The sequence below is a fragment of the Diadema antillarum genome, unplaced genomic scaffold (genome assembly GCF_040938485.1).
Source record: "Diadema antillarum isolate AM-2024a unplaced genomic scaffold, OU_Dant_1.0 seq00000696_RagTag, whole genome shotgun sequence".
Classification (NCBI taxonomy): Eukaryota; Metazoa; Echinodermata; class Echinoidea; order Diadematoida; family Diadematidae; genus Diadema; species Diadema antillarum.
In genome coordinates this window covers 1,823,915-1,891,446 of record NW_027271601.1, presented here as the reverse complement: position 1 = coordinate 1,891,446, position 67,532 = coordinate 1,823,915, and the positions used below count along the sequence as shown (strand labels likewise).

At 37.4% G+C, this 67,532-nt stretch overlaps 3 protein-coding genes across 3 annotated transcripts; 2 read left to right on the top strand and 1 right to left on the bottom strand.

Moving 5' to 3' along the window:
- The first annotated feature begins 16,286 nt into the window (after positions 1-16,286).
- LOC139737575 (uncharacterized) lies at positions 16,287-17,657 on the top strand. The gene has a single exon (XM_071648257.1). It carries the CDS (start codon positions 16,287-16,289, stop codon positions 17,655-17,657), a length of 1,371 nt encoding a protein of 456 aa, XP_071504358.1.
- Positions 17,658-21,348: 3,691 nt separating this feature from the next.
- On the top strand, positions 21,349-25,618 carry LOC139737574 (uncharacterized). Its single transcript, XM_071648256.1, has 4 exons — positions 21,349-21,536; positions 23,827-23,988; positions 24,536-24,643; positions 25,354-25,618. The coding sequence occupies exons 1-4, from the start codon at positions 21,397-21,399 to the stop codon at positions 25,616-25,618; spliced, it is 675 nt and encodes a 224-aa protein (XP_071504357.1). The 5' UTR covers positions 21,349-21,396.
- Positions 25,619-34,394: 8,776 nt separating this feature from the next.
- LOC139737604 (3'(2'),5'-bisphosphate nucleotidase 1-like) lies at positions 34,395-61,524 on the bottom strand. The gene is given in 8 exon segments (XM_071648284.1): positions 34,395-34,568; positions 34,570-34,650; positions 35,153-35,263; positions 36,514-36,800; positions 40,210-40,258; positions 40,703-40,804; positions 43,828-43,929; positions 61,137-61,524. Coding segments are annotated over 8 exon segments (927 nt in total). The 5' UTR covers positions 61,269-61,524; the 3' UTR covers positions 34,395-34,505.
- Between the last annotated feature and the right edge of the window lie 6,008 nt (positions 61,525-67,532).

The window sequence follows — 67,532 nt, the reverse complement described above, 5'->3', positions numbered from 1 at the left end:
CAAAATGACGTTACAGCACAACGAAGAGCGAGGATAACCTAGAAGGAACAGAGAAGAGAAAGGGCGAGAGGTCTGTGGACATTGCACACTATACTCCAACACCGGGTGAAAGATCATCTGATATTTCATTAAGTGGTATGTAATGTTCTCCTTTTTGTAGAATGCCAACTGTGAACTTTATTGGGAATCTTGTCTTGGAAGATTAGATGAAACTGTTATAAACAAGAAATAAGCATAACATCAGACAAAGAGTATACCCCTCCTCCGAAATGACTTAATTAACCTTCATTTTCTAAAATATGCTGCAATTTTAAGGAATAGTTACAAATTTAGTGTTTGGTGGCTTTGATAACTTAGAGACTGAAATAAACAGTGGTACACTGTATAAAAATGATGAAGATAATGATTTATTCTATCTCATGAAACACTGGTGGTAATAATTTATGCTTAAAAGCTACAGTACCAAATCACTTAAATGTGACATATCGGATTTAATGGAATAGCAGAGAGTGCATAGAAATTACCCACAGTAATCTTCTATTGTTGTGATTTTCGTTAATCTTTTTCATAACACTTCACATTTGACGACGGAATTTTTATGACCAGAGCTCACACGAAACGATGAATTTTTGACATGCTCATGAATCACTCTAATCGCTTTTCCACAAAAATCAATAATGTGTGATGAAATTGGCCAATGGTGATAAATCAGTTTTTGTTTTGTTTTTTTTTGTTTTTGTTTTGTTTTTGTTTTTGTTTTTTGCTTAAAGGAAGCAAGTGACGAATCACTCAATTCTGAATTATTGGTTTTGTAGATTTGACTTGTCATTGTCACACCGAGAGGGTCAGGTTTTGGGGTTTGGGGTTAAACGCTTTTACGGAGGGAGATCTAAGTTTGATAATCATTACATAATTATCATTTTATTAAGGATAAGGATTTCACACTGTCACAAGTACCCCCGTCGATATTTCTGAAGTGCAGTGCAATAGTAATATGATACTAATGAGTAGTGTATATAGTGCTGAAAGGTGATTTGATATCAGTTTAGTAGAATGTTTGTTTGTTTGTTTTTTGAAGGATATGAACTGTTGTATTTTCGTTTTTTATAACTTATTTTCTTTTTAATGTATGGTACTATAAATCCGCTGATTTAACGTTATTTTTTTATTCGTTATGCTGCATGTGTAAATTCATTCTGCTCTAGTACATTATATATTGTCTACTAGTTTTGAATGTCTGCATCTATATGTATGTTTACATCAATATCACCACATGTGTATCCAGTTTTAACCTTGTGTAAATGTGATGCTTAATTTTGTAAGGACTGTAATGAATATGATATTGGTATGACAGAATAATTTAGTAGGTTTTATAACATTTTGATTTTTTCTTTAACTGTGAATGTTCTGTAATAATGCATGTACTTTTATTCTGTACGCATGGCGCTATTAGTCTGCGGACTTACTGTTATGTTTCTTTTGATTTGAAATAAAACCGAATTGAATTGAATTGAATTGAATTGAATATACGTTATACCCCTTTAAGCCGACTTTCATAACATTATACGTTATCATCTTAAAAAGTCAACATTTGTCGCGTCTTAAAAACAATAATAGGGCCCTACACCGACTCATGAATATCGTGCTTGATAAACGAATAATTAAGTTATTGACATGGGTATAATAATTAACCCCGGTAATAGCGACACGCCTCTTCGTCTTAAAAAATGAGACTTCAGGGTGATTTTCCAAACGTTTGCACTGAACATCTAATACACAGTGGTTACATTGGGAAAAGAGTTTCAGAATTTATTGATTGGGATAAGGAGTCCGAATGTTGTTGTTTTTTTAATTCAATAAAAAAAAATCACTCTGAATGAGGATAATGACATTGCATCTCCGCATAAGAATGCGTGATTGGGTTCTCTGGAAAGCAGAACAACAGAAGAAAGCACGTTTAAATCTTACACAGATGAATGTGTTAAAGCTATATGGCATTGTAATGGAATGAAATTGCTAAATTACTGGGATATGTTAGCCTTATGTGTCACCATCCTTGCTCAACATATGGTTTGGGGTTTTCAGAGTATTGGTTTATCTGCTTAAGGACCACAATAAATTCCACAAATCTATGCATGGCGCTATCGATCTATGTACTACAATGTGAAATTATATTAATCGTCTGGAATGCCCCTTTAATGCAAAGTGCAATTCTTGCTGTTGTGTACAGGTATCACTCCTGAGGTTGAGAAACGTAGCTACGACTTATTACGTCGCGCTCCTTGAGAAAAGTGTTTTGTTTATACAGAATACGCTTTCGTGCATTTACATAATAGCTATCAACTCACTTACCATACGACCGTATCGCACGCATGACAGTACCCGAAGGCTCAGTTTCGCTTGAACGGATGGGTGTGACGTCACAACAGCGATTCAATGCTCTGTACACAATGGAGGTAAACGCGTGGTAATGTTGGGTGGGTAATATAATGATTGAACCTGATAATGTGCCCCACCCCCAGCAGCTCACGCCTTGTACCGTCAATAATGTAATTTTAAAAAGAGAATATGTGCCCAAACTGCTGACTCACAATCGTGCGTAGGCGTTTTGTAACATTCCTTACAGCGCCATAATGGGCCGGGTGCGAGGTCAAAAGTTTAGCGGAATTTTGCCCAATTTTTTCATAATCAAGAAAACTTAACCTTGTCTATGGTTATCATAGTAAGCTTCCTGCACAAAGTCATATGTTTGTGTGTCAGGAAGCCTACAGCCACCATTTGATTTCACTTCCCCCGCACTGCAGTCCAAATTCCCGGAATCCACCATAAAAGAAGCGGAAATATCCGGGTGGAAGTACAATGATTGTAAAGCAGATTGATTTCAAAGGCGTTTCGACATGAGTAGTGAAGCGACGAACGGTGGCTTTGTTCATCGTGAGGTGGGAAAAGAAACTTCACCATTCCAACCTGCTTCAGTTTCAGTTTTGAAGTTTCGATTCTTAAAGGAAAAAAAAACTCTTGTCGTTAGAAAACGGTAAGGGGGTCACAATCGGAAGTTGATTATGAAAGGTCAACTCGACCGTCTAAAGGGCACATCACATTTTATTGATTGTTCGTGCAATTTGAAAAGAAACCTTTTGTGCCTGAAAGAAGCCTCGAAGCATTCAAGGAAGACAATTCAACGAAAACAATTAATCCTGTCCTTGTTCAAACAATTATTACGAAACTGTGAACATATTTCTATGCCAATATCAATCACCAGAACATTGTGTGGAAATGCAGACTTATTCAAAGTATAAAGAAAAAGAAATAACCGAAAATTCTGCCTGCTTAAAGGGGTTGTTCGGGATGGCATAGTTAATCCTTTCATGATGTTTTATTGCTATCCTGTTCAACCTAAGTCCACCTTCACGAAAATGTTGATTGAGTAAGTACAGCAATATTGGTAGAACATATCAGCGAAAGTTTGGGGGAAATCGGACAATCCGTTCAAAAGTTTTGAATTTTCAAAGTATCTGCGCAGTCACTACTGGATGAGAAAACTGCTACAGTGTATGATGGCACATGCGTAGAACGATATAAGGAAAATAGAAAGAGAATTTCACAAAACTTTATTTTTTTTTTGAAAAAAGTGCATATTTCCTTGACTTGTCACTGATGTATGTTAAGGGCAATATTATTCTCCTGACTTCTGAAAGAGGCAAGTCAAGTGTTCTTTTATTATGCGAGAAAAGTGAAAATGTGTTGAATTTTCTTTATATTTTCTTTATATCATTGTACACATAACATCACAAGCTGTATCTAGTAGTCTTCTCATCCAGCAGTAACTGGGCAGAAACTTCAAAAATTCGTAACTTTTGAATGGATTGTCCAATACAATTTCCTCAACCTCTCACTGATGTGGTATACTAATATTAGGCCCCCTATATATACTGCATTCAGCACTCGATCCACATGTTTACACGTAGGTGCACGGACTTGTCCTTTAAGTCAGTATCTGTATGACCCCTAGCTGTTATATCAAAAATTGTGGTACCAAATTTGGTCTAATTTCGAGCGATCGTCTCTGGCTGGCCCGGCAGTGTAAACAGGGTTTATAATATGAGAATGAAACTGATAACACTTGGGAACACACAAATTATTTAAAAAAAATCCTTCCAAGGCTAGTTCATGCCATCGAACAAGTTTTTTTTTTACTTAACTATTAATTTATTCACTGATCTCCACTCATACGAAGGATTGCCTTTTCAGCCATTTAATAACCAGGGCTGATGTTCAAAGGGGGTCCTTGCCGTATTTTACATTAGAAAAAACAAACAAACAAACGTACATCCAACATTGTGTCAGTGTGAACAGAGTAAATTACGGTACAATATAATCATACTCATGAAGTCGACACTGTAAAAAATGAAAATTATGTTGCAAATATCAATCAACACTGAAAAAATAAAACCTTTACCATTGTGAAATAGGGGGGTCTGTAACTAAAACAAACAAACAAACAAACAAACAAACCTCAAACATATACTTCACAAACACCCCCCCCCAAAAAAAAAAAAGCAAGAGAAAAGAAGTAGTAACTAAAGAAACATATTTCACATTATATGATCACAATATGCATGTAGTATTATGCTATACAGGTATATGTGCGTGGAATTCTCTGAAAAGAAACTGTAGACGAAATTAAATCTACTTGTATGCGAATTAAGCCGACGACACACATCCCTATCAGGTCTCAGAAATCTGGGGACTTTACCACATCCTTATCCATCAACAGATTGTATGTGTATAGGCGTTGTTGACAGAGCAAACACTGTATCATGATAGACAGGGGTGAAGTGGAAGCAATCAATACAATAAGTTGTGGGATGAACTTGTCTTCTAAAAAGCTCTTGTATATAGAAGTTGAAGAACAGAGACACGCATGGCTGCCCGTGCGAAACGTCGCCAGAAATAGACGTGTCGCATCTTGCAAACTCTTTGCTGATTACTAGTATATGATAATGATGAAAAGAGAGACAACCTTGCTGATTTTCATTGTAATTGCTTTTTATAAATGATTAGAGCCTGGGTCCGATCAAGGGAGTCACTGAAAATAAAGCATGGTTTGAAAACAAAAATCTATATATTTCTGTACTTCATAATACAATGTGGAATCTCGATAATGCGTACAAACATTATGGTCCTTTTAGAATGAAGAGAGAGAGAGAAGAGAGAAGAGAGAGAGGGGGGGGGGGAGAGAAAAGGGGAGAAGATCTCAATGTCCCGATATGAGAAACTTTTTGCAGGTTTCAAAGAGTACCTCTTCATATGTTTTGCTTTCAGTTTCGTCAGTCCACACTCTGAAATTCTGAATTGTATACAGTAATAAGGGACATCGCATATCTAAAGACAAAACCCTTGAAGTGTGTTAAAGAAATTGTCTATGGATTTGATGATGAAGTCACAATGTTTGTAAACTGAACACAATCTTTTTTTTTTCCATATGAACCCCTCAAAGAAAGTTTGGAAATCTGAGTTTGATCAATCATTTCTCATTTTTCCTTAGAAATAATTCATTTGTGCTTAGTACCACACAAAGATTGTTTAATTCTCTTTAAAATGATACCATACTTGTTATGATTATCGTATACATGGAAGTGCAGTGCTTACAAATATGAGGTAAAGTCAGAATTTAAAAGCTGCAAAATGGCCCAATTTTTGACATCCCTAATGGAGTTTCCTCTTTATGAGTTCCCCATTGTTTCTTTGGTGTTGATTTACTGTAATATCAGCATTTTTATGGAGTGAAACATTGCATGCGTTCAACCAAACAGATAAACACACACACAACACACACACACACACACACACACACACACACACACACACACACACACACACACACACACACACACACACACAAATACAAACGATCATGACTCAAACCATTTTATCTCACATAACCTCGCCACATTAATCATAACAAAAACATAAAGAAGTGAAATGGCATGGTCTTGATTTTATTGGAGTTTCATCTTTATTTTGTCTTCATTTTGTCTTTACTTATGTTTACTTTGTCTTTATATTGTCAATGAACATGATCGGGCTCAGTATCTGGTGGACGACCCAAGTGCTTGCACAACCGCCTGGCACCGTGTCCTCATGCTGTTGATTAGCTTCGTGATTCGCTGCTGAGGAATGGCGTTCCACTCGTCAACCAGTATCTGACGGAGTCCTGAATGTCGTTACATTAGTGACCCTCTTCCCCACAGCTCGGCCAAATTGATTGCAAAGATGTTCTATGGGGTTGAGGTCGGGACTGCATGCAGGCCAGTCCATTCTAGTGATGCCCTCTCTCTCGAGAAAGTTGCGCATTAGTCTCGCGTTGTCATCTTTTTGAAGCATCTCAGCTTCAATTTGCCCTATGGCGCGGGCTTTTTGAACATTGCTTACACGTGGCATGATGTACAACCATAAATCTTGATGAGCGATCAAATTTGCCTGGCATGGCACCACTGAAAACTTGAATGTGAAGTTAAGATGTCTATTGAAATTTGCCTTCATGGCTGACCAGTTGAGAACAAAAGCCATAACACAAAAGAGCATGTTCTCTAGTTTACTCTTCACGACCATTCTCACTCATAAGGACCGTTCTTGTTCATTTTGCAACTTTTCAATGCAGACCTTATCAGACACTTTTGAGTACAGCCCTTTACTTGATAGCATAATCATAATGAGTAGGATACAATTTTTAAGACAATTTAATAATCTTTCCATTGATATCAAGCATGTATACTGTATAGTGCTTACAAACTGGAGAAATTGACAGCTGAAGATAGATTTTCAAACTTTTTTTTTGAGGAGTTTAGTACAATAATAATTGAATTACTGTCACATGGTTTCACTTAGCCATGCGGGACATATTACCAGACACTATCAAAATCTATCATCAGGAACTGGAATGGATATAATTAACCATTTCCTCCCCAAACCTTCACAAAAATAAGAGAAAAAAGAATCACAAAGTTCATAACACTGAAGACTGATATGAGAAAGATAGGTAACCTGGGAACAATTATTCAAATCATTTATTTTGGCTTATCATATACAGCTTCTCTACAAACTGTATCATCAAAGTGTGTCTACAGATTATTCACCATGTTTCAGGGATCCCGTGGATTAGAACATTAAGAAACATTTGATAAAAATATCGCCAAATGGAAACGGCTGCTATACTTGTACTTTCAATATGCATTTAGCAAACAGTATGCTGTATGTATATGTTTCACCATGACATGTATTGATCGCAAGGAATGTTGTGGTCAGAGATTATACATCTAAACAATTCCCACTGTGATTTTTTTTTTTTTTTGGAGTGTTGCCGTGTTCTTCATTTTCTTTTACAACCTGTTCTTAGGCTCATCTGAAAAGAAAGTACCATTAAATGAACTAGGCCTATTAATTCAAATGCATGTTGACTCGCGTTGGTTGACTCAAGATACACTCAACGTCACTTATCGTGGCCAATGAATATCGAAATACGTGCCATATGTTTTGTATTAACATTTCTACTATTTTTTTTAAGATTACTTAGATTCATCCACAAAAAAATAAACACATTTCTAAACCCAGATTCCGCCAGTGACACCACATTTCCCTTATCATAAGAAATGAGTTACATTAATTTCGTATAAGTATTAATATGCAAATGTCATACTGTATTGTTGGAAATGAAATAAAACCATTTATGCCAGTCATTGCTAAAGTACTGATATGATTAAAAAAAGACACTAGCATGCATTTCCTTTCCCTAGTACTGAGCATAACTTGCACATTTCCATGTTACTAGTACGATTTACAAAAGACACTGCCGGGAAACTTGCAAATTGTGCTCGATCTGGGGGAAGTTGCATTTCAATGTCTTTTGTTAATCATTGTTAACGATTGACAGAATGATGTTACTGTCAGAATCTTGGTTCGCAAAGTTGTTTTTATTGTGAGTGTATCGAAGTAATCTTTAGAAAAATAGTAGAAATGTTATTATTGAATATATAGCACATATTTAGATATTCTTTTTGGCTACATAAGTGACGATAAGGGTACTTTGAATCATATGTCAGTCGACATGCATTTGTATTGAATAGCCCCTTTAATGAAAGACTGGCTACCCCCCCCCCCCCATCCTTTACGTAAAATAAACCATCTGATCGTGAGAACACACGTACTAATGACATGGAGAAAAAAAAATGATATCAATAGAGTTATTATCAAGTGATATAGTATTTAAGAAATGCTGAATATGCTTTTAGTTTCGTTTCTAGAGTTAAGAGTAGGGAAAACAAATTCCGTCGAGCTGTATTGCGCAACAGAAGCCCGTGCATGTCGCCACACGAAGCATGATACGCATTTCGTAGTAACTCCATCTACACATGAAATCTTGTAATCAACTAGAAAAAGAAATGATGTAGAATATCGTACCTTCTATTACAGATATCACGTTTCTCCGTCATTTCTAATCGCTGTGACTCGGGTAACGGAACCGACACCGTACGAAGAAACGCCGGAAATCACGTGGACACAATGTTAGACTCTACTCTTCGAACTGATTGCCATTTCGCTTTATCTAATATTGCAGAAATAAAGGGATTGGTTAGAGTGAGATGAAACTGTTCAGCCTATAATTTGTCCGCAGAGAATTATGTCAGCGCGTCATCAACAACAATGAATGATTGAACAATGAATGATCATATTTTCTTATACTGTTACTCATGAATGAGCAACACAATAAAAAAGAAAATGAATTGTTCATCGAATCCTTCTGCTTCTTAAAAGACAGCCCTTTTCCAAGTGAGAATCTGAAATCATTTAACAATTTACAGCTGACAGTTGGTGTTGCTGTAACTCCCAGTCCCGCTGACTCTTTGTCAGTACGATTTCAATTTTGTCATTCATTTTTTTAATATTATTCTTCCCTTCATAACACTAATGATTAAATTTCCCTTTCGAAACAGAGTCAAGCCCTATAGCGTTTAAGGACATCTAACGTGAGACCAAGCGTTTCAAGAAACCAGTGTAATCTGAAGCAGATGGAATTCATTGGAAGGCGGTGAAATGAGACACAGCTTGGTATCCTCACTGTTTTTTGCTTTCCATGACTTCTAACGCCATGTGTCCAAAGGGTTTGCATTACTTTCGTTATTATTCACGTTTCCTTGAAACTTTGTGTATTGTTCTCACTCTTTTTTTTTCAATTCAATTAAACTTTTTATTTCATTTTTCAACAAAAACATATAGACATCACTTTTTTTTGTAACAGAAAATAAGATGAGTAAAACTATGTGAGATGAAAAGAGTGTACAATAATTGTGGAGCCTTAAGATGATCATACATTGTCATGAAAACTGAAGTGATCAGAGGGGGAGCAAATAATACGCAAAATTCAAAAAATGGAGGGACCCACTAAAAAGACAAAACTTGTAGGGTGTTAGTCCCTCAGAAGAAAGACATCAATAGAAAGCACGGAAAAAAGGAGAGAGAATAAAAATATTTCCTTCTTTCTCTCTCCCTTTCTCTTTTTATTCATAATATGTACGATGCGTATAATTTTCTTAAAGTCTAACGTTAAGCTTAATTACAATAATCTATCATACCCTTTCATTCTTACTGATAATTTCTTTCTTTGTTATATACTCTGTTCTTTTCATATCATTATAATTATTTCTATATGTGTTAACACGGTAGTGACGATTTTCCATTATTGTATTATTTGCTGTCGCAAGTATAGCGCTTTCAGCACATATTCGACATGCTTATACGTCGAGTTTCCATGCTTTCCTTGCACAAATTGCTATACCGGATGTATTTAGGACGGAGTTTTGTGTTTGTTTGTTTGTTGTTGTTTTTTTTTTGGGGGGGGGCTGAAGATGTTCAAAGAGGAACATTAGTTGTGCAGGGTGATGTGATTATTGAATTAAAGATATTTTATTCATTTTGACTGAAGCTGACAAGTCATCTTTCTAGTCTACAGTGCAACATTGGGTTCATAGTCTTTATTCTTATATAGATAGATACAAACGATATTTGGGGCTATTTTCTCTTTTTTTGTCATTATTTGCCATGTCTGTTTGGAATATTGAAGAGACACACCAATAACGTCAACAGTTCGTGAGGGAATATACCGTCACTGCGTATAGACTGATATATTTCATTGTCCATTTTATACGTGCTGGAAATGTAGCGATAAGTATGAGATATTGAACATATTATATAAGCATGAAATTATGAACCCAGTCTTTCGGCATCCCGTCTGCTTTCTAACGATAACCAACAATACAAGACTCTGAAGCATCATTGTCAATTACTTAAATGTGTATACAAATGCCGTAAACATAGATGATTATTATGATGGGGGACCTATGAATGCTAACTTTCTGAGATGACATTTTCACACCCTTCATGAACTTATAGAGCCATTAACCTGATTTTCGAATCCCAAGTGAGATAGACGTACTTCATATCCTTTACGTATTTGTTTTTTTCTTTTCGGATTTGTCGAGATAGGAAAAATCTGATATCGTTCCGTTGGAAACATTCTACAGTTACATGTGATTTAAAAAAAAGAAGAAGATAAAGTGATAAGGCACTCGTTCATGTTTTAAAGTCTTACCGGTCTCTTCAAGGCTCCCCATTCGAATTTGAGTCAAAACCTTTCCAAGTATTTCCAAGTTGGAAGTCCGGCTTTGAAAATCTACCTGTGGTAAGCGGAAGGGATTTTTCCCCACCTTTTTTTTTTCTTACAAGAGTTTTGTTTAGTTAAGCCCAATCCACACCCAGGACCCAAAGAGATCTTATTCTTAGCAATGGATCCGTAACTATAGTCTTGAATAAACAGAGGGTTTGGTTCCTTAAGCATCGTTGTTCAGCGTGTAATTCAACGAAACGCACCAGTTTGCTTTATTCGTTGTTGTTGTTGATGATAATGAAGATGAAGATGATGATGGTGATACTAAATATTATATGGGGAAAATCAGACGAGAAAACTGGTTGAGGTTTCAATGAAATCCGACCTGAAATAGGGAAGTTGTGGTGTAAAGTTTTGCCGGTGTGTTTTTACAAATCAGTGGTTAATCGCAACCACATGCAACTCACACACACACACACACACACACACACACACACACACACACACACACACACACACACACACACACACACACACACACACACACACACACACACACACACACACACACACACACAAGACAGAAGTGATGATGCCGTCCTCTCACAAGCCTGTCCCTAACCAGCATGCAAATCTTAACTTCCTTTTTTGACATAAAATTCTTGAGGAAGTTGAAGTTGTGGTTCTCGCATCATAGTCTTCCAAGGATCTATAGCAAGGATGTTTTTATTTGGTTTTTCATATGATTGTTTTTCATATCATTTTGAGAATTAACTGATAGGAGTGTTGTACAGCGATGGCGATATCGCATAGGCCTATTCTAAATGGGTTGTGACCATTCACTATTCGGTTAAAACAAAACAAAACAAAACAAAAACATTGTGGCAATTTAGCTGCTCGTCCTGATTTTTTTTTTCACGTCAACTTGAACACTAGACGTAAAAAAATGCAATCTAAAAGTAGTGAGTCTGCCTAATTTGATAATCAGAATAGTTTTCATCACAGCATGGTTCGGGTATGAAGTCTTATGTCGTATGCAATAATAACGAATGACCCCAAGAAAGTCTTAATTTCATTTTTATTTTGATCTCGGTCGATTTCTTTTTTTTTTTTTAATCACGCAAGTAAATTCAATGGAAGACGACTTTGCCGAAACAAAGACCTTGAAACGAGCCGCTTGGATCCATTTTATGCCTTCGAAGAGAAACGTATACCTACATCTTAACTTTTATGATGTGAATAGATATAAGTTGCTATCAGGAACGAAATGAAAATTAAGGAAACCCAATCCAGCAAAAGTTCATTAAAATCTGACAAATTATGGAGTCATTGGATTATAAAGTTTATATATGCGTTTTTAAGAATCAAAGATTTCAGTCAATATTACAAAATATGCAAATAAGATGATGAGATGACATTTGTCACTGGAGTGGCCTTGCTTGTGGCTTGCACTCACATTTTCACTACGTTTCCTTTTCAATTATTGAATTATTGTACATGTATAGCTGTAATGGTGTAGCGATGGTTTATCTACAGGTTATAGTCGTTCAGTTATTATGAAGATTCCTGATGTTAGGTGATTTTCTCCGTATAGGGAAGCGATCGGAGCGGTGCAAGATTACCACTATTACCCCTTTGTCTTATTTCATATAGTTACGCATATCTAACTGAGGCCGATTTTACTGATACCTGAAAACGTATAATGTGAAAATCTGAAACATTTTAAACATTTCAAGCGTTTCAGATACCACGAAATGATTACCCGCCAAGAAAAAAAATATATTCTTGGTGACAGGGCATTCACTGATTATTATTATAATCATTATTATCATTATTATCATTATCATCATCATGTATTAGTAATCATTTTTGTTTTGTTGTTGTTGTTCTTGTTCTCTAGACTCCAGCGGTCCTATTGGTTGAATTCACGACGTTCAATTAGAACATGAAGAGGTGTGCTATTTTCAGCATATCGTCGCCGTGACCATTTCGACTGACATGAACGATTAAAATTACGCTTTTCATAATTCTGTTTATAAAATCCCAATGTTAGGTTTCGGCAGACTCAGAACAAAATAATTGACAGTTTGATAAAAACGCACAAGTCGAACTGGTGACGGACGTGTCCACAATCTTGGGTTAGCATCCACGGCGCACGACAGTTTACACCTTCCTTGTACCCACAGATTTACGTGCTTCCATGCTCGTTGAGGGTGCAAGGTTTTCATCCACTAATCAAGCGATGACAAATCGTGCGGGAGCAAGGGGGGGGGGGGTGGGGTGGATTATCCTTCGATGCCGTCAAGGTCTCGACGGAAACCTTGCACTCGCTCTACGTGAATTGCAATCAACTCGATGAAATAATATAACCTTGCATGGCCTTGATTATCCATTGGTCCTTCTGGAAGATAATTACGCTCTATCCTTGCATATACAGCGGAGTGTAATCAGCTACAGGTAGCTTCCCACAGAGACTGTGAGGTAATATCAGAAAAATACCATGAATAAGAATGACTGCAGTGAAATTGGTTATTATGGCGAGGATCATGAGAATCATATCATGGGATAAAAGGATCACAAAACGTGTAATAATGGTAATGTTTTTGATGATACTGAAGATGACAATGATAATAAAAGTAACGAAGATAGAAATGATGAAGATGATATTAACAATGATAAGGGTAATCATAATAATCATATCATAATGATAATTATAACTCATTGTCTGAATTTATCAAATCCACACTGATATAAGACATTCACTTATCAAAAATGGAAATAGGCCTACATGTACCGAAAAAATAAAAGAAATAGTATTAATGAAGAGGCAATACAATCACAGATCGACATGACCACATAATATGGGAATGACAACTTTGTGAAGATCAAGTTCAGGTGTGAAATATCGATTTATGTTTTTGGTGGGTTTTTTCTTCCTGGAGGGGGAAAGTTAGACGAATCAGTTGACAAATCTGATGACAGATCCGTCAGTCATACATCGTTACGAATAAAAACAGAAAAGAAAAGAAAAAGCATTATGTTTACATACAGCTTTATTTTGTTTATGCAACGCCAGACTATAGATGGCGCTAGATAAAATATACCAACCACCTGTAGATTCATGTTCCTTCCTATTTGAGGTGCGAGTTAAATCGCCATTCATGAGTGTATTATCTAAATATCTGCTATTGATAGATAGATTGATTGACTGATTGATTGATTGATTGAGTGAGTGAGTGATTGATCGATCGATCGATCACTTGACTGATTGGTTGACAGCAACGTAACTAAGATGATATTGCCCGACACTCGAAAATGCAACAATCTTATTACCACAACAAATATATTCAACGCAAATACTGTAGTACAATATTTGTAAATGACTTGAATGTGCCCGCAAACAACCTAAAAACTGGCTTCATATTTGTTCAAATGGCATATGAATAGACGGATAAATAAATAAATAAATAAAACAAGGCTGTGACGGCACCAGAGAGCATGTAGAGTCTCAGAGCTTTCAAGATTCTCAGTATAGGTCATAGACCACGAAGACACTCCACTCACTGGGAGTGCACTTTGATGCGGCTGTACACGCAATACATCAAATATTATACAATGTTCCTATAAATGTATCAAAAAATTTCAAGTTAAGAGCTACCCTGGACTAGTTTTCAAGTATCCATTCATTCATTGCATCATTCTCGCTATAGTAAGATATCCCAAAACAGACAAAAGAACAACATTTGTTATCACTTGTTCTTCGTTTACATTGTCAGTACCTTTATAACAAGATACAACTTCTACACATGCTTCTGAGGAATGCAACGAAGAAAAAAAAAGACCATCTAGAATCTATTAACAAAAATCTATACAGCTTCTTCCATTTTGGGGGGTAAAAATAAAATGTCAATTTAGCAGGGGGAGTAATTAAAAGATGGTGATCATGACGGTGCAATTTTGTTGGGATTTCGTAAGCATTATCTATGTGTTACACATTGAATGTCTTTTAATGCTATAGTTCTTGCAGAGGCCCAGCAAAGCAGTTGCAAATGATCGTATGATATTCTTGCATAAGCACAAAAAGAATCTGTGCTTTAGGACCTACATTTTATACAATCAACTGCGAACAGAGGCAATTAAGAGTTCTGTGCAATTCTGTCCGAATTCACGCAAGCTGCGATAGAAACGGTGATGGCGCTGTTTAACATTATTTTCATCAGAGAAACTTCCAGTAAGTTGTCGAAAGCTGCTTGGCAAACTGTGCATCAACCGATTCGTCATGTGGTCAATATGGTATCAACTTTTTTGGTATCAACATCAAGTTTTGACTGCAGTATTTCCCTTTTTGTCATCACGTTGAATCAGTACTTATTGCCATTCCATTTGATTTTCCTCTCATTAAAATACAGTTGTAGCAATAGCACAAACCGGTGAACAACATTTTCTTTCAGTAGTAGATTAAAAGATAAACAAAAAGAGGCAAAAAAAAAAACCCACAGTAAATAAGAAAAAGGCGGAAAGAACATAAATAAATGTCAAATTATGTCAAGTCATCAGAAAATAGATTTCATATTTCACTTCCTTTACATGACAATCTTCATTTACCAAACTGATCATAGTTTTGGGCAAATCGTTTTCTAAGTCTTTCAATTAAAGGCTGAGGCTGTTCATAATGTTACTATAGAAATATCAAGCCATATTTTTATGTAACATTTGAAATGGTTTATGTGTCTTCTTCCAATTCAAAAACTATCATGGAAGAATTTGGATGGGACTCATACTTCCACCTTTTATAGAGTCATTTTTGATCACAGAAATGTAAATTATGCTTTTACATTAGATTTCACCGTTTTAGTGGTCATAATAAAAACAAAATATTATGATGAATGTCAGTGTGTCGTATTTTCTTTATATCCAAGCCATGATTTTGACATGTTTGAGCCTTTGTTTTACTGAATGTTAACATTGTATTAAGCAAAGCCCAAGCCCAAGAATCGTTTGCAAGCTTCCACTTGTAATATAGATTCACCGGCATCGAGCAAGGCACATAAAGAAAGAGGAGGAATCAAGTTATCATAGAGAAATAGATAGAATGATAGATTGAAAGAGGAGACAGATACGTCAAACATGCAGACAGACAGGCATACACAATCACACACATACACACATTCACAAAATAAAATACAAGCGTACTGCTAATAATAACCCTTTCTAAGGGTCTATTTAGATTCAGATTACCTGTCAGGCGGTTTGAATACCTCGCCTTATCGCATGGGCGATCACTGTCAACACATCACATCGATCGTTAGCTACAGAAGCGATTTCTGTAGTCAGGCACAACAAAACTATGTCACCGACTCGAACTTATAACGTTTTGTTCAACATGGACGGGCATTTTCCCTAAGAGTCATCGCCCATTGTTGGAATCAAGTTCCGATTAATGGCTTCTCAAAGTTACGTTAAATCCAGTGTCTCGTGAATGATCGGCCTTTACTGAGAGTGGAAAGAAAGGACATTACAGTATGACCGTCTTTTTGGTGTGAAGAGCCAAAACTTCAGAAGTGACTGCAAACAATGCATCCAACTACACTGGACCCTTTGTAAGCGCTCCTTTGAGAACAAGATGGCGACTGTAGCTCCTAATGCAACCAACTCAACAGCGACCAGTACGGACATCGAACGAATCGGGAAGACTGTCGGTCTTATCGTGATCGTTCTTCTTTCCGTGGTCGGCAACACCATCTATCTCACCGCTTTCTTTCTCTCCCGGAGGCTTCGTCAACACCCTGGTCCATGGTATCTTTTCACGAACATCGCAGTGAATAATGTCATTGCCACCGTCTTCTCGCTGATACCGAACATCGTCGCTACATGGTCAGGGTCGTGGTCGATGGGCGATGGATTCTGCACCGCTTCGGCTTTCCTGACCCGTTTCACCTTCTACCAGTTATGGCACACGATTGGCGTAATCTTTATGGAGAGGTATGTGAGGATCGCTCTGCCGCTCAAACATCGTGAGATCTTCAGGCCCATACCGACCCTGATTTTCCTGAGCGCGCTGTGGTTCTTCGATGTCGTGCTTTCCATGCTGCCCCTGATCGGATGGGGCGGTTACGGGTTCCTGCCGGATGAGGGTCAGTGCGCACACGCCGTGGTCGGCGGCTACCAAAAGTCGATCTCTCATCTCTACTTCACCATCGCCATCGGTGTGGCTGTGCCTCTTCTCTGCTCGATGGCAATTTTCGCCATGACCGTCCGGCGAGCACGTAAACAAATCAAATCAGACACAGACATATTCAAAGACGAAGTCGCCGTACCTGCGTCTTATGGCTACCGTTTGAAGAGGAGAGAGAAAGCTCTGGCTCGAACTATCAAAAACCCAGCCATGACCGACGAAAAGATCAAAAAGCTTAAGAAAAAGCAGAAGAAACGCAGAAAACGCAGAAAAAAGATGATGAAGTACGGCAGCGATGATGAATCTAAGCGAGGATCGGATTCCTCCTCCTCCTCATCGTCATCTTCCTCCTCCTCTTCATCGTCGTCGTCCTCTTCGTCAGAGGATGAAAGCGCTGCTCATCGTCGCTACAAGGACGCCAAACGAGAGAAGCGAGCATGTCGGTATCGACCCAACGAGATGGCGCTCGTCCGCACGGCCTGCTTCGTCCTCCTCCTCTTCAGCGTGTGCTGGGTTCCTTACATGGTGGTGAAAGTGTTCGAGACTCTCTCCTTGTCTGTTCCGTCTGTCATCATCACCGTCGTGGCTTTCCTGAGTTACTTCAGCCACGCAGCATGCCCGTACATCTACATCATCGACTGTAAGACTTTCCGTACTTGCATACAGCGAACGTGTTGTCGTTCCTGTCTTCGCAGGCAAAAGAAGAAGAAGGACAAGGAGATGAAGGGGAAAGAGGAAGATGCTGCTGGTGACTATGACAACGAGGCGTATCTTGGTGACGATGATTCAGGTGTAGAAGAGGCTGCGAATGATGTTTAAGGTTACACGCACTTTCTGGTTGAAAGGGGTCTATTATGACCTTAAAAAGAAAAGGTAGAGTTTACTAAGATCGTCACATTCAGTTGATGAATCAAAATGATATCAGGAGAAACGCGTTCTATCCGTCCTATTTTTTTTTAAAAATTGGTGTAGCCATTTCAATTATGATTGAATACATCATTCATTGACCTTATTGATAGTGACCACATTTCATTTCATGTCATTATTTTCATTCATTTTAATTTTCAACAAAGAATATACGTTCACAAAACATGCTAAAAAAGCAATGTGATATTCTAAATACACGTAGTATCAAAATATAGCATAAACACACAATAAGTAGTGTTGTGAAGTCAAGATGCATGTTGAAAATGGAGGGGAAGCTAAAAAGCATGCAGGGCTAGTAATATGCATTACCCTCAACGCCGTTATCAAGTTACATAGAAAGATGTTACCTATCACAATCACTGATTACATCCTGTATTTCAAGGCACGACTGATTGGGATTATGATGTGTACATGAAATAAATCTCATAAGTTGCAATCGTGTACAGAGAATGTACTCGAAGATGGATGAAGCAATGCCTTTGATACACACACATGTTACGCACATTTTTATTACATTATTTTCTCTTATCATTCGTCCAATCATTATGACACATTTTCATTTCCTTTGTTAGTTTTGTTTTGTTTCTTTGTTTTCTTTTTTTTTTTAATTTATTGTTGCTTAACAATTCGATGAGATCATTTCTATGTCACCCGTGACATGGAGGCATGTAATATGGATCACTGTTATTTCCAAAGTTTGAAGTTTGTTTGAAGAAGTGTGCTCTGCTCCGGGGAACAAAGCGGATTACAGGAAAAAATATATATAAATATTACACTTTGATATGGCCTCAGACACCCCGCAATTTCAGAAGTCGTTCAAAGTTGCAAAATAAAATCAAGAATGTAATTTCATAACAATTATATTGCAATGAAAGCAGCTCGTGACGAATCGTGGATGATACCGGAGTATAAATTTCATCAAGAATGTAAAGAAACAATCAGTCACTTTTAGAAACGACGGACAGAAAAAGAATAAAACATTGTATCAAAGTGTAGAAAAGCTAATAATAGTCAAGTTCGTGATGCCTATATTGACTTGTAAACATGTGACATTGTTGTTGTAAAGTATACATTCCATTAAGGCTCACAGGCCTCGTTGCTGTTTGTACACTAATGTTGATTTATTATGTTATCGTTTTCCTCTATCTCGATAGTAACAATTAAAGTAATGTTGTATGACCGTGTGATTTTGAGTCATAGTCACATACATTGTACTTGAAAGGTGTGTTAACACTGCCATGGCAAAACAAAACAAAACAAAACAGGTTTTCGTCCTAGAGAAATCTAGTGTACAATCACAGTTTTCTATCATCTTCCCTTGTACGATTTAATGTTTGCTGTTTTGATGTAAAATATATAGGCCTACTGCTTTTTGTGGCGTGTTACAAGAGGAAAATATATTAAATAATGTGTGCAAAGTAACGACATATATCCCATGCCTGCAGGGTATATAGTTTATTGAAAAAGTATGAAGTGTCACACTAACCGATCATGTTACAATGCATTGCATGAGGAAGATAAGCATATTGGACATATATTTTTACCTATAATAATGAAAAACGAAAGATGCAATTATTGAACAAATGCGAGAGAGAAATAGAGAAAACGGAAATGTACGATTAAGCAACATGTACAGATAAAGAGAGAGTAAAGGAGAGAGATGGAGAGAAGGGTTAGAGGCATATAGAAGGGGAAAGGGGCAGAGATAGAAAAAGATTGAGAGAAAGAGAGGGATATAGAGGGACAGAGAGGGGATGGAGAATGAGGTTGAAAGAGAAAAGTATGAAGATTGATGAGATCTATATGAACGATATATAAGATCTTTTTAAATTTGTTTATTCATTTATTCATTTCGACTATCTATTCAGAGGAGCTTGATCAGCGATTAAAAAAAAAGCTACACCAACAATATATATAGACACAGTGAATAGTCACATCATATTAAAAGAGTTTTCAAAGGAACGCGTTAAGCATAATAATTATGTGGGTTGGTACATTACGATGAAAAAAAATTCGATATAGTCTTTCTCAAGGCTATGTGTACATGATTTAGTGTAAAATGATGTACACAGAGCCTTGAGAAAGACTAGCAAATCTTTTTCTAACCCATCATAATGTTGTTAATGTTTTTGTATAATCATATTAAAATATAATTTGAATATCACCATACAAAAACATTAAAAAACTACTTAAAATAGAAATTATTTGCACAAATTATAATAATTTTAAATTAAAACATGCATAACATTAAATGCAGGTTAAGAAGGTAAAGAAAGTACAAATTTGTTCAAACAATGGCAGAGAAACAGTACCCGCGAGACGGGTACAACTGAAAACAAAATATGAAAGGAAGGAGAGTACAATCCATACAAAAGAATGACCGACATTTAAGTCCCCCTACATAACGCACACACACACACACATACACACTTTTGGGTCTTTATATGTAAAAAAAAAAAATCAAAACAAGCAAATAAAAACCACAACCAAACCGAAGGAAGGGAATTAAGGAAGGGGGGGGGGGGGGGAGGGGGTGCCTGCATTGTTTTTTGGCACCCCATCTGCCCCAACATTTCCCCCCTCCCCACACCCACACATACAAAACAATCAAGACCTTTATTCTTCACGTACTATAGAGAACTCATCAGATGGTTTCCCTGCATTCATTTCTTTCATAGATTGACCTTAAAGGGATAGTACAGTTCCAGTTGAGGTGGGGCTTCAGGTATCCAATGTTTTTCGATTATGATTTTTGAGATAATTATAACCCTATCAGGAAATACGAAAGAGCACATAATTCTAAGAGGAATTCAAAGTTTATTTGATGAAAATCGGTTTTGTAATGGCTGAGATATCCAAAATAAAGCGATCCTAATAAAAGGTGGGACAAACTTTTATTAGAATCACTTTATTTTACTTTGCTTTTGGCTATCTCATCCATTTCTTGTTTCAAATCGTGTCTCAATTAATGTCGGCCTAAACACACTTATACTTGTATTAAGGATCGTTTGAAAAAAAAAAACCCAAAGCAAAACAAACTAAAGCAAAAAATGCGCAGTGGCAGGGTCACGGCTAGAAAAAGAGATATAAGATTATATAAACCACATCGCTCATCTGTTTAGCTTATTTCTTCTCTTTATTTTCTTTTCTTTATCTCACTACTCTTCTTCGTCTGCTCACTTCATATTTTTCCCTTCTCACAAACCTGCTTCTTCTTCTACCTAATTTACGTTGTACTTCATCATAACTTGCCTTCTTGTTCACTTCTTTCACTTTTTGAGAGTACATCTTGTACTTGTACTCGTTTCGTATGTGGTTGAGTATACAAACGTATGGATCTCCACCGACGATTCTGACTACACAAAAATCGGAAGCTCATCGGTATCGTTCCGTCTGCCGACCAATCACGACGTTAGAAGTGAAAAGAAATAAGTCACGTGATTTCCAGCTGTGGCGCGCTACATTTTAATTCCGCGCGAAAGCGTTTAAAGGGACCAGGGATCAAGCGGAGATGCGGTACGTACGAGTGTGCATTCGTACACAAGCTATCAGCCACCAACACAAGGTAGCAAACGTACAGGAACAATGCTTGTGTGATGTACGAGTTTGAATGTGTCGTCCAGCCGTCTAGATGCATCGTCTACAACAAACATTTACGACAGTTTTTAATCAGATTTCAGGAGTGTTTCGGCAGGAACAAGTAAAGAAGCCACCGTCTAACGAAATCATGTATCAATTAGGGGTGCAACATCAACAGAACTTCGAAAATATGTAAGTAACTTGTTAGGTAGAGGTATCTACCGTAAACTAAGGTGTCGCTGCGCTTGCTTGCTTGCCAAATTGTAGAAACTACATTGACCATTGTCATGCATTGTAAACTAAGCACTTTATCGCTATCAAGTGATCATAGTAGTAGAAATACTAGAAATCTACCTGGTTGTAAAGATTCCTTGAACCCAAACACACAGACAGAAATTATCACTCACAGCAATTTCTGCAGGAGCACTTATCCGCACACAGTTGTACAGCTTTAATACACTGAGCATTGCTGAGCTTTGAACTCAACGTCACAAACGTAATAAAACTAAAAGTTAACAGTGTGTGTTGGTAGAGTCTAGACCCCTATATTATTATGATTTATAGCCGTGATAGGACACCATGTCTATAGACTCTATAGGGCCTGCGCCTACTTACAAAGATGAAGATGAAGCTGAAACTGTCAATCGGGGCATGGATTCCCAAACATGTCAACTTAAACGTCATCAACCGCAAGCCGCCCATAATTCAACCACAGCGCCATATCTGAATATAACTTACTTTATAAGGGAGGGGTCTGTGCTAAATTCGACCGCCTGCTACATGTAGAAACCTACAACTCACAACATGTACAATGTATATATATAAATGCTTTCACGCATGGTCGAACCTTGGCATGGGAGCTTGAACCGTGGTGCTTCGGTAGGTGCCATACTTTGCTGTAAAACCAGAAATATTCATGAATTGGATTTGGGTTGGAGCTGATGGCCTTCTTTGCAGCATGAAATTTTCGCAAACTGTCACTGGCATTCAGTGCATGTGAATGGTTCTAGTGTAAACAAGAACTTTCGTGTTAATTTTAATTTCACGAATCTTGGTACGTCAAATGTGGAAAATACAATGCATGCAAAATTTTCTGTTTTTACAGTACTGACTACAGGTACTAGTCTAGAACCACTAGTGCATGATAAAGTGTAAATCTACACTGCAGTTAAATTAGGTTAATTCCATTGTCAACAAACTGCAGTTTGTGCTGGCTAGACTCAGCTGCATGTCTAGATTTAGCTTAGAGCATTGCCATTGCTACATGTACCATGTGTGTGTTTACAAGTGCAGTGAAATGCAAGAGAATAGTTTACATTGTATTATCACTGCATTAAGAGAATAATTATTATCACTGCATTTATACAATACAATTGTAAGTTGAGGTTCAGGGCACAGCGCGTGCTCTCCATGAAGTGCTTCAAATGACTCGTACTATTGTACCCTTTTGAGTTTGCTCATACAGAGAATCACGACCCGCCGACAGCACATACTGTCACTAAAAGTGGTCAAGAGAGGTGTATAACTGTCATGGTAACCTTTGCTCATGGGAGCTTCAAGTTCAAACATGATAATACTGTAAAACTAGACATTTTTGCGTGCCTGTGAGGAGCCTATAGAGCCTATTCAGGAAAGTAAAATGCATGTGAAGTTCAACAAATCCCTGTATGAATTATTCAGGATCTAGAGTTCATGCAGCAGTTACTTGATGGTCGACAGTTCTTGAAAGTTTCATGCTGTAAATGTTCATGATTTTACAGTAGGCCTATGCGGAGTTCCTGCTGCAGCTTGCAGTACAATACACTGTTACTGTATATCGCTAGCATGTTCTCTTTAATAGCAAGTATTGTCGCAGTTGCACTCAGGACAGTTCAACCAAATCACAAGTGCCTTCAATCCAACCAGGTTTTGGTCACCACTTCCAGAGCACCAAAATGTTGAGTGAACATATACAGAGTTTAGAGCACTTTTGAATGAGCAATCCTGAGCCTAGCATGGAGAGGGGCTTATCTTTGATAGGGTGCTTCAATCAGGGCTTGATTGTCTGTTCCTACAGAGTTTAGAGCACTGCATAGGAGTGCTCTTGGAAGGCTCTCAATGCCCTCTATAGGTGGATGTGACATGTGGATCTATTAAAGTTTATACACCAGGTAACATTTTGAGATAATTGCATGTTATACGCTAGCATGCATGCAAACAATTCAATCAACGTTTTTGTGGCAGAACTTTTGCACTGAGTGCAAACAATTCTTGTTTCATGTAATTACAATACTGTACATGTTTGAAATACAGTGTAGAAATGTGGTTATGTGACCTGAAATATGCATTTGCTGCTGGCTAAATTTTTGAAGCTGTCATCATAGTTTTAATCTTTGCTACATCTAGATTTTCTTACCAGGGCAATACATGAGTCAATTATTGAGGACATTTCTGGCATTCTTGTAGCTCAGTGTGACTATTTTTCAATGGATTCATCATACAGGATGGCATGTGGCATCTGTTTGGAGCCAAGGCTTCGGATGGTGACCGGTCAGTGCCAGCACAGGTTCTGTGTTCATTGTATCTATGACGACAAGGGAGCAAGGAAGCGAGGTTTGGAGAGATGTCCGTCTTGTCAGCTGGATGGTGCATTCCCGGTGGCACGGTGAGTTAGTAACATCATTTTACTGCTTTTACACATTCTTACTGTCAATTTATATAGTAACTCACCCTCTGACAGCAAGGCAGGAGTGTAAAATTAAGAGGAAAACAAACTTATAGGACTGTGGACGAATTTGGCTGAGGTAGTTTTAAGCTCTAATGCAACAATGTGTGGCTATTCTAATTCTTATTTTGTCACCAGCAGACCAGTCAAGTTTCTGCAATTCTGTGGGAGGCTTCCTGCAAATTAGTTACCGGTATTCCTTCAGTGATGCATTTAATGCACAAGTGTCTCCCTCACTGCTCTTTGGGATGTTCCTACATTTGTAGTTTGTCATATGAACGTTGGCAGCCCTACACACATTTGTCAATCTGCATGGAACATGATGTTGCAAGAAAGAAAATCTAAATAGTGCAAATTATGTAAGTATAATGCAGTTGCCAGACATGGAGGTAATTCTTGAGATACATGTAAGTTCCTCATTTAAACGATGATAAGTGTGACTTTGAGAGTGTAAAATGTTACATATTGCATTGTGTATTCCCGACAGGCCAGTCATTCCAGAGGACATGGTAGAAATCCAGAGAGCTCTTGGTATCGGAGCGTGTGACGTGTGTGGAGAGGAGATGTGGCTACGGGAATTGAGTGATCACACAAGGTAACGAATGACGTCATTTGGCCTCTAATGATTAACCTTTCTTCATTATGCAGGACTGTGAACCCATTATCAAGTAGGATATGACAAAGGACATGTTCCCACCTACACATGTAAATGCATTTAGGTGGGAAAACTGAAGTCTTGATTGATTATACGGCCTTTAGTGTAAATACAGAAGTAACTATGCAAAAATTTGTATATCGATCTTGCAGCTTAAATGACATTGAGAAGATTTCAGTGCTTTTTCACATGTGTTTTGAGGGTCAGTCTTTTATTTTGAGCATACCAACCTACTCTACTGGTATATCGAGATGATTTTCTTAAATACCTGGTAATACAGAAACTCAGTTGGTCTGGATGCCAACCAAAATCTGAAGCTTCTGCAGTCATTTTTAGCCCCTTGATGTCTGTGCAATTTATCGAGATTGAGTATTGATTGCGTTTAGAAATCACCTAAACTCTTTGTGGACATGGACAATAATTCATATTTGGGGAGCTGTTTATCACTGGAGCTTATACAGTGGCACTTCCCTAAAATCAGTGACTCATTTTAATTGTCCCTTGTGGATTGTAAACAGGATAACGGCATAGCATATTTTTGAATTTTTATTTTTTGGTCCATTCTTCCCATGTTCTTTGACAAAAATCTTCAAACATGACAAATGTCCTAATATCATCATATTTAAATTCACTTGCCTTTATCACTTCAGTTTGTGCTTGAGGTCACCGAGGCCCACCGCATCACAGTTCCACACATCGTTGGGTGACAGTGTGCGACGCAGCGGGCGCAAGAAGAAGAAACAAAAGCTCTGCCGGCAGTCCAAGGGTGGGAACGAAGTCATGCAACTCCTGGGGGACTTTGGCCATGGGGTCAGCACTCGCAGCCACACCAATTCTCTTGGCCATTTGGACAGTGGCAAATCTTCAAAGCGCAAGCGTCGTTCTGCAGCACGCACCAAGCTGCGGCCATACTAGCGACGGTGATGCAAGACAGCTTTTTGAACAAGGAGACTGTCACGTACTATATGGTCATGTTATTGATGACAGAGAGAATAATCATTGGACTTCAGTAGAAGCTGCAGAGTTGAGTTACCTTGACGTTTATTCAAATGTAAATGTTGGGTGGTGCTACGTATACAGCAGAGTCAACCAGACATGGTCCGTAGAAGACCTAATGGAGGTATACACTACGCTATCCTGCAGAATAAAGCTGTATCCTGTTTGAAGATTTTCATACCTGGGGAATGATTGCATACTTTATATTTCATGTCCACATTGGAAAGAGAAAATACAATGCAAATGCAGAAATATTCTTGGTACGTAGTTTTTGTGGATTTCACACTTCTTTTGGCTTGCACAAATTTCAAAAGCCACAAAGATATTTTCACAATTTTGTATGCATACTTTGATCTGCTGAATTGTGCGCTTCATCAACTAATAATACTTCTATGCATGTGTGTATGCCAGTAGCTTTCTGTGCAGGCTTTATATTCTAATGGATTGTTTGTACAGTATGTAGACTGTAATCAAATGTGTGTACCTGTACTTGTCTCATGCACAATTGTCTACGGGCACGATGCACGTACATCTGTACACATGTTACGCTGTAAAGTAGTACATCAATGTTCATTGCTGGCTACAATGTATATGCCATATATCTTTTTTTGTGAATCGGTAGAAAACATACAAGTTAGCAGGTGCAGAGCGCAAATTTAAGAACCGGGAAAACGTTTTTGAGCCACACAGGACCAAAATATATGGCACAAAAATAATGTTTACAGTTTTACAATGTTAAATTCAGTTGTAGTATTGCATCCATACGAAGTTTGGAGATCACACACACACAAAAACAAACACAACAACAACCAAGAATAGCATCCAATATCCTACTGTATATACCACATATTTTGTGAGTTTTAAATTTTTCATGAAATTTTGTTGGTCAGGTGTATTCACAAATTTAACAACACGCATAAATATCAAAGTCTGTGAACCAGACACGAATGCTACATACATGTACAACTGGACATTTCTCTCTCTCTTCATTACTGTACCCCATATTGAGAATTTAACCACCGACGAAATTGTTTGGAAATCCCGATATACAAAAAATAAGACTCGCTAAATATATGGCATATACAGTATTTGTGAATAGAGACAATTTGATAGTGTGTTGCAAAGGTAGATGTCTGCAAAACAGACATACATATACGTGTACATTGTATACAGTGTACTTTTTCTGGGGAATTTAATGAGGCAGAGGGACTATGCTGGATATTCATCAATGGAATGCTCCAGATATTTTTTTTAAAACCAGGGATTAAGATTGAATTAATGCCAGCTGCCTGTAGATTGATGGAGGAATTGATGTGCCCGTTTCCATAACAATAAGTCTACCTTTATTGTTCAGTGCTGTGCATACATTATATGAACCTACATGTATGTTACTTACAAGTATATGTGATCAGAAAATGTTGAAATTTTATATTTCTATGCACTTCAAGTAGTACATGTTGTGTAATCAGTTTATCTAGCAAGAGCAATTTTTTGACATTGCAGGATTTAATCCATGATTCTGAGAACTTTTAACACTTTGCATTGCAATGATTGTTTCTTTTTGAAAAGACGGCAAAGGTAAAGCCTAGCCAGTTCTAATTACAACATAAATCTGTGCCAGGCATAAAACTAGTCTAAATGTAATGAGCCGTTTTAAAGCATTGCATGCATGGTTTATTGTATACCAGTATGCCAACTCTTGGTTTGACTCTTAATAAAGTCGCCTCTTCAAGAAAGATGTTTACGTGCTGATTACAGTGACTAAAATGAGTCCACTCTCATCAGGTGTTTGATATGCAGCAGTCATTTTCTTGTTTTTGTGAGGAAGACTGCGATAATGCAAAGAATGCAGATACCGATGATAATGCTAAGATACTATTTGCATCACTTTGCAATCAGAAGACATTTCAATCAATCGTATGATTTCAATCCATTTCATATTTCAAATTCCATTTTTACTTTCCAGTTACACAGAATTCGCGGTGTTTTTTTTTTTCTTTCTTTCTTTTTGCTGGGAACAACTTTTCTATGATTTATTTGTTCAGGAACTGTATATCTCAATGATGGGAGTGAGCAATGTCAAAATATTTGTTACTGCTAGAGAGTTTTAACAAAAATGCATCAATTATCTTCATAGGATATTATGTTGTAATGCTGATTGAATATATTGGACTATTTCAATTTCCTTCAAGTTTAGGTTTATGTACATACGTTAAATTTCACAGAAATTGCAACTTTTCTGTCCTGTCTTCATGTTGCATTCATCTCTGTGTCAGCTGCATTCCTCTGTTTCAGTTTTCCTGACATGCAGTGCTGTACAAATCATATTCTTGGAAAGTTGAAGCCAGTAAAATACTACTGTATTGATAAAACCTGGCCGGCCTGAAGAAAGGAACTTAACAATCAGGGTCTTTTCTGGTGTTAAGTTGACAAACTGTTCCACTGGCTACATGGTACACATCTCTTTGCCAAACTGTGCCTGTAGAAACATGTTGTGAGTTATAGACAAATGACACTCCACAGTGAAGTTTGATCAGTTACATGGATGGAGTGATGGTTGGAATGATGAAGAAAAGTCAATATTTATTTTTGTATTTATGTCTGTTGTCTTTCCTGTATGTAAGTATTGTGTTATACTATAGAAAGGTACATGCTTGTAAACTAAAAAATTAATGTCGTGAAAGAATGGCATAAGGTGCTTGTGGGCTGTGTAGCTTTCCTTATACTGTGATTTTTTTTCCTCCTGTGCAAAGTATTGTCCGTGTATTAGGAAATACCTGAAATTGGTTTGTTTATAGTTATGGAAGTATGATGCTATTTCTTCTACGTGTCTGTATTCATACATGAGTTATGCATGCATCTTTTCTAGGCAAAGTCTACTCTGTATGAGTACAGATGAAAAATAAAGGCAGTTTCACTTTTGTGTGATTCAAAAGAATACACATACATCTCATTTCATGTATGACTAAGTAATACATACAATCAATCTAAAGGCCATTGGGGTGGTATCCCCAATCATACTACTTTCTCACTTTTTACTTTCGTGTATGAGGGTGTGTAGTGTATATGTGACTGCGTTGAGACTTATCTGTATCACAGCCACAAAGAAACATGGACAGGTTTGTTCCGATATAACTTTGGATCTTTATTCTCTGTATGCACTTTACACATCAAAATATTTTTCTTTCAGTGTTATACTTAAGATTACAAATTGTAAAACAAATAGTAAAACTTTGCAAATACCTTTACATTTCAATAATCAGTGTTTCACTACCTTTCTTAATTCCATACAGAAGACATAAAAAAATATTGGAATATATGCATTACACAGAGCAAATCAGAGCTACAATGAACTTTTAGTAGAAACAGATTCGTCATTACTGGTACTGCTTAAACATTTGATACGAATTCTCTCTCTCAGGGATTCTACATAATTTCATCAATTTTCACATAAAAGGAAACTGAACTCTAAGGTGCATTCAGTCCCTATTTTTAAAGCATGCCAGAGCAGGTGTACAGCACATTTCCACTTCGGACCGTAGAACACTCTGAAAGCACAGTGAGCCAGAGCAAACCATGCCAGTTATAAGAGTGCCACCTTGCGACCACAAGTTGCCATTTAAATTCCTTTGCATCCAATGGCTGTTGGACTTCGGAAGGAACACGTTTCTTTTCACAACCACAAAACTCTTTATCCTGAAGACAATTTTCAACATTTAGTACAGAACAAGGTACAGCTATTCTTGTGTGGTCCCATACTTCATGAACGTCCAAGTTATGGCAACGTACATAAACACACATACCGGTAATCACACTTTATATCATGACATTTAAGAGAAACAATGACAAAAAGAAATAACCTGTTGCATCCCAACATCAGTACAGATAGAACATCTCGGCCCCGTTTCATAAAAGATGTTAGGATGACAACTCTTGCTGGAATGGCAACTTCCAATAGCAACAGCCAATCAGGAAGCTGGATTCTTGTCATTGCCATGACAATTGCCATTCCAGCAAGAGTTGTTATCGATCAACCTTTTATGAAATGGGGCCCTGGACCCCCATGCCTCTTTGTAACATTTGCAGCTTCAATACTGCACTTGGTGGTTTGGTGGTGGTGGTGGTGATTTTGGTGTGTGTGTGTGTGTGGGGGGGGGGGGGGGGGGGGGGGTGTTAACCTTTGCATACCCATGGGCCTACTACTTTCTGTAGTAGGTCCACGGTATACCATACTACAAAGACATTAACCTTCCATTACACTTCGCTGACTGATTTACAAACCACCAACAACAGCCAAATCTGATCACTACTATGACAAGTTCAGTGCGCCTGTTTGAGCCAGCTGACTTAACCTAAATTAAGTGTAATTTCTTCATCAATTTGCGAATTTGCTGTTAGCTGTAAGATTTCTCTAGAACCCTTATCCATCCTAGGACTAAAATTGACCTCAATCCATCATTGGTCACTCGTGGAACTAGCCAAGCTCTAATTCAATAAGAGGGGAACTCCACTTTTGCACGTTAATGCCTACTTCTGGCAGAGTTAAATTTCAGGTTCATGGCTAGAATTAGCCCCATTGACACAGCCACAGCAAACATTATTTCATGTAAATTGTAGAGTAGCCTGTTTAGACCTTCGAATAATGCCATATCATTCCATATCTCCTCATCAATAGATATACAAGTATACAGCACAGATGCAAAGTTGCAGCAAATAATGCGTTTACCGTATGTCAAATATCACCTGACGCAAATTGCACATACAATGTTACTCGGCAAGAAGTGAATACTCAGTAATGATGTAGGCTTTCTTTCTGTTACCACAATTACATATCATATCGATTTCCTTTTTCTTTGCCTGTTGCTGCTCAACAGCTTGCTCTTGGCATGAAAACAGGGATGCCCAAAAACATTCCTTCTAAGATTGATGGTCTTCTGTTGTAAGCGAAAGATGGTAAACACAGGAAATTTCAACTTGGATCATAACCCAATGGTTCACTGATTTTCTTATGATATGTTTACATATAGAGGGCTTTCACATGTCTGTGTGTACATGTCTTCATCCTTTACCTGTCAAAACCTGTAGGGAGAGTGCAAACTGTCCCCCCCCCCCCCCTTTGCATTGGGCTCATATTGAGACAAAAGATTCAGAGTTACCAACAGTTCACCACCATTCAGATCATCCCACAGTAAATTTTGTCAAAAAGAGAGAGTAGGCTACGACATTCAACATGACACAACAGGTTAATTTATGTGGACACTCAAGTCTGCTCAGATCACTAAGTTGGGATTTACGCAAACAATGAATAATTCCCTAATTCCAAACACGACTTCTTCAACCTGAGAAAAAAATGCAACATTGAAGAATCTTGTTATGTGAGGATTGTTGTTGCAAAACCAATAATATTAATGGAGACCACCACATCAATAAGGTTACCACCCCATGTTTATGGCAAGCTGCCTAGATTTCTACTACACAAACAACTGTAAGAAGGAAAGGGTCAGGTTTTTTTTTCTTCAATATATTCAACTTAATGATCCCCTTTGATTAGTTTTTCTGATAAATCCTATGAATCCAACCTGCATACATCAGGTAATTGACAGGCAAGCAATCTGGTTGTCACTAACAACCTTTATGGTGAAGTTACATGAATGGTAGTAAACCTGTCTATACATCCTTACGAGAAAAAAAAATATGAGATTTAAGAACAGAGGTATTCAATATGACATCTAGACTCACTGTTTTGTGTGTGGGTGTGTGTGTTTAGATATATAAATCTGTCTAGAAGACACAAGTTGAGTTTATCTAAAAACCTACGATGCATGGGATGGGCTGAGTTGTTCAGTTTAAATGGAAATATTGGGAAGTAGAGAAGGTGTCATTTCAAACCAGAGACATCTGGACTGTACAGTTAACTCCTTTTTCATTCATGGGAAACACGGCACGCATGATATACAGATGGATAGGGGATGATAGGAATAGTTTCAGGGATAACACATGACTCAATAACTCCATAACGCATAGTATCTGTTTACAGTGAGTATGGAGTACACCTATATAAACAATCGTGTAGACATACTGTATAATCATATCCCATGACGTTGCATATGTGAATTTGGCTTGACGCTACCAATGAGACTACAGTCAATGTTGGAAGAAGTACAATGGAATGTTCATGAAATTACCATAGCAAAAAGAATCAGCACAGCAACGCATTTTCACATGGAGTCAAACAGTTAACTTCCACCGTACTCCAGCACAATACCAAATTTCCGCAGTTGTAAATGCCAACTTTACTAGCTAAACCACTGCCCCCAACCATTCTCAACCGATAAGAATGAAGCCATATCTAAAAACATGATCTCCCTCTGAGTTGAAGTCACAGAAAACACTTTGGATAGAAGTAATGATACCACCAACCCCACCCCCCCCCCAAAAAAAAAAAAACAGAGAAAGAAAAGGTGAATAAAAACATGCTGAGAAGATACCTTTTCAAGTTAAATGGATACTTCCATGACTGTGTCATCCTCTGAGCTCTTAGCATGGCAAAATTGCGAGGATTTCTTTAAAAAAAAGACTCCAAACATTGTTGAAAGAGAATTGTAAGTGAAGAGAAATTAGTAACTCCAGCAGAAAAAGGATGAAAATTACTTTTGCTGTTACTCATCTGTGATGCCATGATTTTTTTTTAATTTCCTTCAAACAATTCCTCACCATAATGCAAATACAGCTCAACATTTTTTGTAAGGTCCCTGCTTAAAGTAACCAACATTTTACTCAAGGGGGTCAAATGCTAAGCATTAAAGTAAATCAGTGTCAGTAAATACATATATCTATCATTTGATAAAAGAATCTGTATAAATGCCAAAACATTAAAAAAAGCAACAACATACGGCAGTTGACATTGACTCACACACTAAGAATTCATAAAAGCGCTCTGTCCATTCACATGTGGTGCACAATAAATGATAGCATGTAAAACATTTTCATGGTGACATTGTTATTATGTAAGATGTGCGTAACAAACTTACATTCACGACATGTACTGGTCTTGACATTATTGTGTAAGATTCAACACGCATATAGAATCTGCTCGACAAACTGCCTTGCCCTTTTGTCACAGCAGTTTGACACTTTAACATATGAACTTGTGACAAGACTTGGCAAGCTGCAGCAAAGATCTTCACAACTACAATGTACCCATCAAAAGAACTTGTCCATACATTATCTAGCAGACAACGGTGTTCATAAAATACACAGATAAGCCCAAAAACCCAAGCAGCTGAAGGAAATGTATATTGATCCTTCAAATTAAGGTATCTGCCTTCAGAAAGAAAAAAACAACAACACAAGCACTATTTGATTTGAGAACGTGATGTAAAGACGAATGTCGATAACAATCAGGTGATTCACGAAGTACATGTATAACACAGATTTCTACTGACGTACATTTGCAAGGTGATTATGAAAAGTGAATCACTGTCAAAATTCTTTGCCTGCATGTACTGAGTTGACAAGAGAAATTTACAGTTCCGTCTTTGATCATGTGACTAAACTCCACTCCAGCATGTGTGCTAAACAATCAGTTGATCATTTGCACAGTGCATCTGTACACACCACAATTACACAGCCACCGCTCTTTACACATGAAATACATTAATCACACTTGACTTGTTTTGCACTTGGCATGAAGTTTCATTTTTTTTTCCCTCTCTGATGTGGCAGTTCTGGTTAACAAGAAGCAAGTTTGCTTTTCAAAATATGTCTCTACTCCTACAGTCCAGCGAAACACTTGTTTACCTATTGTAATGCTAGTGCAGCACTTTACTGTTCTCTGACTGCTTTCCTTGAAGACCCATGTCTTGTATCTCTTTTTCTCATGTGATATAAACTTCAGAATTTATATATTTTTCTATATCAATGCTGTGTTCTATGAAGACTGCAAACAGCACAGTTATCCATTAATTATGTGTCTACAGACTACCTAGTAGTGGTGCTGTGACATCATGATAAGAGCTACTAAAAACATGGCATCAAAGTGTCAAATGACAGGCATATATCAAATCATGAGTACACTGCTGCCACTTCACAGTACAATCACACCTACAAAAATAGCTCAATCGTTATGTAACATTTCATAGTGCTTATTTTCATGTACATCAACATCATAAAATACATTCATAGGTATACCTCCAGTAAAAAAAAGAAAAAGAAAAAAGAAAAAGAAATGTGTTTCGCTAGACAGCATTAGAGTTTGTACTACCACTTTCTGTAACAAAACTTGTCCAACTTTCCAACACTTTGTCTGAACCATTCATACTTGCTGTGACTGCTAACGTGACATCTAAGGAGGTTTTATCAAACGGTAACACCTCATGTAAGTGAAGATTGTGCATCTCCTGCTCAAAATAAGTAGCATTAACTTTTTTTTTCTTTCTAAAGGCAATTATTCAGACAAATCTCACAATATTTTCTCTCTAAATGATTGCGGTAGTCTCCTCTTTCCATTAATTTCTTTTCAAGATATTTTGATTGATACAAATAAACCAAATTTCCAAACGCTTCTTTACGCAGATAATTTCTTTCCATTCTACTCCCTTCGTAATCCCATCTCGTCCACTATTCTAGTTTATCCACGTACAAGTGCATCAATTTTTCTCTGTCTGTTTCCATTACTGTGACTCTCTGTTTTGATATCCCTTTAATGTATCACATTTTAGCTTCCCTCCCTTTTGTGAATGAGATTTCTGTCTCTCTCTCTCGCGCGCGGCTCACTCTCACGCTGTTCTTAGATCGTTGGCTTTTGTCATGCTGGTAGTGCGTCCTTGATCGATTGCGGTACTTTGGAGAGGTAAAACTCGTGCTGCTCGGTACGCAGCAATCACGCCCCCTGTGTTCTGGCGCTTGATGTCCTTGTCGTAGCGGTACCTGTTGCCATGCAACATCCGTAAGAACACCTGTCGCAAAACAAAGACAAGTTTGTTAGTAGAAGTGATGCTTAGTAATAGCAAAAACCATCAGATTTACAAGCACTTGTAATGACAATTATCAATAAAAATACACCATTTAGCAGAATCAAATTCTACTTATTTAGACGACTTTGAAGGAAATGTTTGTCATAACATACAAATTTTACCCCTTTTTTTGTAATGTCTTGCATTCTAGAGTTTCTTGTAATCAAAAGAGTTCGCACATTAAAATTTCTGATTACTGTAAAACTGGAAATTTTCATGTGCATAAAAAAACTTTGAATTTTACAAGGAGCCAAGATTCATAGAGGTTTTTGTCTATTAACCAATGCAATGAATGCCAGTGTCAATTTGCAAACTTTCATGTTACATAAAAGGGCTGCTGGCTCCAGTTCTCTTGAGTGTCATGCTGCGAATATTTCTGGTTTTACAGTACTGGCATGTTAACGACATTATACCACTCAGGCAGAGCGAATGGTCCCTATTTACCTCCAGCGGCTTTTAGGAGAGCCTCAGGGGCGCACGTATCCCACTTCTTGCACCCCGGGCTGGCAAAGATGTAGGCACTGGCCCGCCCCTCCAGACACAGCAGCACCTAGGGGGAGATAAACAGAGGTTAATGGTGAGATGATGTCATCTGATCAATATAGTGCACTTTTCTATCACAATCGACTTCAATTATTCTCATGATTACACCCTACTGTTTTGAATAAAATTGAAAAAAAAAAATGCACTTTTTTTTTGGTACTTTTGCTAAAAAAAAAAGGTGATCATAAAAACCCATTAGGATTAACCTAACAGTTGATTCATCTATAGAGTTTCTCGAGAAATGATATCTTATCTTTGATGGAAAACATTATGATATACAATGCTAATCAGATATGACTTGCAGGTCAGATGATAGTTTTATCTTATTTTAAGTTCTTTTAGATGCCAATTGATGATGTATTAACATGTATGGCAATGCATGAAGAAGCCATCAGGAGAAACAAGCTACACAGAATCAGCTACAACTGATAACCCAAGACTCAGAAATGGTCTGGCAAAAATCTTTTCGTTGCTTTGATTTTTTATTTTTTTTTTTTATTTCTTTTTTTATTTTTATTTTTTTTTTTTGGGGGGGGGGGGCAAGTGTCCAGACTTACACCCCTTTCTCCCCCTAAAAAAATGGGGGGCAATTGTTACAAAGGTCTACTTAGCCTTCTATCAACAACAACAACAAAAAACAGACTGGGGAATTCTCCCCATTGCATATAAACATAAAAATTTCATTGCTCGTGATTGGGTCAGTATGCTCGCCACATGCTGCATACAAACACATGAGGTGATCTCAACATGCGGAGGTCAAGCAGGGCCATATTTTTTATGTTTACTTGTTCACCTCCAGTAATGTGGAATTACCGGGCATCAAGCATGTGCAGAGCGTATCCCTATGCAGTAACTGCCATCTAATTTTTCTCTTTTTATCATGACTAAAACATTGTGACTTCACAATAGAAATGCATTTTCAGAACTTACAGTTGATATCTCTTTCCCAAAATGTAACAATTGCTGAGAGAATGAACAAAACTATAGTAGTTTGGAGATAGAGATAGTGCTCAATGCTTTTTGTGTATGATCAAACAGAGCTCAAACTGTGCACCAGCAAAGCATTGTCAACACATTATCATGGAGATTGAATAGTGCCACAGCTGTTGGAGTGTTTACATTTATATGTGGGAGTGAGATTATAGCCTCTGTCAAGTGAAGTTTATCATCAGCTAACAAACTTTATCATTGACGGAGCTGAAGTGCTGTATACATCCAGCGATCTTCCAGCATGGGTATCCCGATGCAGCACCTCACCTTGTGTCCAGCGCCACCAACACGAAGGACCTCAGTCGGGCACATGGCGTCGATGGTCTCCTGAACGGCTTTTGTTCCGTGCGAGCGCGTCGTCGTGATCACCCGCTCACTCTGTGGCAGCTCCTTGTGCGTGAAGCCGAAGCAGCCGAGACCCACGATGCCGTACATGGTGCGACCCATGGGGGCGCCCGGCGTCTGGTAGTTGTAGTACGGCTGGTGGATGACGCCCCCTACGGACTCTCCTTTCACAGCCACACCGATCAGTACTGTTACATGATCAAGGTAACCTGCAGCAGGATGGGACCAAAGATATACATCATGAGATATTACTTCATGAAAATCAACATAAAGCACACATACTGGTACACAGCTGGAAGCAACAAGATCAAATTATTGGAAAGCTTTAAGAGAAGACTTCTCATAAGAAGCTCCAGTGATGAGTCGAAGCCTTGCAATACATGCCTTTCCTCCAGCAATTTGTCTCTGTGATATTGGAGGGCGGGCATTTCTTAAGACTTTCCTGCTAAGCAGCAAACATGACCTTTTGTTTTGCACCCAGTTACAGAAGCCTTCCCTACCTGTTGTCCATTACATCAAGTTCTCATCTTTACAAACTTTCTTCTTTCTCTCCTTGCACACATCCCAGGAAATTTTCATTGAGGGAGAATCCGTGTACGAGACCTCAAGCTAGGAGGACTCAGTTTCAAGTTTTGATTCAACAGGAGTAAATTCTCAGAGACTCCAACCCCAAGCACCTTCTGATCTGGAGATTCTCCCGCCCGAAACCCCTAGCAAACTTGATGTGCGCGAAGGGCACATCTCGAGCGCGAAGTTCCTTGCGGTCTAGGGTTCTAGATGCTCTCTCGTGCTATCTAAGGCTTATTTTTCAACATACAATGAAATTAAGTGAGAAATCATTTCAAGCGGGAGAAATTAAATCTCAAGCGGGAGAACGGAAGATTCTGCAAAAATGGTCTTTCGGCGGGAGATCTCCCGTCGAAAGCAGGAGAGTTGGAGTCTCTGAATTCTCCAACAATAGCGATAAGACAAATGTTTTGAAGTTTGCATGGTGGTTTTCCACATTCATATTACTTCAATATATGATGGAAATTCCCTTAGAGATCTGGTCTCATATCCATCTCAGTGAATTTTGTTCTATCGAGGAAGATTAAGCTCGCCTAGTAGCCCTTGGTCCTAGTGGCTATATATGTAGCAGGTTGGGGATCTCAATTTTCAGTTTGCATTCAATGTGGGTGCAAGACTACTTTCAAAGGCAATGACATGGATTGAAGTAATTTGTGTGTCATTAGAACGAGATAAGCAAACTGTCATCTCACTGTAAGTCACTGTCAATCTAAGCACATTTATACCTACTAATATCTGTGTTTGTAATTCTGTTCTTAGTTGAGAGATATGAGTTGCATTCAAATTATATCACAAGGTTAAACAATAGCAGTGAGTGTTCTGCCCAATCAACAATGATTACAAACTTCCCATAAGTTCTGAATGTACTGTCATATATTCTTTGAGCTAAACTCTACCTGGTATGTAAAACATATAATCATCTCAGCCCTGTATCATAAAAGTACCCAAAAATGATAGATAACAAAGAAGAAGTTAGCAAATTACATATCAGCTGTGACCTGATGATTTGTTAGTATGCTGACAATCATTGCATCTTGTCATAATATAATGTAACTAAAGAAGCACTCTGTGAGCGCAGACCTCCGCCAAGTACGCAGCTCACTTCCACTACTGAGCTTGTTCTTCCGTAGAGATCAGCGATTTCCACTCATATGTATGCATGCTGAAAGTTGCGCGATTTCCCAATATAGAAGCCTTTTGTTATGTCATAAACTTCCAGCTGCGTGGTGTGCCTCGCCTTAGCAGAAACTAGAGCATGCACTTTAGTGCACACATGCAAACCTCAAATACGCGCAGCCTGAACTCCCAAGTTAATTGACCCTACCTGCCAAAATATCAAAAATCCTTCATAAATTTCCTAAAAATTCTGGGATCACTACCAAAATTTAATCATCTGTTACTTGTGTCATTCTCAATCTTTCCTATAAGTTTCATTCAAATCCGTTCACTACTTTTTGAGTTATTTTGCATACGGACAAACAATTTAACGGTTAAATGAAAACATAACTTCCTTCCTTGGTACAAATCACTGCAGAAGGGTGATGCATTGGGAATACGAAGGTGTTTCTGTCAGTGACTGTAACCCACAATGCACTGCACACTATGTCCAATAGCAGGCTCCCAACCCCTGTTGCCAAGGTATGCCTACTCTAATACGACTTAATAGATGCATACCTGGCTTGATGATGAAGCTGTTTCGTAACTTTTATCAAAACATATTGGGGAGACATACAATTCAGTGTTACATTTATTCTATAACACACTCCACGGTCCCGTTTCATAAAACTTGTCATCAGTGACAACTGGCACATTTCTGTGACAAATTTGCTCTCATCCAATCAGACGCAAGGATTTCAGAAGCTTGTCATAACTATTGCAACCTCTTATTGATAACATGTTTTATGAAACGGGGTCCAGGGCTGCCGCTTAACTGTCAATTATCTTGATTCTGTATCCAACCTTGGAGAGATATTTCTCACTGTAAAAGTGGATATTTTCGCGCGACTAATTTTTCACGCTTGGCCGGGTAAAAGTGTTTCGTGTGTTTTTAATTCCTTGGAATCAAGACATCCCACACAGGAAGATATGGCAAGCAAAAATATTCACATGCTTTTATTTTCGCGCTGGTTTCTGGTTGCGCGAAATGCGCGAAAATTTCAACAACGCTAAAATTTCCACTTTTACAGTAATAATGAACTCTTGTATCTCAGGATTTGTATATACAGTGCAAACTTGATCTATTTTACTTTTCTGTAGAAGTACTTTCATACTGGAATTCTTTTAGGGGTATTATTATTCCTCACTGACACAACGTGACCGGATACACCAAACTGCCTCTCTTCTAGCTGACAAATATTCAACAAGAGGCTTTTTTCATAACAGCATTTGTGTTGGGTCAGGATTAAAGGAACTTGTTGATAATCAAGTCCCAGATGCCAGGATCATCATCAGGAGCTTTTGAACTGGAGTAAGAAGACAACCTTGCTGACACATGGATGAAGCTGTCTTACTCAAACAGCCCTTTTTAACCCTTTTTGGGCTTTGAGTGCCATTGGCGCTGAAAACCCCACAGTCTTGCACGTATCACCCAAAGTCCCTAGCACAGAGAGAGTTATGTCAGGGCTCGACACATCTCTAATGATCCATTAGGGTCACAGGCCTGAAATAATGATGCACATCATAATCCATTTTGAAACTTAGTTGCATGATTGGGCAACCAAGAGATAACCTTTTTTGAAATTTCATGGTCTGATATCAATTTTTAGTGTTGCCATGCCACCGCTAATATAGAGCCCAGTTTCAGCGTAAATCATATATACAGGAATACTTTGTTGTGGTCTTGAATGCAAAAGTCAACTGATGTTGCCATGGCAACAAGACAGTGTGGCATCAAAGGAGCAAAGGAGCTTGAAGAAATCTGCCGCATACTGCCACATACTGCTCAGATTACATCATCAAATTAAACATTCTAATTCATGCTTAATTTGTACATGTGAATGGGGTAGCTCCTTGATACACATGTGATGTGAACATGCAGCTGATTGGCATTACCTTGTGTGTACTCTTTGGTTCCATCCACGGGATCAACCCACACAACAATCTGAGGGAGACAAAACACAAAACAACACCCAAATATGCAGACTGAAATGAGGATTAAAATCCAGTTCTTCACAAACTGATGCAGAAAACACGACTACAATTTTATCCGCATAATTCCAAGATTATACAATATTTACATGTGTCTGTTCATGCTCTTATCATATGTATCAACTGATGTACCAAACTGACAAGCATATTTCATTGCCATTTAAAAATTGCAAGCAGAAAGTTACTGGAAAAAGGCACAAGGATAAATATGTTACACTGAAATAAAACAAACCTTTTAAAATGCACTGATCCACAAGTCACAAAAAATGCAAAATTAAATATAATGGGCAAGATATTCTGTGAAAGCACTCTGTTGCACTCAATTTAACTTCTATATGTGAAATATCAATCCTAGAATACCACTGTGGAGTCTAGTTCTTTTGGTGGTGAAACTCACATCTTCCAGAACCACAGACTTGAGGTCATCTGGACAAGATCTCTTGAGGACTTCCTCCGAGTCCCCCAGCTCAATGAGGTCAGTCGCAGTCTCCTTCAAGTCCTAGCAGAAACAGAAAAAGAACACAAATATTATAACTCTCAGTGTATCAATATACAATTGATGCACAGGACAGAGTGGATCGGTGAGAATTGGATGCGCGAGTTTGACTTTGGAACTGTTTAAACCCACAAGCGCAGCGAGTGGGTTTTAGACTGTTCCAAAGTTAAACGAGAGCATTCAATTCTCACTGATTCACGAAATAGGCCTGTGCATCATTTGTGTTATAAAATGGGCCGGTAAATTCATGAAATACAACCATTTTCCCCATCATGCGTCCGGTACACCTACAACACTGTACAAGACTTGAGCCATGCGTTCGGATTTTACCGGACGCATGGCTCAGTGTGGATCAGTAAAAATCAATGCATGACAACTGACCAATCAGATTGCAGAGATTCTAAAGCCCGTTTTATAATATACAAATAATACACAGGTGAGAGTGCGTTCGTGGAGTGAGCTGCATCTCCACTAACATCACAAACTCAAGCCTGTGTATTATTTGATTTATAAAATGGGTCGAAAACTAACAGCATTTTTCATGTACCTTTGTGGGTCAATACCAGTCAGCTACATGTAGCACTCGCTCAAAAGTCAAGATGTCCGAAGATGTTTGTCCCAAACATTTACAAACGTCGCACTCGGAAATCCTGCACATATAAGTACCGTATGTAGCGTATACGTACGCCACATGCTATGCACAAGAAAGGCCGGCTGGCAGCCCGAACTAGAAGTTGTTGACAGGATGGACAGCGCGTATAATAGCACGCGACACACTTGTAACAACTGATTGAGTGTGCACTGCTAGTGTAAACATTGTGACGTCAGTGACTTTACGCTATTTTGCACGGCCGTGCAATAGTAAGAAATCATGAACGCAACGTGACTCATTTCAGCGCTTCCAATTGGCTACATTCTTGAACCCATTTTATAATATACAAATAATGCACAGGTGAGGGGGCATCAGTGGAAATGCAGTGCACTCGAGAGTATTTACAATGGCGTAACATGCACGAGGCGCAATGTTTCACAACACTGTCAACATCCAAGAGTAACCTGCATCTCCACTAATGTCCCAAACTTAAACCTGTGCATTATTTGCTTTATAAAACGGTTCTATGAATCATTCTCATTTACCTTATTTTATGGGTAAATACCGGTCAGATACATGTAGAACTTATGGTGAACTTGCTTTTGAAAAAGCCAAGATGTCTGCAGAAATGCCCCAACCAAACACACCGGTACTGTAGTGAACACAAACTTGTAAAATACGGTATAATTTAGGTGACTGAGCTTGCACTTGTAACTGACAGAGTGCGCACTTGTAACCGACTGACTGCGCATTGCTAAAGTACGCAATTGTGATGTCAGTAAAATTGAGCATGACTACGGCAAGCCACAGTCAATCGTGTATGACTCTGAGCTGTCATTAGCAGCGGTCATTAGTAGGTGGTCAATGGTAAAAACTAATGCCCGCTGGGCACGTTAGGAAAAATTAAAGACTTGTCACCTTATTTCTCTTCTCAAGCAATCATTTGATCACAGGATCCATACGACCATATAATTTGGTCTACCATACTCTGTGACATTCACGGCAATGCTTCTACGATTTCATGTTAAAGTCTGACACATAATTTAGTTCACACATAGAAATGTCGACCCCTTTGAAAATAAGTTCCTCTTTTTTTCTTTCTATCTTTTTTACTGAAAGGGCTATCACCATGTAAATGGAATTAAATAAATGGATAAAACATATTATGACATTGATCTTTAAATGCAGACCATTTATATTTGTGTATCATATGACTTTACTGCTAAAAATGTAATTTTTCAGCAAATTGATTCGATGCTATTTCAGAGGACATAATAGTGCTTCTCTTGAGACTGTGGTGCTTCTTTTGAAATTCCATTATTCTGGGGGTAGAAATGGATACCAATTAGCTAGAGTTAAATAAGGAGTACACAGACCTTTGACACAAATTTGTTTATACCTTCATCCTCTTGGCACATGTACATGGAGATCCCAGTAAACAATGTTAGATCACAGTACTATATAAATCTCATAGTTTCTCCTAAACTTAACATCACAACTTTTTTATCTTTAAACTTAACATTACAACTTTTCTATCTTTAACTCCCTTTTTCCTCTCATAAAACTTTGTGAAGGCTGAAAGATATCCAAAAATATCGCTTCAATTTTTGCTTTTCTGGGATGGAGCATCACAATATCCTTTTTTTTTTTTTTTTGGCACACAGCTATGACATTTGGCCTGAATATGCACAGTGTGAGCAGATTTGGCTGAAGAATCTGTGACAATAACATTCTAAAAAAAGATCTAAAAGCCAGCAGAACTCACTAAGTCCATCTCATTACTACATTACTATCTTTTTTCATTCAAACATTCTATAAAGGGTATTATTGTGTTATCAAAAAATATATGTTATATATAACATGTATGCATGTTTTGAATTTACACACTTACGGACTTGGAAACATGAGTTTCTACTTCTTCATGGGAATGTATCAAACAGTCCAGGATGTAGTACAGATTACAGGGGTGGAATTCAGGAATTCCGTGGGGGGGACACAAAAATATTTCTGGTGCTACTTCCAGGTTTCATTTCATTTTTTTTTCTTTTGTTTTCACAAAAATAAAGACGGGGTGTGCGCCCCCCTCCAGATTCACCACTAGATTATACCCCATCCAGCTCTTTTTTTGCTTTTCAGTGTTATATCAGTCTGTAAAATGCTATGTGTTCATTTGTTCGTACTTACTTGAGAGCAGTTTTAAAACCCGATAGCAAAATATTGTCGTCCACACATACGTCATAATATCTGTTTAGTCTCCTCATCCAGTGGTTCCAACACCAAAACTTTGAAAATTCATAACTTTTACATCAATTTCTGATTTTCCTCAAACTTTCACTGATGTGTTCTACTAATGTTTCTGCTTTCACTCAGTCCACATTGCTCTTTGGGTTTGGGTTCCCTTTAATCTGACGGATGGATGAGAAAGCCTACGTACCTCTTCACCGATAACCGTGATGCCAGGGAACCGGTTCTGGAGTGAGGACACGATGCAGCGCTGAGCCTTGCGGTCAGCTTCGGTCTGTGGGTCATCTTCCCGCTGCATCAAACAAGAGAGAAGAGGGAGAGAACACTTTTAGAAGCATGGACATTACAAACAACACCATGACAAGTATAGTGCCCCATCCTCAAGCAAAATGAAAATTTAGTGTCATAGCTCTGATCTCAGTGCCATCACTTTATGGCATTTATACGCCGAATATTTCGCGAGGTTTTTATTTTCGCTGATTTCGCGAGTCAGGAGCTATTCGCAAAATTACAGACACGCGAAAATATTGACTCTGATCACGCTATGAATGTGACGTACCCATAACATACATTTCTCCATTCGATACAGGACTCCACGATCGTGAATTTAACCACTCGCAAAATCGTCGGGAAGTTCCGATTCGCAAGAATTTAGACTCGCTAAATTATGGCGTATACAGTAATACAGTCCACTCTCATTATAACAAAGTCCAAGAGACTGTAAATTTTCTTTCGTTATATCAAAACTTGTAACAGCTGAACTGCAACGTATATAAAGATAATATAGATGACAATTTGGGGACCTGAATTATTACTTCACTGTCATCAGAACGTCGTTATAAGGGGAATGCACCATAGTGGGATTCACACTGACGCGATTTAATGGGATGCAAATCTCAAAATTTGCATCATGATCCAAATCTCAAGATTTTGGCCTGTGTGGACATCAAAATCCCACTAATCAATGTGATCAGCATCACAATCCAAATCTCAAGAAATCATGCAATTATCTCGCAATCATCACGATAATTTGAGAAATAGCACAATAATTTGTGCTGCTACAAGTGTAAATACTGGAACAAACAAATCTTGAGATTTTTGTCCTGTTATTCAAAACATATTGTACATGATTGAACACTGCACAAACACAGGAGCAAGGATCATCATTTCGGTATAGACTTAGGGCATGTTTCTATCCGAAAGGGTACAAAAAATGTTGGTATTTGGATCGCAATCATTATCCTGCTATTTTGTCTGTGTGAATGCAACTTCACTGTATGTGTACCAAAATGGATTTTTGGTTAGAACGTCCAATCTTCAAAGGGGATCAATCGATGCAATCCCAAAAGTGATTGAAAATTCCAAGGAATATTTAAGTAGGAAAAGATAAATTAACATTTTAATTTTTTCACCCCTGCTTTAACCTACAAATACTACAGAGATCATAATTCTGCTTCCAGTTGTTAACTACAATCATATAGAATGTCACAAAATTGGTTCTACCTGTTATTCCTCCATGACCAAAACTATTAGAGTCGAGGCTCAATTACCCTCTAATGATTGCTAACTGCTAGGTACACAATTATAACACAAAATTTCTGTGGAATGATATTCATGGGTAACAACAGCAGTAGTATGAAGCAGCTCAATGTACTGTTTGTTTTTACATCTCTATTCTAGTGACAGGCAGAGTCTAATCATTCACAGAAAAAATACACTTTCTGCATCATTTTTCTTGCACACAGCACTGTTTTGTCAGCATGTTCCTCGAGCGCTGGTAGACTTTGAAGTGATGGGCTGTTTGAGTTTGCTGAATACACACAGTGTACTCCATCGCGGCTCCCCGGATCGCACCATCGTCCCCCTATCTTGCTTGCTCAAGCCATACCGCTGCCCACGCACTCAGTTATTTTTGGATCCATTCTAAGCTACATGTAGGCCTCTGTTCCACATAGCAGTGCAAGCCGCCCAACCCATTGAGTAAAATGAAATCATGTAAGGACATTCCTTGTCAACGCCAAACCCCTCAGCTTACTGTCACAATGGCAACAACAAATGATAATGATGATGATAATAACATGATCACTGCCATCATCCCAAAACTTACATAACTACTTTTATCATCATATCATCTTCATTATTATTCACATTTCTGTCATGTATGTCATATTAACCCATTGAGGAAGGGCTAACTTTACTACAACATGCATTTCCCATAGACACCTGCCTGAGTATACTCAGGACTCGTCTTCAATGGGTTAAGGCATTCTTTGACTTACCAGTACATATCCTCACAAAAAATAATTGGCATCATCATATTACTGGTGATCACGTTCATTTTTACCATGATAACTCTTGCCATCATTATTAAATTCTGAATCACCACACGTATGATGAATGGTACTCTATCATGAAATTACAGCCATGACTAACATCTTCATCACTGCTATCATCAGTATATCATTGTTAATATTAGTATTTGCCCATTACTCATGTCTATCTTGAATCACATCGTCAGTCAAGAAACTGGGTGAACATGACATCGTTCCGGTCCCTGGGGTCAACGTTCTTCTCGATCCTCAACCGCAATTACTCGCCACAGCCATTTTTATTGTCCTCTGACTCCAGCGTCGGGTGACGTAGCGCTGCACATCCCGTACGCAGTCCCACCTCCAAATTATCATGTTTCCCCTGGGGAAGGTATTGCATGACAATAAGTTTCGGATATTTTTGGCCGGATGTTCCCACGCACAGTTCATTGTTAATCTGGAATTCGCTATGAATCCACACTAAAGACCTGCCACAGCAAGCCAATGCCTTCCTGTTTACATGATGATGTTTACAATCACTGTAAGTTACCAGTGGTGCAGTTACCATGGTAAACGCCACATTTCCCCTTGCCGATTGGTTGCTAAGTTGTTGCTGCCATGGCAACTGCCACTATTGCTGGTTGCAATCATTGTATAGTGCTCTATCATATAAGATCATGATATCTGAGGGTCTGTACCTCCCTAGTAAGCATTTCCTTGCAAGAGAAGCCTTATTTGATTGAATAGCAATATTTAAAGAGTTCTCTTTAGCAAATGATGTCAGCATCACCAACAAAGATGCGCCATTCTCATATTTATTGCACTCACATGCGCAGCTTACATTCTTCTGCTGAGGAGATGAGGTAATGTTGAAGTGACGACTCCCCTGTCACATCTGAACTGATCATTTGAGAATATATAGCAGGGTTGTTTGGGAGCAGTTTTCATGGAGCATTTCATAGCATTATTTTCATAAATTTTTCAAAGTCCTGCTGATATTCATGACAAAATATGCTACACAAAGTATCGCCATCCCTTACAATGCAAAGTGTCGGTATCATCTAATTCACTAGTTTGTTTGTTTTTTTCTCTTGAAGATCAGATGGAAAAAAAAAATTTCTATTCCATCGCTGTGGTTTCAATTCAAAATTCAAATTCATATAACATGCCTTACAAGCCCAAATTTCAAACTGATATGCTCACAAAATACATGGCACATCTTGATAGGTGTTGATGTACTACATCATGACTTTGGTTAAAATTGCAGCTGTACACAGGATAGACAACTGAAGAGAGTTACATAAATGCCATGTGGTTGCCATGGAAACAGAGGTCACGGTTTCACTTTTCCAGTGTGAATTATCTATCGATGAACACACACACACACACACACACACACACACACAAACACACACACACAAACTTAAATGATGTACACTGAGGGAATGTGAAAGGTAAAACACTTTCTTGCTCAGAATATGTATCTGAGCATAAAAGCAGGTGAAATAAATTCTAATATATAAGCATTTCTCCTCTAATCATTAGCATAGAGCTAGTTTTATCTAAATAAACTTAAATTCAAATTTAAATTAAAGAACAGAATTTTTCACCTGTTTAGTTCAACACATTCAGAGAAATGAACATTATAAAGTTACAGAACTGGAGTACAACAGACAAAAGAGCATTTATAAATTGGATAAAGACTGAAAATTATGCTGTAATGAGGGCTAAAAAACCACCAGTGCTTTATAAAAACAAAAGCAGGAGTATTTATTTTACATAGTTCAAACACTGAATCTTTCCACCATTATCTCATTGCCCTTTAATATGCCAATTTCAATAATACAATGCAATCACTTAACTTGCACGCAGTGAGGCAGAAAACTCAGACGTAGAGCTACAGTACGTCGAGGCCAATACTAAAAATAAGATGAAAATAGCTTTCACCATAATGAGGAAACAGTCAGATGGTAGCACTATTTATACAGTCAATGGAGTTATGGCCTTTTTGTAATGATTTTGTGACAACTCGGTATTCGTAGGACAGGGAAAATTTTACTTGTGTCAACCTGCTGTGGCTTATTCTATGCATGTACATGCAGTGAGAATGCAAGAACAACATTTCTGAAGAGTATCTCAAAATGTGGGATTAATGGAAATGAGGGTGATGAATTAGGACAGTGAAGGTAGGTTTGGTGCATAAAACATATGGTATAAAATGTACACTAAGATTTGTTGGAATTTGTGGAAGCATCCACAAAGAAGACTTCTTGAGATGGATGGTGACAGCTATAGCAGTGACTCGGTGTGATGGTGGTGATTTGGAGAGCACAGGATGTCAACATCAGATTTGCCAAGAGTGTCATCCTTAATGTGAAAAACCACGAAGGGGGATGCTATGGCTCTGAAAGAATGAAGCAATTATGTATGATAAGTGGGGAGGGAATCGCTCTTCCGGATTCTAGCTGGCTGATCAGCCAGACGTACGAAGAGGAGAGGGGATGTGTAACAGGTATGAGGAGCCAGCAATGTCAGGCTTACCCTGGGAGGAGGATGAGGGAGGAAGTGCATGTCGCCGCCTGCTCCTGCCCATATTCATGCCTGGATGACACCAGCGAGAATTTCTCCTCTCATGCAGTCCCTCATCTCATCTTTTTTCCCCCTCGTTTTCACTCGACTCTTGTTCTCCGCCTTCCCATCTCTTTCTATCTGCCTCTCTCCCTCTCTTTCTCTCATTTTCCATCTTCCCAAATACAAAACACATATAAACACACACACACATACTCACACACACACACTCCTCTTTCTCTCCCATCCTCCACCATCCTCACTTGCGCCTAGCGACAGTCTTCTCTTGAGTGTGTGTGTGTGTGTGTGTAAGCCTAGGAATGGATGAGCGCTGTTATTACAGATGCAGTGTGAGCCAGATCTCAACCATCAGTCAGCGAAGCGGCTAGCCTCTGATGATATCACGTATCACCACGGGAACCAGCTGTGACGTCAATTGGCCCAAAATAGCAGCGCCGATCGGGTTTCGGATCCCCGATTAATTTTAGAAATGGCAGAGCTAAAATTAAAACGCGCTGCCGCAGCCACGGTGTTTCCTTCTGCCCTTTTTTTAGCATCTCGGCTCAAAATAGCTCTGCAAGTGGGATGAAAATAACTCCTATTAACGCTGCACAGAACATGATGACAAAAAGGGAAAAGCACACAAGTTTGTGCAATCATCAAATTGTGCATGAAATACTGCTACCAGAAGTACATGTTGGTGGTCTTACCTTCGAGTACTGCCATGCTATTTTCATCTTCCACAGTGAACATGAACTTCCCCCATCCAGTGACCACGCCCCCCTATCCAACACTTAGCGATTTGTGAGCACATTCAACAGTGGATGAGTTTGAGGGATTGTAACATGACGGTGACACACATCAGATGCTCATTGATATGACTGCAAAGCTCGGATGCGGACAGTCTCTCCGCATCATCCCCTTCGAGCCATCCGACTATAGCATACAGTCTCTGGGTGTCGTTCATAGTACACACTCAACATACTCCTGTATAGTGGCCTTTTGCTTTGCTTCAAAGTTCAAGTTTGTACACTGTTGTGCATGCTTTGTGTCTGATGATTTTTGTTTGTTTGCTCATTTGTTTGTTTAGTTTGGCAGATGGCAGGATGGGTAACTGCGTGATAGATAACAAAAATCATAAATTCACCATAAAAATCCAGCTGTGAACGGTCACCACTTTGGTATGGCACAATACATTGAATACCATCAAATGCAACTATAGTAAGAATTTCAGATATCAATATTCTTTTCAGTGTTCATTACAATAATATGAACACTGTGAGACAGTGTTTGTTCCACGATACACCTAGAATAATTGATAATGAAATGATGTACACAAAATTTGGATTAACACAGTAAGACATTGCATGCAATTTTGATATATTGTGATGAGTTAAACACTCAAAATACTAGATCCAAGATGGTATAGTAAAATTTTTGTAAGTGCCCAGCTCCTTTTGGAGAGACCTTGGAAAGTCATTCCTATGGTGGATCACTATGTAAACTTGGTTATTTAGAAATCAATACCTACACACAATTACATAATATGCTGCATACCAGTCCTATATCACATACTGTAGAACCAGAAATTTTCACAAATTTTGCGTGGAGCCCAGATTCGCAAAATCACAGCAAATGCACACGAAAGTTCTTGTCTACACTATTATGCACTGAATGCCAGCGGCAATTCGTGAAAATTTCATGCTGCGAAAAGGGCCGTTGACTCCAATTCGCAAAAATTTCATGCCGCAAAAATGTCTGGTTTAACAGTATTCAAAATTTACCTTTCAGCATTGCCTGTCACTACCGTATGTCCACCCCAAAAATTACAATGGGAACCACTACAATGATAACTTTAAAAATGGTGAATCAATCCACATACAATTTTAGGATATGAAACTCTAACTTATTACCCACATCTTACAGAAAACCCCATCCAATTTGCTTCAGTGTTCAAAGAGAAATGAGGATTTTTTTTTTTTGTAGAGCATGTCAGGAATCCCTTCCCTCCAAGTTCTGTCCATTGTGTTCAGTTCAAAGTGCATCTCAGTGCTAAACTTGGAAGAATGAGACCCATGACATGCTTTACAAGAATCCACATTTCTCTGTGACCACTTAACCAAGTTGAATGGGGTTTTCTGCAAAATATAGCTAAGATGTTATATTTTAAGACTCTGAAATAATATTCACACAGTTTAATCATACTGGAAGTTATCAATGCAAAAATCTAATTGTAATTTTTTTCAAGACATACTGTACTACAGATTGTGTGTGATTCATCCACTACCATGGATCAAACGACATTTCATACTGCATACTAGTCAAACATGGAGTTATAGCTCAATATTTCTGGAGAGAACAAAAAGAATCCTGAGTCTGCAGAACACACTGTTTGTATGACGGTCTTTTCAAATGCAATGCAAGCCATTCATATTCATTTTAATTGTCATGTACACATGCATGTATCACAAAAACGTTTCTTTATCACATCAAATTGTTGTTCAACATTGTTCAACAAAGTTCTGTTCTGCTGCATCAATCAACGAATGATTGGTTCATATAAATTGAATTGAACAGAATTGAATTGAATTCTTGTTACATGCTGCATCAGCATTTGAAAATGTGACAAAATTGCAAATTTCTGGACATAGGTTTGTTTTATGACAAATCATAGTAGAGTATACTGGTAGTTAAAAGAAAAAATTGTTATGCTTTGCATGTTAACAAATCTAGCAACTAATCTGTATCATTACACTGCTGACAGCAAACTCATAAATTCCATTTATTGTACATTGTACTGTTATGCCAATTATGTACTTATTTTCTGCTAAAAAATTACATCTACCTCCATATGTTTTTGTTGCAAATGAAAAATAATGAATTCAAAAAGTTACATTGTTTCAATGGTTGGAAGAGATACAAATGTTAGACAATTTCCAATTGTGCAATATTTGTTTTAAATTGAAATTAGACAATATGTAACCATACATTATGAGTTTGCAGCATCTAATTTATTTCATGCCTAGCACTTGCACATATATCATCATTCCATAAATCTATGCACTGTCCACAAAAATCTTACATCACGATTCAGTTATACTTTTTTCATTTTGCGCAGTCATTACTAGAATAAAAGCCAAGCAATTACTGTGAATACCCCTTATGTAGGTACCTACATGATTGCTATTACACATTAATTACTCTAATGAGCTGGCGGTATACACATGAAGGATGGGACATACATGTATCATAAACAGCAGTGATGAGACAGTCATTTCATCTCACACTTTCTCTTCATAGAATGCATTTTCTAATCGTGCGCAAGTACATGTATGTCAACAATCCATCCAACTTCCAACTCCTCTTCCTTTTCTCCGTGAGAAAACGATTAAACCATATTGATGTACATAGATTGTATTGTTTGTAATAGCCAAGAGGGCTTTTTAAGAGTGCATCACAGTGCGGCTGTGACGTAAGGTTCGCAAATCCTCGGGTGTAGACAACTCTACATTTTATGGAAAATCGAATCAACATTTGTTGGCATGAATAGCATCACATGTACGTCCGGATTTTTTTGTTGATCATTGACAACGAGTCTATTTTTGGCGGATAATTGTATTGCAGAAAAAAAAAAAGGGGGGAAAAAAATTTGTTCCGACTCCGGCGGCAATACTACACCGCTTCACAAACCTGAAGCACTGACTGAGCTACTCAATTTGAAGATTGCAATGTCCCACCACTCTATTTTTAGCATCACACGCTCGCTATCCAGACACCCTTCCACACGCTTGCACGCAGAAAAATACACACACTGACACACACACACACACACACATGCACACACATGAATACACAGGCTACTGTGGGTATAGCTGTGGAAAAGTCCTTCCAAAAATAACATGGCATGGTTGATATCTTCCCATGTATACAACACTTCGCTCTTCTGACTAAGAAACGGGAGAGGAAACGCAGAAAAAAAAAGATGAAAGACGGAAAATAATAAGTATCAACGTGAGATGGACGAGAGAAAACAATTTTACACACACGTCACTGCTCCGCATACATGTCCATTTCAAATGAAGCTCTTGATCGTCAGCTGCGGTCGAGATGCCAGAGATATACTGTACTACAAGAGGCCGAGTCACAAACAAAAATATTTGTACAGTATCAAATGTAAATATAGAAATCGGCTAGATTGTATGGATAAAAGTGGTTCTTACACTTCCAGAAATAATCACCAAATGTAATGATATGAGAAGCACTTACAAAAATATCCTGTACCATAAACATACTGAAAATTGGGTTCAGAAAAACAATGTCATTTGTAAATGAGCCTGTTGTGTCTTTGAAAGACGAAAGCTGTGGAACAAATTAAGAGGCCAAAATTAGCTAGAATTGGAACCTTGTAGAGTGACTACCAGAATAATCTGTCATTAGAGAGCTGGTTTCCATGAATATCATTCATTAATTATATAGAGTGTAATGAGCAATTCTTAACCCATAAACCGTTGAGGGTGTTTTTAGTATATCTGCTTTCAGGATCACTTTTATTGATATCGTACTTTCAGTGATAATAACATGTTATTTACCATTCTGATGAGAATAAATTGAAAAGTATGGTTTTGGCATGATGTCCACTAGCATAAACATATTACACTTCATGACACGGAGAAATTTCTCATAAACAGAAAAGTGGAACATCAAAGAGAGTAGTAAATAACATATTTAGAATTATATATAAATACATGTTATACATTCATGATATAGATATAGATGTATATTAAATTGTTCAACTATTCTGTTTATAAACAATATATATCCATAATATATATACACTTGTATACATGTTTACAGATCTACATGTATAGTATTTGACCCATGTTGGCCAAAGATCTTTACACAGCCTTGCTGTCTCTAACTCTGAAACTATGACAAAAACTCCGAGTGGTATGAGGGCTAAAATACTGACTGGTGATACACTGACTTCATTGTTTGAATTGCTAAGGATGTACAAAATAGGATAAGGATCAATATAGCTTTTAAAACTAACAATTCACTAATGACTACTACACTACTGATTATCTGTGCTATGCTATATTTGTTAGTTATTACAGTGTATATGGTGATTATCTAGAACATCAACACAGGATCCAAGCACATTCAAAATGACCACTCAAAGATCATTGTCATGGCCCAAAACAAACTAAAAATATCCTACTCAACACATCATTTTCCTCCTTGATCTGGGATAAAAATGAAAACACTTTATTTTCATGTCATTTATTCTAGCATTGTACTAACTCAAAGGTGACATTTTTAAACGAAGTTGTTAATTTTCATGTTATACTTGTATCTACGAACAGACTACATGGGGTGTTGTGAGATCATGATATCATGAACTCATCTTTATCTGATCCTTCATGTCATTTATTCTAGTACTGTACTAATCAAAAGGTGACATCTTTTTTAAAAAGTTGTTAAAATTCCTGACTTATTTATGAAAAGAGTGGATCTTCATGTTTCATCTACTAACAGACTATATGGGATGTTGTGAGATGATGTCATGAACTCATCTTTATCTGATCCTTGGACCAGTAATTGTAACCTGTGTTACTAATTTGTGAAAACATTCAAACCTTTAATTTTCCTTGACAGTTATAATTATATTTCTTGCCGATTCTAATGAAACTTTGAGTTTCATCATTGTTTAAACAGAGTTTACTTGTTGCAGTTGATCAAAATAAACTTGAACATGTTGAGGAATTTCCTATAGGGAGTGTGATATTAATCAGTATCCTTATTCAGGTAGATGACCAGGTGAACTGTAAGTATAATGGACATTGTGAGAGCTTGCTTTTCCATCAATAAGGAAAGAATTCAGAGCTGGTGCTCCAGTGTCAACAAACCGATATACAACATGTAGTATGCCTGTCCACATCTCCATGATTACCATCACATTGTGTGAGTGAAAATGGTCCATTCGTGTGCCCCGGTTTGATAGCAGCTAAAAATATACCTTGTTGGAGCTGTGGAGAACACTGTTTTTTTCCCTCTACATTATCAACATCATGCACTATGTATAAACTATACTTCGCTGCTATTTTGTAAAAGAATGAAAAATTTTGCAAGATATTCAGTTTCTAAAGGTTGCTGTCTGAAGACGTTTCCTTTGAGGATTTGCTATTGATTGACTTCAAATGCCAGTCTCTGGTAGACTGCACAATTGATAGTAAAGAAATCTCAATCTGACATCCATACAAGATGCTTGACAAGGAATTAGACAACAAGGTTTGAAAACATGTGTAGCATCGCTAATAAAAGAATGTGTCAAGCGAAGTTCGTCGGTTACTCTTTGATGTTATTCATATAATATACAGACATTGTATCAGAAAACAACACTGCCTATTTTGGTCATATATTTCTTTACTAAGTAATCACTGCCACAGTAGCTGATGTATTTCTAAATGGTCTTGGTGACAGGCTAGACCGTAAATTTGATCCACTTTTTCATCTTATTAGCACTTGACACAATGAAAGTGAAATCTTATAATTTTCTTATAATGCTACATATATATACAATTTCATGAGGGGTCCTTACAATGCATCTATGGTCATCTTAGCATAATAGGTACATGTAATTACCATTGGGGAATGTGGTGCTCTTCAATTTTGAGAAGAGTCACTATTTTTTTCTCATCATTCTACAATATTTCAGACTTTCCATCAAATTGTCAATAATGCAGGTTTGTTTTTGTTAATGGTAGATCATACAATGATGATTGTTCATAACACAAGGATGGCATATTACCATCCCCAAATAACAAAACTCAAAACAATGCAGCTTATACAATTGCAATAAATTAATCTATCTCAATTGAATGAAAGTAAGTTGTACTTTGGACTTTCTGGTACTGGACATGGTCAAGTCAGTTGGATGTATGTACTAGCATGTCCATTTCAATATATTTACTGCGTTAGGTACCAGTAGGCGGTACACACTTGAATAGCCTCCCGTATTCATTGTGTGTGGGGGGCACATTGCAGTTTAGATGTCCAGTACATCTGCATGCCTTCAATTCCTTTGTAGCATGGAAGTGAACTCGAACTCTGACAACACTCTTTGGGATTAGTTCAGTTACGTGGAACTGTGAACCTACAATGTACAGCTGTAGCAGGGTACCAGCAATATTCCTTGATTACCTGCCTTTGAACACACACACACAGACAGACAGACATATGTACACACACACACACACACACAGACATATGTACACACAAACACACACACCCACCTGCAATATCGTGCAGTGTACATTAACACATAACTACACTTGTTATACATCAGGAATGGCCGTCATCTTGCCATGCACAGCTTAGGATTTTTCTTACAGGTACAGCATTCTTGCTGTGTATTAGAAACCATGCACAACTGCCAGCAGCTTTCTTTATACTGCTTCTATCATTTTAGAAATGTCTCATGACCTGTAAGTTCCATTACAGGCATAATTTACCATTTGCAGATGAAACAAAAACCCAGCACTAGTTCTTTAAAATAGTTCTAAAACATGAGTTAGGAATAGAAACAACCATTGTAAAAATTTGAATCCTTATAATCGATGTTAAGTATTGTTAAACACTCACAATGTGAACAATTAATAATAAACATGTTTCCAGACTAAACCATCTACAGTTATGGTTTATGGAGAAAAATACTGATATCTCCTTATATTTCAGGCTTTATTGCAAAAATTTTATATGGCAAGATGTTTTGTGATACAACAGACCCACACGTAGTATGTATCAAATGTGATATCTTGAAATTTTTTGTAATCACTGCTCCCAAAGGTAAACAGGACCTTTAACAAAGCCTGTCTCTGACCAACGATAAAACTACCAAGATACACTGCATGCTTGCCTGACCTAGCAATGTATTCAATGGTCAAACTACGTAACACAAGATTCTGAAATATATTCTGCAACAGGTATTGAAACATGTCTCCATCTGAATGTCTATTTAGCAAAGGGTCCCTCTGCCTGTATCACAAACTGATACAAAACATTTCTTTTATGCCTATCAAGACTTACAATCTAATGTGTACAGATATATAACTATATTTCCATTTTTATAAAGCCGTTTTTTCTAAAGTCTGTGTTTCTACATGTTGTACTAGTAGAGAAATCACACATATTGGAAATACAATGATATTGATTAAAAAAAAATGAGATGTTCAGAGAGTTGCCAATCATAGTCACAGTTAATTGGTCACTCTGAGTACTCTGATAGACTTAATTCCTGATTCACTGACAAAACTTTGATAAGCTGATAAATTTTTACCATATAAAGTACAATTTCACACCACAATGTTCAACTCAATGTCAGTAAATACTGTAAGAGTAGATTTTTTCTTTTTTTTTTCTTTTTTGGCGGTGTGAAAATTTTGTACATTCTGCACAATAAGAAACCTGTGCAATAATAAAGGCTTGCAAAATTTGTTGCTTGATATACGTGTATGTGAAACTATATTATGCTTTAATTCCGGGGACTTAAAGAACACATTACATTCATCTCAACCGACCGAGCATAAAAAATTACTTGTCCACAAATTTCCACTTTTACAATAGAGTCAAATATACCTGGTAATGGTTAGAATTGACTGATTAAAGGGATCATATAGTTTTGGTTTTGAGACCTAACTTTAGGTTTCTCACATTTTTGGTGAGGTAAAGAGAAACCTTTTATGAAATATGAAAGAGTATACAATTCCAAGAGAGATTCAATATATTTTTGATGAAAATCGGTTTTGAAATGGCTGAGATATCCAAAACAGAGCAATCCTAATAAAAAGGGGACTCACGTTTTACTACGATTGCTTTATTTTTTCCCTACAGATATTTGTATTTACTTTACTGTACTACCCAATTATGCCTTTACATCTGCTTGCACAATATAGTTACTTTGTACTAATAATTGTGTTATGGACAATAAATGAAATGAAATGGAATTTATATATCATATGACATGGTGTGGCTTTGCATTTCAAAGCACCATCTTGGCACTCAAACAAAAGTTGTCTCATGTACAGATATTTATTGTTCTAATTGTGTCCTTCTTTCTGTTATTTTTCTTTTTATCACAAGCATATGACGCAAGCTTATTTGCCAAGCCTGGCAACTCTATACATTGTAGTACACACGACATAAATTGTATTCATGATTACAATCTTGTGTGTGAGTGAGTGTGTGTGTCTGTCTGTCTGTCTGTGAGTGCATACAATACAGGGCTTGTCAAAACTAGAGGGAAATATCATACTTGTACTGAAACTTACATGAGGAATAATCTCATACAATACAGATGGGATATTAGTTACATGTAATGTGCATACAACAGTGTCTAACAATAGGAGTAGAGAAGAGAGTGAAGTATAGTTTTGCTTTGCACATTGTGTTTGTGTCTCATAGCTTTGAAGTGTGTCTGTGATACTTTACTTAAGGAAATGATAGGTCTACCAAATTACATACATTTTTATAAATATACATGTGGATCGAGTGAATTTAGAGCACATCAGTGAAAGTTGAGGAAAAATCAGACAATTAGGTAAAAAGTTTTATGAACTTTTACAATATTGATGTTGGCATTGCTGGAAGAAAAGACTACAACAGTTCGTAATGTCACTACAGAACAATGATTTACAGAAAATATCAAGAGAATTTAACATAATTCTATTTTTCTAGCATGATGAAATGTTGTGGAATTCTCTTTAAATATTTCTTTTTATATTGTTGTCCTACAGTGATGTCACAATCAGTTGAAGTCTTCTCATCCAGCGACAGGAGCACTGCAACTTTGAAAATTGACAACTTTTGAATGGATTGCCTGATTCTCCTCAAACTTCGTCGATGTATTTGGTAGTATTGCTGCATTCACTTAATCCACATATATTTGGGTATTATTCCCCATTAAGATGCTCACACAATTCTCCTATCTTATGAGTCCTAACATGCTTTCATCATTCAATTATCACACGACAGGATATATACAAATGTTTTCCAATGTTTCAATATCACACATTTCTGATGTGTTTTCCCTGTATGACTGTACCATTATGACATATTTTTGGTGGTTTTTTTGTTGTTGTTGGTTTTTTTTTTTTTGACTAATAAAGTTGGGGTTACATTTGAATAGCTATTTTATGAAACATGTCTTACACATGTGAATATTATTTATGGGATCAGAAGTAAATTGGGGAAAGCATTCCCGGTATTAGCTATTTCATTTCTTTCGAAATATTAAAGTATATCACACATTATAATAATAATAATAATAACAATCATCATCATCATCATCATCATCACCATCATCATCATCATCACCATCATCATCATCATCATAGGGTAATTAGTAATAGAGCAATAAACTGCGTGTGAGGAAAAAAAAGACTGCATTTAGGTGTAGGTCCCATACTGCACACAAGTGGGTTATATTCCCAAGGCATGGCATACGGCTGTACGTGCTTCACACGTAATAGCCTTTGAGTCCATGCTTGTATTTCCCTTGTACTTTAGTCCTTCTATCGTGAGCAAGTTCATTAGCAGGAAAGATATCCAGCTTGGACAAATTGACTCTAGAAGATTAGACATTGCCAAATTGTACTACTTAGCAAAATTTTAATAAGTTAATATTGGAGGTCAGATCACTTACAACCACCCTGATAAGACAAAGTGATATGAAGTAATGACCTAGCAGGACATTATAATTATTTTTAGACTGTAATACAAAAGTTCCTGAGTCATCATAGAACATGCAGATAAGACAAGGAAAATAACTAAAGCCAGAAAAAAAATGCAGAATGAAAAGATTCATTCCAGATTCAGTTTTCAGGAATACACGAAAGAACATGATTTTAGATGTATTTCCAAAGCAAAATTGACATAAAACAGTTACCAATTTCAAAATTGCTGTTCATGAAAGTCAATGTAGTCATTCTAGGTGTATTAACAATCACAATCAATGACCATCATGTAAATTATATAAAAGCCTATAACAGTTTCAAGCTATTCTAGGTTGTCTAAGTAAAATGACCGGGAAATAAATGACATAATATATAAAGAGTTTGAATGCAAAAACAGAAAAATGCCATTTTAGAATATCTTTAAAGCAAGGTCAATATCAAATAGAGAAAAATAAAGATCTTTCCAATTATACTGCATGTGTTACATAACAAGAAATATTTTTTTGACATCATTATCAAAATTATTGCATATATTTTAATCATTTTCTGTGTTTTTAGCATATTAAATCTCAAATTCAAAATTGATCAAAGTGGATATGTCTGTTTTTGCACTTAAAGTCTTCATACATATTCCACTTCTCTTTTCAGCAATAGAAAATCTCCTATGAATAGTGTGTGTTTTTAAGTAATTTCTTTTTGAGGGAAAATTGTTTATAGATTAAGTTACTTTAATAATCAAGTATTGAGATGTTTTGTTTTGCAGAATAACAATATCAAAACAGTCCCAACAATCAACATGCCTGACATACTATTACTGCTTGCCTTTTTATCAAGCCTAAACTTGATCATTTCTCTTTATTTACTATGAATTTACCGCATGTGTGCCTAATTCATTAATTATGGCAGGGTTGTAATCATGTTCTACAGGTAAATTTTTGACACTAAAATTGATATGGTGCTGTAAGACAAAACATAGTAACAACAAAGATCCTTTAAAAAGTTGGATTCCTCTGCAAATTATCAAAATGCAGACATTTGAATGCGATTTTTTTTTCGGACTGCCATTTTTCACCATCTTCCTTGAATGCTGAAGGAATTATATAGCAGAATAACTGCTTGCTGTAGTATGCCACTTTTTAACTGCTAGGACTGCGATGTAGTATTCCTGTCCAGTTTCAACACATATAATATTATTCTGTTGTCACTACGGACCAACAATCATTCTATCTCTTGAATCATGTATTTCAGTTTAAAATCAATTACTTCAGCACTGGACAACCCATGATATATCCATGCAATTGAAAGCTCACACCTATGCAGGGATGCCAACCTTGTAAACAGCACTGTGGTGTGAAAAGGTGTATCTTTTACACAGAAAAACAGTAGGTCTACTTTTACCTTTTCTGCAAATGACATGTGTAGGAATACAATTTTGGAAAACCAGCATTTTCTATCAAACCAGCAGCATAAAAGTAACAGTTCGCACTCTGAAATGGTATCAGCCCTGAATTTCCAACTGAATTGACATTCATATTCTTATATCAGATATACAAAAATGTAGTTACCAGGAATGCAGCAATAAAGGAAAGTTGACATTTGCTACTTCTACACCCATCACTCATGACTACTCTTCAGAATCCTCCTTCCGCAGCATTTTCATGTCACGCTTCCTATCACCATCCATGCACACTGTTAGTAGGGTAAAGTGGGGAAGTCATACCTAATATTTCATTTTAATACTAGACCAGCAGACTGGGTAAGAAAGAGTGGCAACCATTCTTTCATATTTCTACTCATTCAGCAACGATCCAAAGCCATCTTCAACTGTCGACTGGCAAGCATGCCAGAGCTGTTCTGACTCCTGGAGCCGAAGCTCCTCCTGTAAACTTTACCTGATTCTTGAGTACGACACCAAGGTCTCCGGCTTTCATGATGTCTCTGATGATAGAACCCGCCCGGTTAGCGATAGCCACCGAAGCTGACATCACTTGGATAATGAGAGGAGCTTCCGTCTTCCCCGACATCCTGGTAGAGCTAACAATTTACCACAGGATAGTAGAAATCTCACTATTGATGTATATGAATTGTGAGGTAAGATGGAGAACAACTTATCGGGACGCTGCAGTGTGGCTGTCCTGATCAGATGAGCATACGCCGAATACAGACACTCCCCTCACCCACCTCTGGACTATATACCCTGCTCTTGCTCCAGACGCAAAATGCTGGCAGTCTTTGACGACGCAAAAGAACTGGTACTCCACAGCACAGAGTGTAATTCAAGACGAGCTAAGCAAGTGTGTGCTTAATGCCCCGACCTATGTCCCTTAGTGTATTGAAGTATTTCTTGGTTTTTACATGTTAGATCTGTGTGCAAACATGTATACGTGCCTAGATTTAACCTTTGTGGGAAAGGGGGGGGGGGAGGGAGGGGCTTGTTAAAATAAAGTCTCACTCCTTAGAGCAAAGGCAGACAATTAAAAGCTCCTGCATGACAGTGCAGTTCTATGCTTAGTGAAGAAAGTATTACCTGCCTACAGTTGACATCTGGTGATTTTATGAATATAGAGGCCCTATGTACATGTATTTACAGGAAAGTGGCATATATAGCTTCATCATATTTTCACTGCACATACTTCAGTTGATCTCCCCCTTCTCTCTAGGTTTTTTTTTTTTCTCTCCATCACAAAGCAGGGTTAAACAAATGGTTTTTAGACATTGCTCTGTGGTTCTAATGGATTACCAGTGAACTACACCACCAGCAACAACAACAAAATGTACTGAAATTTAAGATCAATGCTGCCTATCAATACAAAAAAACAAATGAAGAAAAAACAAAACAAAACATGTGGAATATGTGTGTCAAAGCAGTCTAAAAGAATGGAAATGAATGGTTGTATTTTCACAAGATTTCATGTGGAATGTGTGTGTCAAAGCAGTCTAAAAGAATGGGCATGAACTGTTCTATTAAACTTCACAAGATCTATCTTGTTTTTTTCTTTGGACTGGAAGTAACAATGAACTTCACTGACTAAGGTAAGGTCACCACATGTACAGACTGGCAAATCTGAAAAGGTTTGGTGGAGGAGGACAAAACTCTCCCCCTTTGAGAATTCCCATCAGAAACATCATGATAAGTAGCTGTGCTGTTATGCACAGTCTCTGGCACAGGCAGGAATACCCAGCGCAGCCCGAGTTCAAGTCGTGGAATTGCTGCAAACTCCCCCATATGCCACAGCTGTTCTTCTGATAGTTTATTACCGGCATCAACATCATTCCATGTTTGACTCCTAGTTACAGTAAGGAACTTTACAGTACGGTAGCCAGGCAGAAATATTTCCCTTTAATGGCATTCATGCCTAATCAACTTGTGAAATCAATTCCCCTGATGAGTTGACTAATTAGTGATGATACCATGCCTACCCTATAGAGTGTTTATCCTCTCACATTTTTGGTGTGTTGTTGTTTTGCTGTGCTGGTAGCAAAGTGATTACATTAACTGAACATCTCACCTAGACATTACCTTGACTAGTGCATAAACTCACAATAGCAATACACGTTTCATTGACTAACACCTCAGAATCTTTCAATTAAAATTAGTTGTTGCCCTGTCAAAACGTTCCACCACTGAACATACAGCAAGAAGCGTATTGAGTGGTGACTATCGTGAAACCTGTCTTGCTAATGTGAGTTGGTGCACTTGCAAGGTGCATGCCATTAGGTATTGTTGTGCTTATTTTGGCAAGGACACCACAAAAAGCATGATGGATTTTTCAGGAGCAGAGCTTGTGATCTGAAGATCCATTCAAATAATATATTATTCATCAGAAGTCAATACAGAATTGCATTTCCGGGACCTTGAATGGTATTACAATGATGCAAAATTGAATATGGTCATGTGACAAGTTTTTTTTAAAGGATATATCCCATGGATCTACTGTTCAAGATTTTTTTTCATCTTTTCTTTGACACTATGAATCATGGAAATGATGATGTACGTGGTATATTCTACATTAAACTGTAGTTTTGGTTTCATAGAGATATTCAAGAGTCACTGGTCAAGTTTTCTTCTTAATCTTGCTTTGCATGCAAATGTCAAATACTTTTTTAAAAATGATGTGGACAAGCATTACTCAACTTCACCCAATACATGCGGATGATATCAAAATGACACTAACAAAGTGTGTGTGTATGCACAAGACCACTTTGAACATACAGTGTAAGTTGTATTGTATACGTGTGTACCTTTATGAAATATATCTGAAATATATAATAGCATGAAATACACACTCTTGGCAATATTTTCTTGTCACATCCTTTCTTGATCATGTATTTTCTTTTATGAATAAGACTTAAAGGGGATGGCTAGTACCTGATCAGTTGGAATCAGTGGGAATGCTGGGGGATGATTGTTCCAATCCTTATGGGATTCATGTAAGAGTACATTATGTATCTATTGTTGTGTGAAAATTATTTGCTTCAGAACGGTCTCATATTCAAGTAACGTGAAGTTTAATGTTTCCAGGTTAGCATGCCTGTACAGTGACGAGGCGATTCAACTGCACATTACTTGAATATGAGACCATTCTGAAGCAAATAATTTTCACACAACATTAGATATATAATGTACTCTTAAATGAATCCCACAAGGATTGGAACAATCATCCCCCAGCATTCTCACTGATTCCCACTGATCAGTTACTAGCCATCCTCTGTAAGACTCAAATGACAATCACACTCAAAGGTAAGATGTTCATTCTGACGAAGACTCCTGCATAATTTTGGCGTGGAGGAAATGCAAAATTCTGTTCATATTTCAAAATCAAAAGAAAGAGGACATCAAATCATATAAATGCATCTGAAAAGGTAAAGATAAGAACTAAGTTCTGAAAAACCCTCCAACAGTCATGTACAGATGTACATTTGTGCATATTGTACTTATATATTCAACATATGTTTAAAGAGGAATTTCTGCATAGTTAAAAATTAAACAGATGACAATTTTATGAGTAAAATCAGTGAAAATTTGAGCAAAATCTGATAAAAAATGAAGGAAGTTATGAGTTATTTGTTTCACTAATTTTCACCTAGAACTTCTTGTACAGTCAGTCAAATTGAATATACTGTATGCAAATGAGCAATTGGTAATCAGCCCCTCACAGCTAGCCATAATATAGAGTCTATACACAAAATACTGAAGTTTCAAATGCAAATATGCCCAAGTCTAAAAATCCTAATACATAATATCTGAGTGACTGATCATCATTCTCATGTTATTCAGTTAGGAATTGTTTTACATTTTTATGACAGAAAACTTAATTTTCATCATTTTTTTTCTTTGTGTGTGTGTGTGATATGATCAATGGAAAATTGTTAAGTGATGACACTTGATAATCAGCTCATATTCTATTGAATATTCATATCAACTGTTCAAGAACTGCTTTGCAAAAATTAACTAAGCTTCCCAATTTTATAACTTCCCTAATTTTAATCTGATTTTGATAAAATTTTAACTGTTTCACTTACAAAATTTTACTTTCTTTTTAGACTTTTTTTTTTTGACAGGTGCAACATTTTAGCCTCCTTGGAGTGGAAAGTTGAACTGACTTTCAGTTATGCAAGGCCAAACAATCCCAGAGAAGAGGTAATTACATATACCATGGCTCGACACTAACTTTTTTGTTTGGTGGCCCGATGGGGCCACCAAAATCCTAAATTTCAAATTTTTGGTGGCCCGAGAGAAAAATTTGGTGTCCCGAAAAAAACCAGTAAAAAACATTAAAAGTCCTTTTTTTTTAATGAGTCAAATATTTAAGATTTATGATAGTAAGAATTAGAAGTTGGACATATCTACACATAAATAAACTTCAACAAACTTGCAACACTCACTCTCAAGCATTCATTCAGTCCTTTTCATCCATCCTTTGAACAAATTTAACTGCTAATTTCCGGCGCAAAAAGTTACAAATTTATTGACATACTTTTCAAAAAATATTGGTGGCCCAAGGCGGGCCACCAAATTTGCCCTTTTTTGAAATTTGGTGGCCCGACTTTCATTTTTGGTGGCCCCGGGCCACCGGGCCACCGCTAGTGTCGAGCCCTGCATATACATCAACAATTTTGAACATCTTAAAAACATTTTCTTCTCGGATATGCTTTATTTAAAACAAGACTTCGAATCTAAATTCTTATCAAAAACAAGTATGAAGATGCATGACTAGGCTAAGGTAGACAAGATGGCTGGTGGGTAGTGTTACAGTTTGTCATTTCGGGCAAAATAAGAGACATTTGACCAAATTACTGTGTGGCTGATATGAAGGCAATGTGTTATCCATAGAGTGAGAAATGATAGCAGACATTCTCCTCTGTTCATACAAATGATTGAATACCCCTAAACAATTCAGGTCAGAAACTGAGATCAATGATTGTTTCAAATACAGCTCTGGCATTCTTTATCACTGAAATCTTTCATTCACCATATATGAGAGGAGAGAGTGAAAATTGGATCAAAACTTTAAAGATTTTCTTTGCTATGGTACATTGTAAATACACTAAACCTAGCCCTATTTTGCCCTTACACTATCTTTGGACATCATCAAGTGTAACAGGCACTTAATGTGCAGCATTCAGTTTGTGCACTAATTTCAAATAATTTAAATCATTATCAGATTTGATTCCCTGCAAGTACATGTAATCTGCTGAATACCAAAAATCCCAATGGAAATGTTACGGTGTGCCTCAAATAGCTACTGTCCCATCAGCCCAACGCATATTACATTGTACTCCTGCTGTTACACCATGGGGTTGCATTAAAGCCACTATTTTCATTTGCAGATCTACGGAAAAATTATACAGCCTTAGTGCTTCAAAATAGTTCTAAAATATGAGTTAGGAATAGAAACAACCAATAGGGCAATTCCACGGTAACTCGCGTTACAAATAATGGGTACATTTTTGGGATAATGTGCCAATATCTTTGTAATTGGTAGGATCTACAAGTTACTTTTTTCATCATGGGTTAAGTAGACATACACCAACTAAATGAATCCAAAAAGAAAAATAAAGGACAAACATGTTGGGATTCTTGAATCATTTAATTTCGGTAACTCGCGTTACACAAAAAGGACATGGTCAATTCTATGAAGACCTCTTTTTGGAAAGTCTCCTCATACTAGACAATCTTGATAAAAGTTTTCCTACCTTGAATTGATAGTGGGTTAGGACTCATAAATTAACAATATCAAAGTTGAGTAACAATGACCTGGAAAAATGTAGGGAGCCTTTATGTCGGTAACTCGCGTTACGGTAACTCGCGTCACATTATGTCCACTAACACAGGGTGACACAAATTGATGACATACAATTGTTCTGATGGCACTGAATCTTGTGTTGAATAATCTGAGAGATGCTTATTTGTGTAGATAGTAAAACGAATAAATGTTAAACAAATATTTTACTAATAAAGCCAATAGAAGAGTGTGTTTAAGACTCATAAGAGCTTCACTCCTCATAGAGACCTTGAATATGTTTGAATATATACTAGATGATATGTATTATTACATTGTAAGTTTCAGAGTGTAAAGATGAAAAATTTTGAAAGTCTTTTTAAAACAAAACATAAAAGTATCAAACCCTATATACAAGTTTACGAAACAGCTTACAATCTTTCAAAAATTCAAATCCTATCTTTGTGAGGAGTGAAAACTAGTACATTTCTTTGCAACTGATTGACAAAAAGACCAGTTCGTAATTCCACTTTGTGCATGAACAAAAAAAGATCATTTGTACGAACAGGCATTTTGGTTTGTAAATTCACTGACATAAGCATCTGTGATGCGATGATTATTCATGCGATCCTTATCTAAATGATGCTTGCCAGCACATCCACCTGACAGCAAGAATGGTATTTTGCAATATAAACGGAAATAAGCTGTTACTGCATTCAATACAAAACAATGAAATGGATGCCTGCTAAATTATGAACTGATGGGAGTATTCTTATCCCCTGATCTAAATGCAAGTTCATTCTTTTTTTGAACAGAAGTTCCATAAATTGTTATGTCATGCAAGCTTATGCATTATGCTGCTTTGAAAACAAGTGAAGTGCTGAACCAACTGAGAAAAAAGAAAGGTTATTTGTACCAATGTGTACATGAGCTACAGTGTATACGAACTGGCTTATTACCCTACATCGATGTAAATAAGCACTGAATTGATCAGTGTTTTAGTAGTAGCCATGATAAAAAAGTCATGGGCGTACATACTCAAGCAGTATTCAAACTTACGACCTC

Bases quoted from the DNA above. Each gene is read 5' to 3' on its own strand.
- LOC139737575 (XM_071648257.1), top strand. From the start codon at position 16,287: ATGGCGACTGTAGCTCCTAATGCAACCAACTCAACAGCGACCAGTACG.
- LOC139737574 (XM_071648256.1), top strand. From the start codon at position 21,397: ATGCATCGTCTACAACAAACATTTACGACAGTTTTTAATCAGATTTCA. The intron at 23,989-24,535 runs GTGAGTTAGTAA...TATTCCCGACAG, and splicing joins GGTGCATTCCCGGTGGCACG to GCCAGTCATTCCAGAGGACA. The intron at 24,644-25,353 runs GTAACGAATGAC...TTATCACTTCAG, and splicing joins GAATTGAGTGATCACACAAG to TTTGTGCTTGAGGTCACCGA.